This window comes from Homalodisca vitripennis, chromosome 4 (genome assembly GCF_021130785.1).
Source record: "Homalodisca vitripennis isolate AUS2020 chromosome 4, UT_GWSS_2.1, whole genome shotgun sequence".
Classification (NCBI taxonomy): Eukaryota; Metazoa; Arthropoda; class Insecta; order Hemiptera; family Cicadellidae; genus Homalodisca; species Homalodisca vitripennis.
In genome coordinates this window covers 102,282,970-102,355,058 of record NC_060210.1, presented here as the reverse complement: position 1 = coordinate 102,355,058, position 72,089 = coordinate 102,282,970, and the positions used below count along the sequence as shown (strand labels likewise).

Sequence of the window (72,089 nt, the reverse complement as noted above, 5' to 3'; positions counted from 1 at the left end):
ATTTTATTCTGACTGTAAGCCGTCTCCATACACACGCGTTGATGAAAAACAAGTTAGTTAGTCTAGTATAGTATTATGTTTTGATCATAATCTAACAACAGTTCAGATCGTATAAAGCCGTCCCATTAAACCTGATTTGGATGTCGGATACACTGGTAATTATTTTCGTATTATAAAATTGTTATACTCGTGTTATCAAACTATTAATTGCTTTAAGTGTTTATTACTGAACCTGGACACGATACTCCTACTCAGATTCATAATATCGTTATTTGATTTTGTATTACGTTTAAATAAACCCACACTTTCGAATGTGTTAAATTGGATTTGCTCTTAAACAATTACCGTCAAAGGGAAATTGCCAAATATAAACACGTTCCCAACTTTTTAAATTATAAAGTGAAAGAAAATAATTATAGTGTCTCAGTGTCTCTCAGATTTTAATGTTGGCCGTAATTGAAAAATAAAGGCCAAATTTTGAAATCATACAATTATACTGTGACTAAAAAGGACACTTTTATAATAAATTTTGCATATCATATTTGATAGGAAATCAGTGTCACATTCCTCTGTTTTATAATAAAATCAAGGCGTAATTTTTATTATTGTTTATCTCATTTACAGTCAGGAGTCCCTTCATTCATGAGACAAAATTAGTATTAACGAAATAGCTAAACGTTGAAATTAGTTTTTTGATGCAGTAGGCCTAAATCGGTTTTTATAATAACGGAATAGTACAAAATGATGTGTAGTTAATCAAGAAGTAGGTGTTGTTTCAGAAACTGCATTTTGATGCATGGGTTTGGAATCATTTGTTGCATATCAGAGTAGAATTTTTGGAGTACACTTGTTCCCGATGTTTGGGGAAATGCATCTGTAAAGAGATCTAACCGACTATGTATTGTGGTAAGAACTTGTCTTACTATAAGTATAATCTGGGTATATACGGAATTATGACACATTCACTGTGCTTACCAACGAGTTTAGCGATTTATTTGCAGAAAAGATAAAGGATGGATCAGCTATCTTGTTTTGACAGAGAAATCTCAAGATATTGAATTAATCAGAATATGCTGTTAGCTAGGACGAATTATTGTGGATTTGGTGAGGGAGTGCAAGACAGCGAGTCACTAACCTTGGTAATCAGAAATCTCTGTCTCTTTTGAAATTAGTGGGCATTCTTCATGACAGAAGACATTTTGGGCTCAATCCTTTTACACGTCTCAGTTCCCCTTCTGTGTACAATATTTTCCCCTCGTTTGTATGCAGATGGTTGCCAACTTCACTTGTCGTTTGAGCCTGAAAAGACTTCAATTCCCAATAATCGAATGAGCAATGACCTTCAATACGCCAGAAAAAGGTAGGTGAACAATGGTTCTAAAGTTCAGTGTAAGAAAGTAATCTGTTATCCATGTTGCCCCGCACAGCATGTCTTCACTGACAGTGCAGTTGCGGTTACGCTGCTTAGTGGGAACTTGACCACCATTTATTACAAGATTAAGATCCACCCAGCCGGGATCACTTCTGGCTTATTTATACTTTCCAGTTGAACCTACCACTGGGCATAGCAAAATCCGATGTGTCACTTAAATCTGAGCAACCTTATGGATGTCCAGAAGCGGCACATCACTAACCGCCAATATCCAGATTCTGGGGTACAAGGGTAATTCGACAGGTCTAGTCTACGTATAGTAGTAGATGAATCTTGGAGCTGGTGGAGTTCGTTCCTTAAGTATCAGAGGTTCTTGCTAGCCTCAGCAAGGGTGTGCCACCCCCTGCCTGCTTTGACTGGAGAGGCTGGTACAGAGCTGGTTCTTCTGGGGGGACATGACGTTGAGATTAGTGCCTTAATTCTTCGTCATGGATCTCGATAGGAGGCGGCCCCTATCCCTTAACCCTACCCATCCTGAATATCCTGTCACTCCGGAAGCAGTCCTAAGGTCCTTATAAGACTGCGTGTAATTTATAAGCTACTTGTTCTAACAGAACAACAAAAGTTCCTTGGAGTTGTACTTGACCGTGACCTTGCATTTTCTGACCATATGATGTCACTAACGCCTCGTAGCGTGTACTTGGCAGACTGAAGCTCCTTACCGGTTTAAGAGAACTGCAGCCGGTATCTAACAAGCTTCAGTCGCTTGTCCTCTCGGCATTATATAGGTCGTACTGCTATTATACGACCAGCGTCTCCACGGAAAACATTGATAAAAGTAACAAAAATTCGAAATTCCGCCATCCGGTCCTTTTCGTGGTCTTTAAGAACATGTGTCTTCTTTTCGATGAGCTGTCAACATGTCAACATTTTCCCAATGGAAGTGATGTATAGAATTTAGAAGTCCTGCAGGTTCAAAAAAATCTTATTCTGATAAAGCTACAATACCTAAGTAGAGGCTCCTGCTTCGTGGTGAGGACCAGTCAGGATGGAGAACTTCACGTAACTAAAGTGAGGATTAAAGCCGGGAGGAAGGGTATTTAATACTTTGGACCAAAACTATTTATAGACCTTTCTTTTCAGAGAATTTCGTTATTTTACACTAATAAAGTATTAAGTATCTTATGTACACCAAGACCAGTGATTTTCAATTTATTTGTACCTAGTGAAATTCCCGATATCATCATTGTATGTATTACGTAACATATAATAGTGTCTCCATTCTACATTTTATTGTACCTTATGTTATATATTTATTGGGATCTAAAAAAAAAATACAAAAATAGCTCGGTTTCCTTTTCCCGTTAAGACCAGCATAAGCAGGTTTTGAAAAAGTGGATCACGGTCCCAGTATAAGATGATGGAAGCTTTTCCTTATTTATATGTAAGCTGTTTAAGTATGTTCTCTACACTTTCTTTAGTTTTAACCAACCAACATTACGTGGTATTAAATTTAATTAAGACTAAAAATGTTTTCACTTCTTATAAAATAATTAACTGACAAGGTTCTTTATCAAATATGTTCGTACTATTTCTCTAGTACTTTGAATAACTTCATAAGAGAAAACTTCACTTTATATTCAAGATTTTAATCTCGTCAAAATATCTTTAAAGCACTTTAATTAATTGGTTTATTTCTATGTCGGGAGTAAAAAATATTGCTAATATTAAATCGTAACTGGAATGATCACCTCATTGTTAGGTCTACTAAAAATACATTTGCATTTTTCGACAGCATTACGTTTAATCCATTAAATTTTGACTCGTAAATAGATACTGATAAGTGATATCTTCTCTGTCATTATCCAACTATAAAATCTAGGTTAGTTTGAAAGGATGTAGAAAATATTCGTATTTTTAACATTGTCAAACTGACTTTGCTGTACATATATTAACCTGGTTTATTATAACAATTTTAAAACTCAAACCATGATTATCAGCTTTGGGAAGATTGAATAAACATGAAGGGTGTGTTAACCTGAAGTAAGTTTGGCTGACCTAGTTTCCTGCAGTGGCCTTCAGTTCATCGATGATTTACTTGCTTTCCCTCCTAAGCCAGTGTCAGACAACCACCTGGCTAGGCCCTACACTCCTTGCCGTTTTGCCACTGAATTAACATGCAGGATTTTTAATAAAACATTATGCTATCGCTACACCTACAAGTTGATAAATTAAAGATGACATTCCAATCTGGCGGTATCTGTAAACCTCGTATTTGGGATTGTAAGGTATGAAATTTCACCTTAGCAGCAAGATGCCGTAATATAGTTTACTTGTTACTACTGATCTTAAATCATTATTTGCATTTTTAGATCAGTACTAGCTATGATCTTCATGTTTTAATGTTTATGGTAATAAAATACCTAAACTGTTTACAGTGCAAATAAACGAAACTTGATACTTATTCACTTTCATGTTATAAGTTTATTTTTCTAAAATACACTCTGGCTCAGTTTGAAATATTTAATACTATACATTATGTCATAGATAAAGTCATCGCTGGTTTTAAGAGATTTGACAGCAAATCAGCGAAATAAAACATCAAGACATTTAAAAGGGAAGGCGACGCCACAATGAAAGCCGCATTGAAACATTTGTGTTTCCATTGTGGATCTCAAAGTACTAGGTGCTCTGCCATTGCGGGCAGCACACTGTATAATAGAAAGGACCGTGAATTCCTGTCCTTGCACTGCTAGAAACATTTAATTTCATAATTTTGTAGATGATATTGATGAAAATGGGCATTGGAGTCTGCACCATCTGAAAATTCTAGTACGTAACTTGTATTCAACCTCGTATTTCTGTCAATCGTACAAATATCGATATAATATAATCAATCTGACCAAAAATAATTTGATTTTGGTTTTAACGGATTGTAACTTAATTATTATGAGAAATATACAATAGAGCTGATTTGTATTAACATAAATGTACCGTAATAAAAGGTATTTCAATGTATAATTACTTTTCTTTAAAATATACTGAGTGTTGCTGTAAACGTATTTCTTTTATTTGTTTTAGCTAATTCACTGTTTCTATAGCTTGGTAATGTTTTAATATAATTTGAATTTTTAATTTATATTAAACCGAAGTGTTCACTAAGTAGTTTGTTTTCAGTAGTAGAAAACAATGACTATAAGTTATTAGAATATATTTATGTGTATTAGTATTATTATGTTGATAAAACGAATGTGAAATAGAATACACAAGAAAAAATTATTTATTATTTCCACTACCTATTAATTATGCTTTCCGAAACCATAACACTCTAGACGACCACAATTACTTAGGATATAACTTGTCATCAAAATATCATTTGTTTCATACCAGAACGAACTTGGTTTGAGGCATTTAATTTGAGACTCTTTATAAGTTCAGGCACAGGTTCAATAAAATCTCTAGGTCACTTCTTTTATAGATACTTAGTATATAACCGTCTTCCACAGTTGCGAGAAACGGAATTCTCAGCCTGGGCATATGATAATCTACCCATTCCGAACCAGAAACACAGATGGAACAACCATACATTGAAACACACGCCAAGTTTTCAACCGGCCACACAACAGACCATACATGGTTAAGGCAAAGAGACGATTGTTGATCTTCCATCTCACTCTTTGCCAGGAGAAAAGCCTTCAAGCGCTCTTTGACAAACGCAACATCGGCTAAACGAATCACGTATACTATTTTATTAAGCACAAAACAAAGGTAAGGATGTTATGTGAAAATTGTGAAAAATTTTCGAGTTCTTCTTTTATTTGAAAGGAGGTTTCCATATCCAATAAAGGTACATTTTTCTAGATTGTCAGATGATTGTAATGTTACAATGATGTAATATTAGCAACAGTGGCTTATACAGCAATCGCATTGTTAAAGACTTAATGATCACGGGTAAAGTGTGGGATAAAATACGTGTGTATCAAAAACGGTTAGAGCAACCGTTATATTTGCCATTTAATTTTAATTTACAAATTATTTTATTATTTGAACGTTCACGAAACCTTATCATTTAGAGACCTGTCAAAATTGATTTTCAGTCTATATGCTATCTTTACCTACTTATGATAAATTATTTCAATCGAATTGAGCTCTAATCATCAAAATAAGCATTAAATTGTTTATGGATATGCTAGATCGGGATGTCCTTAATTCGACCCTTAAAGAAATACGTCATATCTAGTGTGTTTCTACCATGTGTCCAAGGTTTTATAAGCATATTAATATTATTAGCAGCATACCCTGCTTCATATTTTGATAGTAGTACTTAATGTGCATTGAATGAGTAAGTAAATGAATAGAATGACTGAAACGAATCTGTTGTTGAAACTGATGTCAATAAAATTAGTTTTTTTTATTAATTCATCATATAGTTCTGTTTTGCTCATAATATGATATTATGTTTTATACAAAATAAGTCTTGGAAATGCACAATTAATAGTTAATGGTGAAGTAATATATCGATATCATGGATTGTGATCATGTTTTTGATGCCGGAATGTAGCCAATTCAACGGTCAGTCGGTAGTGTGGCCTAGGGCAGTCCAATCTGCTAATGGCACACCCTCTCTCTCTATTGGCCTCAACAACTGAATTAAACGTTTCAATTACATCTGTAAATGAGGCCAAGTCCCCACATGTAGGCAACATTGTGTGTTTATCCCACTTGTTATTACTCCTTTAACTGTTTTCCAACCATAGAAGTTTCATTATTACACTGAGTTACATCATGTCTCTACAAAAACTTACTCCCTTTTAACTCTCAACATTTGAATGAGTGCATACATTATTTCTTTATATAATAGGCTGTGTGGAGAGGAGTTATTTTGCCTCATTCCAAAAATGAACTACAATTTTGTACTGTATACATAAAACTTAAAATAGCCCTCAATGAGAATTGGTAAAAGATACAAATGTTAAATAATAGTGGTCTGTATGTTGACAAGAAAAAGTAGTGATCAATTAAAGATCTTAATTGTATTGTTCAATAAATTAATATAAATGTTACTAACTATATCTTTGGTGTTTTTAAAATTATTTCATCTATCGAATGAATCTACGTTATATATTTGTCAATGTTCGAAGCATGGCGGTTTTGGTATATTTATTTCTATGAAACTGACCTAATTACCTAATGGACTCCATTTATCTCCTGATTTGGCTCCTCTTTCAAAGTTCTGAAGTTCATTTTTAATTGTACGTAGTTTAAATAAAATAGCTGCTAAAATGTTGCCAGTGTCAATTATTATACAATTACTATATGGCTGTAGGCTATCTATAGGTTATTGTACCATGTGATTAATACTTGAACTATTTTTATAAAGGTTAACAAATATTTTATCCTTATTTATTTTTTAATGCTACAGTTGAGATTGTGAATGTGCAAAATGTTTTTAAATATTGGCCATTATATCAAAGTAATATGAGTTAATAGTTTAACATTTTCTTCTTGATTAGGCCTATAAGAGAACGTGGCATGATTACATTTAATATGGTCTGGAAGCAATCAAAAGTTCCTGTCTGGAAGCATCAATAATTTGTGACAAATTTTTGGCATTTATTTTAAAGTACAGACTTTAGTTTGAAAGATCTGAATGGATGGCTATTACATGACTGTTACAGGAAGTATGTTTCAGAGACCTATGTTTTTGTATTTTCTTAATCGGAACAACAAGGGAAACCTAACTATAGCGTCGCAAATACTAGCCTATATAAATAATTCGGTCTAGAAATGCTTCATGAACATGGTGAAAGAATCAGTCAGGATATACTCTGATCCTACATGTATATGATGTATGATTTTCTTACACCTGGGAAATTTCATATTACATCATAAGTACTTTAACGTAGTGTAATGGCGTAGTGTAGCGGGTACAAGTTATCGCAAGATAACCGAATCAAGCAACGTCGAGCGTGGCTGCTACTTTGATGGATGACCGCTGAGCGATCATGTCCTTGCAAGCAGCCCTCCTGCCCCCGTTGGTGGTCACGGTCACCTTTAAAAGAAGTCACTTTTAAGCTTTTGGTCTCCAGGTTAAGTGTTAGAGAGGGCTTCTTAGCCCTAACTTCGCCAAGTAAAATAAGACATTTTTACTTTTTTATAAAGACTTTGATTTTGAAAACTGCGTGCGATGCAGCGGGCATATTTTAGTAAAACATATTTTCCTACGCACCAGCCATCACTCAGTGTTTTTTATAGCTACCACACCGGATTTGAAATAACTTCCAATTTTATTGCTATTGCTTTTCTTGACTGTGATTACTTTATCTGACCTTACTTTATTTTAATACGCATTAATCAAATTCTCTTTCTCTGAATACTCTTCCCTTACAGCATACTATCTACTTGGAGCAACAAGTAGAAGAGGAATAGATGAGGACAAGGGAACTAGTGCCAGACAGGCTTTGCTTGTGGTAGTGCCATAGCCGACGGCATGACGGGCGGGATTCTGTCTATCTGTCCGTATATCGGGCGGCTCTTTGAAACTGCCTCCCTCTCTCTCTTATTTCTTTGTCCCCTTTGTTTGATCTGTTACGATGTAATCTCTTTGTCAACACATTACATGTCCTCGGATGCAACGAAAACCAATTTCTCGCCAACACATTTCCTTGTTCCTTATATCTTTCAAGTAAAATTCTACAAAGGCAAAAAGGAAATGCCAACAACATTTCATATCATCACTGAGGAAAGATTTTATATTAAATTTTTTTATCTACTGGTTAACAATTCTTTTCCAATTTGTTCTAATTAGCGGACATCTTAATTTCAATCACAGAAAACAACAATAAACTTCATATGCTTTATTTTAGTACTGTAGTTTTAAACACAATTAATACGCATACAGTCGATATTGTTATTGGTTATAAAAACTCAAAATTTGTTGTATTTTATTGTTTAAATTTTCAAAAACTATACATTTTACAAGAAAAACTAAAGAGCTGTCACAAATTATATTGTCACTGAAACCGCTCCTTCCTGGTTTGTCAAGATTTGATTTGACAGTGAACACGTAAAGTGAAGAAATTAAAATTATGAACGAATTATATTGGAATGATTACAGTTGCTATTATGGAGAAATCAGAGCATAAATGAGAGATATAAACTTTGAGAGTTATAATTATAACGCTATGGGCTTAACACTATTAGAAGAGATGGAATAAAATATATCCGTGGATTAAACGGGTTTAAGATTTTAAACCACAAGAGACCCAGCATGTTTAATCACAAATCAGATGTTCATCAACAAAATAATTTTCTTATTTGATTGATGCTGGAAACCGAATTTTAAAGAGTCCTTAAAAGTTATGAATTCTAATTGGGTGCCTAAAGCCTTTGAATTTCTAAGTAATAATAAGCGGATAAAATGGAGTATATATTGTAACGAAATTAGAGCGCGTTTTCCCGTTTAAATTGAAGTAATGACACTGAGGGTTGATTTTATAATTTTTTTTGTTTTATGAAACAAACTAATCCAACAAAGTAACTTCATCACATGTGCTGGTAACTTACTGAGATAATTCATGCAATTAACTTTTATCATACTGATCAAAGTACTCGGTTTGTTTATTCTGCGTTTTCCTCATTGAAATCATGGTTGCGCATAAGACAGATACAGGTAACAATTTTTACTTGCAACTTAGGTGCAATTTGAGCTTTTCACCCAAAAATGAATAGAGCTCTTACATGGACTTAGAGGAACTTATGTACCAAGCTTCAAGTTTCTAGGGCTAAAGAATTTTCGCACGGACTGCAAGACAGATGGACTTACAGATAAAGACACTGTTTTAAGGACCTGTCTCGTCTTTCATAAGTATTTACTGTATTTCACGAATACACGTTACATTATGTATAAACACCTTGCATTGCTAACATCAAAAGCCAATTATTATTTGGCTTAGAACTGTTGCACACTTCCAATTTCATTTTTACTATGATTAACATCAGAACTAAATATTTATGCCAACAGTTGGTAGTTTATATAAAAAAGAGTTAAATTGTTCTAACGGATTGCAAAGAACTCGTCAATTGAATAACAGGTTCCGTAGTACAACAAGCGTTGATAATAACTTTTAAACGGTTAAATGTTAACATGTTTTACGCCGTCATTTATTCTATAACTAAGATTTTCACTATCTGATAGGGGCAGTTGCTAGAAGCAGTTGTTTTTAACTGTTCCATTCAGAAGTTGTTCCTTCTGATATGGAATCTTTCGTCCCATAGAGGTGATGTCATTGCAGGAACCATAGCACATTGTTATGTATTTAAAAATCCATAAAATGTGCGTATACATCTTTCTTGATATTAATTCCAAAGTTTTTCCGCAACCTTTTTTTCGGGTGGGTGGGGTGAGGGAGTTTAAATACAGTATTTGTTTCACGTTCACAACAGTAAATTAAAGTCTTACAACATATCAAACAAGACCAAAGTACGTTATCACACACTAGTTAAGAAAGAAATTTTGAAATTTGAATAGTTACTGTAGTCATATAACCGCAAATTAACTTTAAATCACAATAACTTTAACGGGGTATTTCAGATTAAACTAATAAATCCATAGTAACATTATTGAGTTAGCATTCTGCCAGAGGGCGTTATCTATTATAAAAGCAGGAGACCTCATATTTTCCTGGAGCTTCAAACATAAATGTATGTACCTGTATGACATTGGGTTTAGAACACTGTCTGTTTTCAATTAGATCTCAGAAACGTTTTAATTACAAGAAGTTATTATATATGCAAACTCTCTTTTGATAAACATTTAATAAAAACAGTGGAATCAGTTGATTTCCAGAGTTGATGTACATGTCAAACAACATTTTCACTCTGAATTAAGGAATTAATCTTAAACGACGGAACTCCTTACGTCTTTTTATACTACCCGAAACAACATTCCATATATGAACAAATATGGCATGTGAACATATGTTTGTTTTCTTTCCAGATAATCGAAAACTTGTGATGAATTGGAAAAAATGATGATTTGGATGTGACAATTTTTTTGTGTACAGTTTTTAAAACTTTTTATATCAAATACTTTTTCTGAAATAGCTTTTTTCAATTTGTTGACAATTTGAGGCTTTAAATAGTAGCAGTTACGTGTGTTAGGTGCGGATTGTCCTTTATAAAAATCGCTTCGCTTTACTTGGGTAGTTTTTAAGAAACAAATAAATTGATAGGGTGACGTAGTCCATTATATAGATTTGCAAAATGCGAATAATGCGAATGCCTTGCTTACAAACTTGCCAAAGTCATACGCAAATACTGTCTATGTCTATGAAATCTTCCAAATTATTTATCGCTATTTAGTACTACTGGAAAAAGAGGATTCCAGGACAGAGGACAGAATGGTGTCATGTGGTAGGCGCCAGTCAGAACCATGCTGGGTTAACCAATGTTCGCTCTCAGTTTATGCGGGGTTCTCATGTTATTAAGGCGTTTATTGCTGTTACGACAATTTGTATCAGACAAATTAGACTCAGCTGACAACCGCCAGCTGTTGCTAGTTACGGGGCCCCCTGCCGACCCCGCGGGTCCACACCTGCAGTCCCGCCGCCCCCTCCTGAGCGGGGCTCTGTCTCACTCACTCAAATCGTTCTAGAGGAGAAAGTTACAAAATTTACCCCAGAATGTTATTAGTAGATTTCCTGATTTAGCTTATCTAACTTATTACACGTATTACTAGTGTTATAAATAATCTATAATTGATGGTCACAAAATAGTTGTTGGCCTTCATATTCTTGCAATTTCCTTCATACCTATCTTATAAACTTTATGCAATTTATAGGAATATAATCGTTGAACGACAGCAGTAGTGTTAGCATAGTTCTATAAGTTTATAAATTTGGGGAAACTATCGTTAATAATTACTTTATTATACTACTAATGTTTTCTTTACTGAATGTCATAGATAAGAACTCAACTTCGATTCTGAAGTAGAGCGTAAATGAAGAAAAAGCACACACACAAAATACAATATGATGCATGTTTTTAAAGAAATGAGCTATAACACTCTGAACTCCAACCTAGTTCAGGTATTTCATAGATTATGTAACGTCACACACTACAACTAACTAAACTTTTGAATGTGTTTGGATAATAGAATTGTGTCAGAAGCTTAGTGTTCCATTATTTATTGAAACGATGTGACATTACATATTTACTGAGTAATAAAAATGTGATTTTGTTTAAAGGTTATCCTAAATATATATGTTTGATTAATAAACATTCCCTAATTGAATTTTTTTCCTGGACTGCCATCCATCAAACATCACTAGATCTCTGAAATACAGCCCTGAACATATTTTCAGTCTAATAACTAACTCGGTAAGTTATTACTTACCCCTAATCTAAATTGTATCACAACTATTATTTATTATAAGTTTAACATTAGAAATATACCTTATACAAAAATTGCGCGTCACCTTTTATAAAATCTACGAAAGGAGATGCTTCTAACATGACTGTTCGAACAAGAAGGGCGAGTTACAACGGTTCCTCCAATTAAAAACCCTTTATTTTACTCTTTGGATCTTCCACAAGTAAGTTCCTCTCTATTTGTATACAATTTAGGTTTCTTTCTGGATATTGTTTCAATCTTTAGTTAATATTTATCAAGACACTCTTCAATTTTTAGTATTTCAATAAACAATTCGCAACATAATTATTTATAACTAAAACTTAATATAAAGATGTTACATACACAGTTTCTGGTTCCTGAAGGCGCAGGCAAATCTTCTCCAAGGAAGAACTAGTGAGTAGACTGCGTCGCCTCATTGTTATTCACATGATCTTCTCGTTTCTACAAGAGGTCTTGAACATGTGTGGTTGCAATTGATCCCACCCTCTTATTTAAGGGGTTTCTGAAACAAACAGTATAACTTGAGAAGATATAACTTGTCTAAGTTTTTGTCAGTTTGTCTGTTCGTTGGTGAGGTAACACTTGATAGAAAGGTCCTAAGAATTTTACCAAGAATTAACTTATTGCTTTTGGGGTTAAGAGGTTAAAGGTTACGCTCTATCGTGTCCTACGATACTGTGATGCGGGCTTGTTAATTTTATTAGTACATCAAGTTAATAGATCGGCAGGTATCCTCATGTTCGTAGCTAGTTTTGATGTGTCTATGATTGGATACTCCAAAATCACCTCAATAAAAAAGTTCTTTTTGTTAGGTCCTAACTTAAATTTCCGGTTTAAGAGTTTTTTGAGAAGTTTTGTGTGAACACATGCATACACACAACTCTAGCTTGGAGCAACTCTAACTCAACAGTGAATAGGAGCAGTAAGATAGAGGGAGTTGTCTTCTTGTTGACTAGTTAATAGTAAGGTTCAACTAGCAGGAGGAAGGACAGGCAAATTGTTAATTCCGTGTCACTTAGAGCTCGGCAGAGTCAGGGACAATCTTATCGATGTTTCCGGGTGTCTCTGACACTGACAGGCCGGCATCCGGGCCAGAGTCTGTCACTGATAATGCCACTTAACCGAACAACTAACCGAATTACGGACCTGATTGACCTGGTCAACATTCCTACTTTGGCTTAATTCCTGTTACAATTTAAGATATCTTCTTTAGTAAGATTTGAAGTACACTTTACAGTTGCGATTTGTCTTCTACACTCGAGTGTATATCCGTATTATTGCTCTCCATGAATTCCTAGGCATTCTCGAAGTGATATATACCATAATGTACCACGTGCGATCTGAGTAATACAGATTTTATCATTATAAATAGTGATCAAAACACTAAAATAATAATCTTATCATAATTAATTTGTTTTTTTTTACATCAGAACACTTTATTCGGGATATCACTTTATCTTTGTAGAGTGTGGTTGTGTTTTTCTCAGTCCAGAGAATTATTTAGATTCACGATTGGTTCAAAGAAATAACATCATCCATAGCCACTTGAAACTAACGTTCGGTTGTTTTGTGCTGGATTCTGTTAAATCGGAACGGACTGTGACTTGTACTAATGCGCCATGAAGGCTTATTTTACTTAGAGGTTTACTTTACTGTTAAGTACACCTATTTCGTAGTTGGAACTTAACCATTTCCAATTCTTTTTGCTGTACTGTACAGCAGTTTACTGGCACGAGTAATATACGAGTATATTTACATACATTTTTATAATCTAATGATGAACTTCTCATTCAACTTACATGATTTGATGGTTACAAGTTCACAACTAGATTAAGAAAGAACAGTTTTATAAATGATCTTAAACCTCAAACAGTTGAATATAATTTTAGTATCACTAATTGTTGTTTTGATTTTTATACTATAATATCACGACCTTGTTTGGTTCCTATTTAATATAAGAGTGCTGAAAGTAAGTAGCATTGTAATTATGGAAAACATACAGACTGAATGAATTATTTTATAAATGGTCCTACACGATTAAAAACAACACATTGTGTTGGCAGCTTGTATGAATGGTTTTACTTCTGATTTAGGTATAACTATGTTAAAAAATTTTGATAATGAACGAATTCCTTAAAAGATCCACAGCACAATCTCGATATCTGGTTAGGTTTCATACTTAAACAACACATTTCTAGTTAGCAACCAGTTAAAAGTATTTTTTCCGGAAAAGTGCTTTTAAGAAAGTAATATGAAATTTACAAAGAGTAAAATCAAAGTTTCTTGGACTTTAGACGACAAAAGTTAAATTAGTTTTAATGTGTCGGGAGAAAGCATGGTACCTACGACGGAACGGTAAACAGTTTGTAAAACTGGGGCATCCATTTATAGGAGTTCATTTGCATATTGTAGCACGCAAAGCTACGGTTGTTTTTCGTTCATCACGAGATGTCAAAACGCTGTAATGACTGGATTCTCCAGGGTGAGCATAACAAAAGCAAACAACAATATAACTTTTGCCCGAGTTTCATAATAATGAGTTTTACTCTTTTTACTCGAATTCTTTTAACGGTATTTGATGAGCAAAGTATTTTCGTCCGTAAATTATTGACCAGTTTATTTATTGCTCATTATTTATCTTACAGTCAATTATACTGAAATGAGGGGTATTGTGGATGATAAGGAGCTGTGGCCTGGAACCGTTTACTACGTTATAGGGTGGGTGCAGCTAGCATGTGGCTATACTGAGCTCTAACGTAGATCTGGAGCTCTAGCCTAGAACCGTTCACTACGTTACAATAGGCTGGGCGCAGCAAACGATGTGACTATACTGAGCTCTAACGTAGATCTGGAGCTCTAGCCTAGAACCGTTCACTACGCTACAATGGGCTGGGCGCAGCAAACGATGTGACTATACTGAGCTCTACCGTAGATCTGGAGCTCTAGCCTAGAACCGTTCACTACGTTACAATAGGCTGGGGCAGCTAGCATTTAACTATGCCGAGCTCGAAACGTGGATCTGGAGCTGTAGCCTGAGACCGTTTACTTCAGACAGGACTCAGCTAGCATGTGACTATGCCGGTTTCGAACCCGAATTCAGAACTTTGGCCTGGAACTGTTCACTATGTTACGTTGCTCCAGGTAGGACTCAGCTAGCATGTGACTACGGCTGGCTTGAACCTGAATCTCTAGGATGGTAGGAGAATACTCTGGTGCAATTTACGGCTTAAATTAAGGGATCAGTGGAGAATTTATCTTGTGATATTTTAGGCGCTGTTTTAATGGACGCTTTTAAATGATTATACTGGAGATGGACACGACAATAACAATGTCTAATAGTTAGTTTACGATTGTTCACTTCTTACATACGCTGCTGAATTCTTTCCAATTTTTGTATTTATAAATATTTTTTGCTGTACAATAAATTAATTACTACCCAAAATAAAACAGGAATTAGCATACCGGTACAACAATTCCAAAACTTTCTTTCCATATATAGGATATGCAGGACTAATAACTTTTTAAATAATTAATATATAAATCATTACTTTAAAATACATAGAATCTATTAACTAATTTATAATTCTGTTATGTAACAACACAACGTGATATTTTATTAAAAAGTTATAATTATTGGATATCAGGATTAGTAGAGTTTTGCTAATGATGTTTTTTAATTATCAAACGCAATATATTGTATTTTAGCAAAAACAATATCAATGTAACCGGCAATAACGCAATTTACCACGATGAAAATCACTTGGCGTATAATCAGTTCAAATGATTTCAGAAGCTATACGATATTTTAATACTAATTGTTCATGATACGATATGAATGTTTGTTTAATTTAGTACTCTAATAATATACAATTACACTAATGCACATAGGTGGATGCTGGTGGTACAGCTGGTGGATAAACACTTTATTGAATTATTAAAATATTATCACAAAATATTTAACTATTTGTAATTTAGCAACTGATGAATAATATAATCGCATTATCAAAAGTTTAGGAATTTTAGATCTCCTTGGGGAAGACCAGATCGCCGCGCCGTGCGTGGATATTGTCATTGTTTATATGGATAATGTTTTGTATACGTTTTTGTATTCCAATATAGGATGACCATTAAATTCAGTAACGGAGCAAGGCATTTTTATGAGACTGGATACCGAATTTTATACTGAAACACTCTTATTCATCAATCACTGAATGCGATTAAAATGAAAAAGATCAGAAGAAGCCAATTTGCTCCAATCCCTTTAGAATTTAATTCAACAGCAGCTTTAGTCTTTGAAGTAAAAGGTTCAATAAGACAATATTAAATCTGTATCTAGAGTTATGAGATTTGTGAAATTAATAAATCACAACTGCCAAAACTATCCTCCTTTGAGTCAGACGAAATGAAAATAAAAAAGACTAGCTCCCCCATCTAAATCAACCCCTCTAAGCATAAAAAGGGCGCACGAGGGGTGAGTCGGACAAGTTATGAGCGGAGGGGTGGTCGGAGGTTCATAGTCGGTTTGACCGAGGGGGGATCGGAATAGATCGTTTGACGTCGGGTCGGCTCGGACGGCGGCGCGGGCGCGTAGGGAGGGATGCTCGCGAGGTGTAGGCAGTGTCTTCAGTCTGTCGGTTCAGTCGGGATCGCGCCGCGTCACAGTTATTGACGGGTCTGCTAGTCTGTCAGTGATGGTGTGCCGAGACTCGCGGACAGTGTACAGTGATATCATGTTCGTGGCTCAGTGTTCACACCCCTACCTTCACACTTCACCGGGCACATGATCACCACTCCTGCACATCTCTTCCCGCAAGACCACATTACACCCTGTCGTCTCTTGTAATCTCGCTGTCTCTACGACAACACTGGTATGATGTGTTAGAAATTGGTACTCCATTCGTAGTAAGGTGAAAATGTAGACTACCGACTTGCGGAAAAATGACTGGAAAAATATTCTGAACCGTCTTTTGCCACTTTTCTGAAAGTATGAGAAAGTTGTATTTTAACATTGAAGATTCTTTAATGTGTGATCATTTTGTGAACATTATTTTAAAATTTTTAATCGAAAATTAGAAATTTAATTTGAAGAAAAATTAAGAGATTAGGAATAATGAGTGTGAATTATTATGTTTCTTTGATACTGCTGTACTGGTTGGGGAGGACGGTGAGGTCCAGCGAGGAGCAGACCGTGCCGCCTCTGAGGTACGATGCTCCTGACGACTGCCAGTGGTGGGTGAGAGACAGTGCCAGTAGTAATACTGCCGGTGATGAAGTGGCCTTGTACTGTAAGCTTAGGACTATTAACAGTGAGTTCGATACCACCAACTTCAGTGTCATCCCCTCCGAGCACACGACATCCCTCAAAATAGAGTGTAACGAAAGTATGTTATCAAAAAGTTCCCTGGACGATCGAAGTTTTGCTCACCTGACGAGGCTGAGAGAGTTGATCCTAGAGAGTTGTAAATTGGGAAAGTGGCCGTCCGGTGTACTCGCTGGTCTGCGAGATTTGCGTAACCTCACGGTGAGGACCCGGAACACCGATTGGCCGACTATGAGTCTGGAGATAGCGGCCGATAGCTTCTCACCCGTCCGTCAATTAGAGAGGCTCGACTTGAGCTCCAATAATATATGGTCCTTTCCCGATAACGTGTTCTGCCCCATGACTAATCTGGTGTCTCTCAACGTCAGCCGGAACCGTCTGCAGGACGTGGGTGACCTCGGGTTCCGAGAGAAGACGCCGCCTCCGCAACCTCTGATCAGTACCCAGGACGAGGCCACGGACCCCGGGCCGGACGGCAGGCCGGCGCCCGTACCCTGCACGATGGACATCCAGACACTCGACACCTCGTGGAACCACTTCGTGCTGATGCCAAACAACGGGTTCAGCGCGCTGCGGCGTCTCAAGGAGCTGTACATCCACGACAACGAGATCGCGATGGTATCGGAGAGAGCTCTAGCGGGATTAAAGGTGCTGCAAATATTTAATTTGTCTAATAATAAAGTAGTAGCTCTTCCGTCCGAATTGTTCCGAGATTGTGCTGACGTCGTTAAAGAGATCTATCTTCAAAACAATTCCATAAGTGTTCTTTCTCCTGGATTGTTTGCGGAGTTAAATCAGTTATTAGCCCTTGATTTGTCAAGAAATCATCTAACGAGTGCTTGGATAAATGGAGGAACATTCTCAGGTTTGATTAGACTTGTACTTTTGAATTTATCTCATAACAGAATAACAAAATTAGACCCTACTTTATTCCACGATCTATACACACTGCAAATATTAAATTTAGAACATAACCTTCTTGAAACTATACCTTCTAATACATTCACACCTATGAATAATCTTCATACATTAGATTTGTCGTACAACAAATTCACGTATCTGGATGCCTATGCTCTTAACGGGTTGTATGTATTAAGCTTGATTTCACTGGACAATAACATATTGGAAGGTATACACCCAGATGCATTCAGAAATTGTACAGGTTTGCAAGAATTAAACCTAAGTGGAAATCAACTCAAATCAGTACCTTTAGCCCTCAGGGATTTAAGAATATTGAGAACGGTTGACCTAGGAGAAAATTTAATTACTTCATTGGATGATCCAGGGTTTCACGGAATGACTAATCTGTATGGTTTGAGATTGATAGGTAATCAACTTACAAATATTAGCAAAGATACGTTCTCAGATTTACCATCCCTACAAATATTGAATCTAGCAAGAAACAAAATTAGTAAAGTTGAAAATGGAGCATTTGATTCAAACACAAATCTTCAAGCAATCCGTCTTGACGCCAACCTCTTGACAGATATAAATGGCCTTTTTACGGAAGTTTCCAGTCTACTGTGGCTTAACATTTCCGATAATCGTTTAGAATGGTTTGACTACGCACTATTTCCCAGAGGTTTGCAATGGATCGATCTGCACAAAAATTTTGTTTCTGAACTGGGTAACCATTATGGCTTAGAGTCCGAATTGAAGATTCAGACACTAGACGCAAGTTTCAATAAACTTACAAAAGTAACAGCGTCTTCAATTCCTAACAGTGTAGAGCTATTATTCCTAAATGACAACCTGATAACAGATGTCGATGCTCATGCTTTTGTAAAAAAGGTAAATTTAACCAGAGTCGATCTATATGCAAATCAAATAGTAGGGATGAATCTGAGTGCGTTGCTGTTGTCGCCAGTGAGCCCGGACAGGCTATTGCCGGAGTTTTACATCGGTGGAAATCCTTTCCAATGCGATTGTGGAATGGAGTGGCTACAACGGATCAATACACTGGACCATAGAACCCACCCACGTGTCATGGACCTGGAGAGTATTTATTGTAAACTACTGTACAATCGGGACAGAATGTACGTGCCACTGATTGAAGCAGAACCATCTCAGTTCCTATGTGCGTACAAAACACACTGTTTCGCTCTATGTACGTGTTGCGACTTCGACGCCTGTGATTGTGAAATGATATGCCCGACTAACTGTACGTGTTATTTTGACGGTTCCTGGTCTGCCAATATAGTTGATTGCGCGGGATCCGGTTACACACAGATGCCCAGTAGAATTCCGATGGACGCCACTGAGGTTTATATAGACGGCAATAACTTCGGTGAGTTGACCAGTCACTCTTTTCTAGGAAGAAAAAACTTGAAAATACTCTACGCAAACAATTCAAATATAGCCGCTATATACAACCATACGTTTAGTGGACTGAAAAGATTGACAGTGCTTCACCTAGAACACAACCATATAAAGGAGTTGCTGGGTTTCGAGTTAACGAGTTTGGAAAACCTGAGAGAAGTTTACCTACAAGGGAATAAAATACATTTTATAGACAATAGAACTTTTATTGGATTACAACAACTCGAGGTTCTACGGCTCGACGGCAACAGACTTACAAAGTTCGCAGTGTGGCAATTCTCCTCCAATCCCTACCTCGTAGAAATAGGTTTGTCAGGAAACCAATGGTCCTGTGACTGTAAGTATCTACAAGACTTCAGATCATGGTTTACCGATAACTTCGCTAAAATCGTAGATGCAAATAATTTATATTGTGTTATTAATAACAGGACAAACCTAATGGGACCTCCTATTAAAGACCTGAACGGTACGTACTGCGCGACTTATATAAGTGGATCCAGAGGCATGGTAGGACGTTACGTAATTAACGACTATATCCCTTTCCTTTTCTTGACTTTTTGCGCTTTTGTCGCTTCCATTGTCTTAGTGTGTGGACTGTTTTTCTATCGAAGAGAACTGAGAGTGTGGATTTACTCCCGATGTGGACTGAGGATGTGTTACAAGTCGACTCCTTTCGAAGAAGAGCAGGACCGCGACCGTTTATTCGACGCGTACGTAAGTTACAGTGTCAAAGACGATGCGTTCGTTTCGCAGATGTTAGCACCTGGACTGGAGTCGGGGGATCCAGCTTTCAGATTGTGTCTGCATTACAGAGACTTTAACGTCAGCGCTTACGTAGCCGATACTATCGTGGAGGCAGTGGAGTCTTCCAGAAGGACTATAGTAGTGTTATCGAAGAACTTTTTACATTCGGAATGGTGCCGGTTCGAATTTAAATCTGCGCTGCACGAAGTGTTAAAAGACCGTCGCCGAAGAATGATAGTAATTCTCTTAGGAGATATTCCTCAGAGGGACCTCGACCCCGACCTGCGGTTGTACCTCAAGACGAGCACGTGTATCGAGTGGGGAGATCGTCTCTTCTGGCAGAAGCTCAGGTTCGCCATGCCTGACCTCCGAAAGACTGGGACGTCCCGCCGACTGCCGAGACCTCCTCCTCCTCTCTACGAGCACAGCTCTTCACTTCCTCCTCCTCCACAACCGCCACCGGGGAAACTTCTTCCTCCCTTTCTTCATCATCCGTCAAACCTGCAAGTTGCCTCACACCGAGACTCGACCAGACGGATGACTCAACCGTTGTGGGCGTAGCGCATCCTGTACCATCACAGGTATGATAATATAGTCGTACTATCTTTCTTTGGCTAAATATATTTATTTTACAACGCATAAATTCATAGAAATGAGCTTAACTCAAATTTCAGCATTTCTTGTGTATTACGAAACTCTGTTACTCTTATTCGCCCTATAAAAATATCGCAACACAGGTATAAAACTATTAGAGCACATTTTAACAGTCAATAATGTAAAATACTTACCAAGAAAAGTCACCTATACTTATTACACAAGAATCATAGCTTAAGAAAGGAAAAGTAATAATATATCCTGTTGGTTGTTGCGATAAAAATAATGATGCTAGTAGTCGATAAATACAACGTTAATATGTGTAGTATTTAACAGAAGAGTTGGTATATTTAACTGTTTTAAAAATTAAAACCAATTATAATAATATGGTAACGATTATATTTTTATAATATAGTAACAAATTTAAACATATAAAATAAAGAGATAAACTGTATGATCGCAAAAATAGTAAACACTTGATCCTTACATATACCTTACATACGGTACATAAATATTCACTATACGAAATGTATGATTCAATAATCTTAAAACACTTAACAATTATATCCTATACTTGCAATAATATGTTAAAGCATTGTTAAAATGTAGTTAATATTAAATAATACTGACAAAGACAGTAAGGTTGTAATATCAATAATTAAAACTTACTTATTTTAAATTACAAGTATAAAGTGGACGAAACAATTACGAAACATATATAAACTTTAAATGAACTAAAAAAAGAAACCACATAGTCACACAAAGAATTGCTCATAGAGGACCTTCTATGTAATAGTAAAATAGAGTAGGGATATCGTTAGACAGTTTATAGATACGTGCTAAGATATAAAGGTAATAAAGAATTTCATAAATAAAGAATTGAAAATTTACTCCAAAGAAGGTACAGGTTAAATAATGCACGTCAAGGAAAGGAAGTAGTGTGCAAAGCAAAGAGTAACTTTGCCAAAACCATCTCTCACACACTAGAACTTAAATAAAGATCCATCCTCAATGAAATCATTAATAAAACAATTATGTAAAAACAACAGTTGACAAAAAACATCAACACTAATCATGACTGCAAATAAATTGTTACATAATTTTATTATTTGTTTGGACTATTTTAAGATGTTACTTTAGAACTCGTAAAACAATTTCGAAAAGTAATTTTAGAGCACAAACAACTAGAAATATATTATATTATTCTTATTAATTGTTAACAATATTTAATGTAAAACGGGTACATGCTTGGTTTTAAAAAATAATAAAAATATACAACCAAGTATATAAATTAATTTACTATTTATAAAATAAAATGTATGTTATATAGATGCTATGCAAAAATATGCCTTGAGACATTTTACTGAATAATAATTGTGTTTGTAATAGATACTAGTAAAAACAGGGACGTCGCGTCGTAGCCATATTAGTTTTAAGTTACATATTAAATACTACTGATTTAGGTGGCTGTCACTGAAAAATAAGAAAGTCTTCTGGTCCATTTTATATTTTAGTTTAAAGAGCAGTGTTTTGATGCTCTGAAGTCGGAGGAACCTTAATCAATCGGTTTTATAAGCACCATCAAATAACTCAAACCATTCGCTAGTATTATGATAAAGGGTTCAGTATCAGTAATTTTCTTAACTATTATAGGCCAGTGTTGAGGAATCCTAAAATCGAAGTTCTCAGATTTTCAGTTAACTCAATCATAATTTAATGGGGCTCTACGTCATTTTGAAACGGGAGTTTGCGATTATGCTCTGATCAAGAATATACGTATAGAATACACGTAGGTCTGAGTGGCCTATTTCGGTAAATAATTGTACACCTATGGCCATTTTAGTGCCAAGTTGAGTTTGTTTAAAATTAATTCATATTTTACTATCTGGATAACCTCTGCTCATCTGTGATTACTTGGATAGTAAGTGTTGTTAATGTTAAGCACGTAAAGAAATTTAAATTGGTACTTAAATTAACGAAACGTATGAATGTGTTGTTACATTTGTAAAAACCAGTAGAGCGTAACTTGAAGGGATGTTTCAAATAGGATTAGAACTACATGATAACCAGGGATTCTAATAATTTCTATGAAACATTTCAATGCGATTCATCCAGTAGATTTTACGTGATTAGTAACACATACACGTCGACAAAATCGATATTTATAAAATAGTATGAACAGTTACGTTTAAAAATTACATTTATTCTAGTATTTAAAATAAACATTATGTAAATTTGAATGGGAATTCAAAATCAACAAAACAAAATAAAAAAATAATGAAAAAATAGTGATAATAAATAGGCTGCCAATTTAAAATCTCCTATTGTGGGGAATGGAAAAATACTATCATCAACATGAGTCATTCCCGTAGAGAAGCTTTTGTATTTTATAGTTTTTATCACATAATACACGCATAAGTGCAATAGTATACATAATATTTTTGTATACAAGTAATATTTTAAGGAAACGTTTATCATGTAGAAGAACATTCCTAACGATAAGATTTTGGCGGTTACAAAAGTTCAAAAAAATAATTTGTACTGGTTAGATTTTAATCTAATTTTAAATCTCTACATAGCTTATCAGCTAGTTACTGTATGTATAACTTGGCTATAACTGCTTATGTTTGCAACTGAAGAAATATGTCTTCATCTATCACTATTACTCAGTTTTAAATAAGACTCTCGACATACAGCACAACGTTTAAAATAATATTTGTAAAAACTTACACCCGAAAGAAAACAGGAAATGTGTAGTTATAGCTCGTCCAAAACTAATTATAATAATTTAAATCAGCGTTATTTTAGTTTACGTAAAGTATCTGATGTGTTATAACTAAATTGTTGAGAATAGCTGACGAATTATTATTAGCAACTCAAAGTAACCACTAAAATTATTAATTATGATGCATTTAACTGTAGTTTTAATTAATTTTAAATAGTTACTACTAATCGTATTCTTACTAATTAAAAACTAATGTAATTAACATAAAAACTAATTAAAAAATTAGGGTAAATTATTTATAAATTAGTCCAAGTGCCGAGTGATAATGTATCTATGTATGCACACATATGTATATGACAAGAGTCTCACATAATGTTTACGGCGATTTTAGGTATCTCCAACTGTTATTACGTGGACATATTTGGTATCAATCGAAATGTCTTACACTCTAGATGTATCTTTTGAAATACATTCGACTATAGGGCCTCACCTCAAGGGCTTCCGAAGGTCCAAGTGTAATCTTTATGAGAGTATTGCAGTTCAGTTTAAAACAGCTGATTACTAAAACAGACTAATCTTGCTCAACCGGTTAGTAGTTCTCAAACTGCACACTAACCGAATATCGGCTCATTGGTAATAATATCTCATAATCAACTAAATATCAGTTTAATTAATATGATGCTTTACACACATGTATTATGTAAATGAACAACCTAGGAAAGGTTTTAATCACAGAGTAATAAGGTATATATAAGGTATGGTTTTAATAATAGGCCACCCTAGTCTTGGTGTTGGGCGAAAAGCGAGATGGGATATGGGTATACTGTATTTAACTATACCGCAAAATACGTTTTTTTCCGTTAAACGAGGAGATAATAGTTACATCAACCTTAGCCAACTAGATAAAAAAGTCATTTTCTTACCAGAAGCTGGTTTAATCTTCATTAACGTGTCTAACAGTATTGAGTATATCAAGTTAAAATGCTATGCTATGACATGTAAAAAAATATAAATCAAGTCTTTAATAACAACATTTCTAACCCCACTAAATTTAAAACGGCTTATTACTAAGTTTTTCTTAGGAAGATTTCTCCATAGATCTCACGTAAAAGTAGATGGTGTGCTTATAAATGTAAATTGGCTCTCGTCGACTGTTACAATTGATATTTTTAAGAGAATCTTTTAAAGGCAAAAACATTTCATGTGTTGTAAATAACCCAGAACACACACATGGTGTCACTACAACTCAAATCAAACTGTGGCATTGCCAGTATATCATTGAAATCAGTTCTCTGTGACACAAAATAAACTTTGTGCCGTAAAAAAGAACTGAACACAGTTAATGTTTGCAACAATAGCCAGAAACGACAATAACAGTCGGGCACACGCATCAGAGTCGTAGTGTGCCTTTCAGTCTTTATCGATTTTACCCTTCACAGTGCGATGTGCATGCTCATTACTGAACAGTTTTCTTTCTACCAATAACGTTTCACGCTCATGGGCTCAAACACGATCACGGTTGTGCGTGAGAAACCCCATTACACAGCTCCTCTCTGTGTCAAGACCGTCAACATAATATCTATTATTTCAATAGTCTATGTACAGTCTGGTGCCGCTCGCTTTCAGTACACTCTGTGTCAATTAATGTGCACTGTCACGAGTTCTGCTTTGACAGTTAACTGCACTTGACATTGGCTAATATTAGGGCAGTTGTTAAACTATTACCCATTTACTTTACAAATGTAAATTATCATCTTATAATTCAACACTAAGTTTATGTCTGCAGTAAGTTTTTGCAATCATTGAGTTATATGCTCCATCAATATGTATAAAAACAGAAATTAAGTACCTTGTTTAAAGTGTCAGTTAATTTGCATAGAGTAAATAACACTTTCTTATCTTCATCTCTGAGCGGGTGGAAGAAACTCTTTGTTTTGATGGATGTTGAATTGATTTGCAACATAAATTAGAGGAAAATATTATAAAAGGAAGGAAATTAAATAAGTCACTTGATTTAATGGCATTAATATTCCATGTAAATCCATATGTTTTAATATCTTATACTATACCTACAGTAGTGTTCACATATAACACATTCGGTGTAAAAGATTACAGTAACTTTGTAAGACGTTTCGGATAATATAATAGGTTACCGTATCCTTGTCACAGTGTTAGTTGATGCTTGGAAAACATATATATGCGTTTAGATAAGGATGTTTTTAATTGGCGTGTGTGTTAATTGATTTCAATCGTAGTGGAGAAGATAATCATCAACTGTTCTAAAATTGCATATCGGATGATTTGCACGGTGATCACAGGCTACTATATACTCTTTGTTTAAAGTTTGTTATTGACAATGGAAGGTTCGGAATGATAACAGGACTTCGGATATTTTCCATCGTTATATGTTACAAAATGTATAACACAACGTGTCGAGGACTGGAATCTACTACCATCTCGTGGGATCTAATACGCCCCCACCTGACGGAGAATGTAGATTACAATCCTCGAAATGTTGTGTTATACATTTTGTAATGTATAACACAACGTTTCGAGGACTGGAATCTACTACCATCTCGTGGGATCTAATACGCCCCCACCTGACGGAGAAGGTAGATTACAATCCTCGAAATGTTGTGTTATACATTTTGTAATGTATAACACAACGTTTCGAGGACTGGAATCTACTACCATCTCGTGGGATCTAATACGCCCCCACCTGACGGAGAAGGTAGATTACAATCCTCGAAATGTTGTGTTATACATTTTGTAATGTATATCGACTTTAAGTGTGCGAAATCGCGTTATTCTACTGTATAAATTCTGGTTTACAAGAATGTGTCTACCAACCTGGCAGTATACTTTGTACTTGCATACTTCCTCAGGTTTAAAATACACGAGTTTAACTTCGTTGAAATGTGTGTTTTGTTATCTATTTCACCTTTGTAATATTATATATTGCTGAAACATTAAATTAAGTCACCTTCATACCAACACGCTTGAAAAGTTATTAAATTCTAAGATATAGTTTGCAAGGTACCCTGCTGGCAGAAACCTTATTAAACTATGCGTTTAAACTTTCCTCACCATCTTAACTTGTTTGCGATGAACAACGTTTTTATTACTAATAAAAAATTTTAAAATTATACTTTTTTATTTACTTGCTTTTTATGAAGTAATAATAAATCATAGCCATAATGTTAAGTTTACGTATTTAAAATCAGTTGTTATTTATTTGTACTAATACAGTAGCTAACAAAGATTTGGGCTATAGCATCGAAAAAATTGTTATTTTAAATACTGGTAATTTGTGTACTGAGAAAAAACTACTTTACTAGTTTGTACTATATTTAAAAAAATCATATTTGTATTACAAATAAAGAGAAACCCACTGTTTTAGCCTACCAGTACTAAATTACTCTATTTTGTAAAGTACGTTCATTTTATGCTCCTTTTAGTTTCTAACTTTAGTTTTATGTTTAAAACCAATTAATTCACGTACGATTCAATGTTATAAATAGTCTCATATAAACATTTGTTTTGTAATTGGTAATTATTTACATTGATAAAAATTTGTTCTGTAATATTATTGTTTTATATATCAATGTAATAAAACTATTATATATTCCCACAGCCTTGTAAATATCGAACTTGTCAGTTTGTGTAGTACAAAATCATCACTTAGCAGCAAACATTTCCCTTTACACAATGCCGTAAATAAATAAGGTTTTACTGCCCTTAATAATACAGTAAATCCGACAACTGCAGATTGAGGAAGTAGTATTTACGTTTACTTTCTCAACGCTGTCATTGTAGAGCGAAAGGGGAGGAACTAAACTTTATACTTTTTGAATTACAGGGTGTAAAGCATGTTTCATGTTTCACCAAACAATATTAATGACAAATTGAATATAACTCGGTAATTGAAATCTTTTCTAAAGTGGTGAATTTATTTTCCAAATTAGATTTTTTTTTAAATAATATCTGTAATAATATAAGAATAGCAAAATAAAGGAGTACATTTAAGTGAATATCGTATATAATGGATGCTTTCCAACAGCTGTAAAGGGAAGGGCGCCATAAGTACATATAGAATTGTGGATTAATTTGGGTTCCACTCAGTACAGCCGGGATGTGGTCATGTCAGATATTGTGCAGCACATTGTCAGATGTCACTCTCAGTGTAGTCCAATGTAGTGACAAAACGCGCAAATGTATAATGTAGAGTCTGTAGAGAGTAACACAGCGCCAGGGTGACAGTGCCGGGACAGTTCTCTCTCAGAGCCAGGGATATTTGAAATTGATTGATTGATTTGCTATCAGTATATCAAAAGTCGGATTTCGGAATACTGGCGGAATGTTGGTACTCTTAGGAAAATGTTGTGCAGTATCGAGGTCGATGTCAGTATATTTAGCCTCACATTCAGTTGTCTAGAGGAATTAAATAATAAAATAATGCCTTTATTTAAGAGGCGGAGTTAGGGCTATTTAGCCCTCTCTACCACTCAGCCTCAAAATGAAAATAAATGAAAATAAAATAATAATAATGAATATTTATTAGGAATGTAAATAATTTAAAATTCAGTTCCGCTACTTAAGATGAGAAAATTTTGTGTATTGGATTTGATTTTTCTGTCATATAACATTTATTAACGTTCTGTTAAAGTTGACGAAATAAATCATTTATTCATACTAGTATTGTTTATGACCTTTTCATACTTTGTTTAGTCAGATGTATGTGGAGAATGATAAAGATATTATAGTAACTCATGAACATGAAATTTGAAACCGAAGATGTCCCAGTTGAGAGGTATCAGTTGTTTATAGCTCCTGGCTTGTGCAAACGTATCTTTAAAGTGGCCGTGTTCGCTTATGCGTTGACGTATTTCATTGGAAAAAGTACCGTTGGAATTTTCATAAGAATTTCAAAATAATTGGTATCTTATAAAGTTTTAAAACCTAATTAAAACAGCTTATGCCTATCAAAATACGAACTCTTAGTTGATCCCGGATTGTTGCAAGCATACCTATAAAGTGTTATGCTCGCTTGTGCGTTGACGAATCTATTAAGAAAGGTACCGTTGGAATTGGTATAAAAATGATCAAATAGGTAGTCACTTATTTATTTATAACTATACCTGTTTTTTCGTTATTTGACTTTAACATTTTTTAAACAGACGCCAGTTTGAAACGAGTAAAAGAATTGTTTTAATATTTTATTTCCATACCCTTTTGGTACTAAAACTAATTAATTCAATTCTTAAGTTTAATAACTCTATCTTTACTGGTTCAAAAGATATATATTTTTTATTAAAAACACGTACATACTGATATACGGAAAGGTTTTAAGACACGCCTTCATATGAACTTTTTTGCTAGATTTTATTTGTAGAATACACTTTTACTGAACACACTGTATTTTAGAGATCCATAAAGTAACACTACAGTGCTTAAATACGTTTATAAAACTGTCTATATCATCTTATACTTCAGTATATTTACTATATTTTCAATTTGGATATTTAATTGTAAATGTGTAACGTTTAACCAAAATAATATTATTAAAGATCGAAAATTTATATATCTAACCATGCTCAATCCTTAAAAAAATTTACACAAGTCACTGCTGGAATTAGTTCGTCGCTGAGTTTGATCTAAGAATCTTTTTGTTGTATTTTATATTATTAATTTGTCATTGTCTTTAACAATATAGGCTTCTTTGCATAGGACGTTTGGAGTCGGAAGGTATAATGGAAATAGAGAAACGTCAAAAATGATAACTGTATAGGAATAGGGCATGCTAACTACTTACTGACTGTGACTGTGACTGATAACTGTGGCTGTCACGTTTTATAAACTTTCCGAGTTGGGAGAAAGGAAGCATTATGCACTTACCTACACTCTACAAAGCAATTCTTATGGTGACGTCATTTGGCTCTCTAGTGCAGAGTAATCTCCTGATACGATATGGGTTCTCCATATACGAAAATATATCACTCTCATAAGAGTTCATTTCCTGATTCTCATTCAGCTGACATTTTGAGGCAGACAATGCCCATAATAAGGCAACACCAGATCGAGCATAATAGATGTTTTTCAGATTTTACAATAAAGAAGAAACCTCTCAAACGCCTCTAGAAACACTTTCGGGTTCCGCTCTTAGGGATTCGTACATCTTCTCAAAATCCATTTAGCTATCTATTATGTCATAGTACTGACAGCAGCAAAGTGTTTGGCTTTACTAAAAGTTTTTTTGAAATATTAGATACAACATGTATTTCACGAAACCTTGAACACGATCTAACAAGATAACTCTCATAGCAGTGAAACACTCAGTTGAGCAACTGTGAACACAATCTAACAATATAACTCTCAGAACAGTGAAACCCTAAGCTGAGCAACTTTGAACACGATCTAACGAGATAACTCTCAGAGCAGTGAAACCCTAAGCTGAGTAACTTTGAACACGATCTAACGAGATAACTCTCAGAGTAGTGGAACCATAAGCTGAACAACCTTAAACACGATCTTACAAGATAACTCTTGGAGCAGTGGAACCCAGAGCTGAGCAACTTTGAACACGATCTAACAAGATAACTCTCAGAGCAGTGAAACCCTAAGCTTAGAAACTTTAAGAATGATCTAACAAGACAATTCTCATAGTACTGAAACCCTCAACTCAGCAACTTTGAACACGATCTAACGAGATACCTCCCAGAGCAGTGAAACCCTAAGCTCAGAAACTTTAAGGACGATCTAGCAAGACAATTCTCATTGCAGTGAAACCCTGAGCTGAGCAACTTTGAACACGATCTTCGAAGATAACTCTCAAAGCAATGAAACCCCCAGCTCAACAACTTAAGAGAAACCGTTCTAGGTGAATCTTATGAATGTGTAGAGATAATGGAGATACCTAAATGTCGCAAACGTGATACTTAGGAGGGAAATATATGCTGAGTTAACATATTCAGATTTAGCAGCTTATTATATTATTCTAAGCTTGAAATGATATTATAGTGAAATACGTTCATGTTGAACCAAGTTGAACAATAGGGATATAACAGATGTTGGAACCGCATTCCGTTACATAATTCTGGAAACAAACTCAAGTATAGTCGAGACGAGGATGAGAACCTCCTAACCGGCCATGAGTTACCTTCGACCAAACTATTACTCAGGAAATCAATACTTTGTAAACACTAATATTCTGAGTTGTTGGTACGCATACCTCAAACTATCAGCAACAATTGGCCAATAGCGTAACAAGATTATAACATGGGGCAACACTTTGGTAACATTTATACACTTGTACATGATATCAGTGACTATTCATGTACGGTCTTTGTAACTGATACATCAAGTAGTTACTTTAAATCAATCGAATGGTGGGGGTACATGAGTTACCTTGTTTTCTGATGTCGTGTGTTCTATCGTGACTTACATTGAATTATCCTTATTGCATCAAGAAAAGTTCAAAAGCTAACTCAGTAATATTTTTATGTTTCAACCACAAACATAAAATAATTTGCTGTTGATTCCTTGCACCTCTCTGTGCAGATGGGGTGTTTAAAGATATCTTGCACGTTTCTTCCTCCAATAAAATTTAATTCTTCTGTGTACAAGCTCACTAGGTCCTTCTTGAATGCACTTCCTCGTCACGTCACCTGGATGTGCTTTTGTTCAGGAACACCCAGATCGATTGTCAAAAGATGTTGCTTTAGATATTTATATTCGTCATGCATTTAAAATATGAACTTATATCAGTAGACAGATGATACTCATACAAACATGATTTTATGGTGAATATTTGTCACCAATACCCCATCTATGTGTAATATAAAAAAGATGGTCTTTAACTAAATTATATTATCCGCCCAAACCTCAAAATACATGTAGGCGGTCCCCTCACTCTCCCACACGCATTAAACTTTTTAATGGCCGGTCGCTGGATCGTAACCATTAAGGATGCGGTTACATTCATACATTTGTAAATCTGCTAAGCTAATACTATACGTTATGAAAGGGAGTATTAGGGTGCAAGGTCGAGCGACTGGGGCGAAAGCAATAAAAGGGGTATATGATTAAGGGGTGGAATTTTTAAGCGGGTCTTGATTTTACTGTTTTAATTTACTCAGGACGTTTCGAGTTAATAAATATTTAAATACTGTAATTTATTTACATCACTTTCTAAATTCGCCTACAGTCTTGTTTAACCGCTTTTTAGTTATGTAAACCAATATTAATAATCCTTTTTGTGGGGAGGCTTAAAATATTTTTCTATATTCTTAAAATCTACGATGTTTAAATATTTGTTTAAATTTTCATATAAGAACGTGTATATATAGCAAACACAAACGAAAAACAATTTTTTTTATTTTATGCAGATTAAAAAAAAAACAATAACAAAATATTACAGAATAAATGATTCCATAATAATTTTTAAATGCATTTAAATACTAATTATTGAAATTATTACAATTTTTATTACCTTCCAGTACATGATTCGGAACTGACTAAGAAGATTATAGAATCTTTTGAATATTTATGAATAATATCTGATTATTATTTTCAATATAATTATCTGTTATCTGTTACTGATCGCAATTAAAAATAATACATTACAGGAAAACGTGTTCAAACGTTCATACAAATGGTGAAAATTGATTGACTAATATTTTTCTATGAACATTAATTTATGCAGGTTTTATAAAAGCGAGTGGAATACAATTATCACAATATAATATTTAACACACAATGCATTGTGTTGCAACACGATTTCCAATGGGTTTTCACGAGCAGCATTGTAATATTTTCTTACAATCGGGCCTCTATTGTTGTATGTTGAATTACACAGTATTTGGCGTAAAATAGAAACAAAACCATTGAGGACATTTGCAATAAAGTGGCCGCTGCGGAAATTGAGCCAGTTGCCTCTGCCGCCAAGTGCAGGCTGGCGGCTGGAGTCTGGCATCCGACAATGGCGTGAATGTAATATTCACCGAGCACAGAAACTGGAATACTGCTCACCATTGCTTGTTACTGTTCCAACGTTCCCAGATTCAAAATTCTTTTGTTACGTAAAAACTAATTATCTGTTTGCTAACTGCATTTTACAAGTTTACCTCCGTTTTATAGTTCCGTTTATGTGTAGACAGATTTGAAATTTGCCAAATCCACCTGTGTGCAATCTCTCAAATTTCATAGATTTATGATAAATATGGTAGAGTCGATTGAGTAAGTTTTAATCTTGGTTACCTAATTATATTATGCAAATGTTAAGCATCGAAGAACAGTACAGTATTGTCTACATTTACGTCTCATTGTATGTAGACAACTTAACTAGCCTTTAATGCAATTTACTTATATTTTTTGTAAATTATGTCTAAATAATAATATATAAGTACAAGATAACTTTATACAGTTTAATAATAGTAAAGTACCAAACTGAAGTAAAACAACTGATAGATAAAACACTTTCCTATTCCTTATTTTTATAGGAGAGAGCAATCCTATTTTAGCCTTGATATGCCCGTTATCATGGATTACTGGCCTGTGGGAGTATATTATCAAACAGAGTAAGGAGGAGAGTCGAAAAAGTACAAGGTCGATCGATGGTACTGATAAAGTGCTTTAAAAAGGTCCAAAACTCAAAGACTTAGATCATGAGGCTACCTACTCGCCCAATAGTTAGTTACTTATTATTTATCTACAAATCTTTGTATCATAACAAATGAGTCGCTTATACTAAACATCTGAATAAAAATAGTCTTATCACATGAAGGTAAATAAATGTTAATGCACTTTTGAACGAAGGGCGCTCAAATTAGAGAGTATCCTAAGCTTTACTCATGCCTCTCACCCTACAACTAACAGTATTATATCGTAAGATATTATTCCTAAGTGCCGTTCGTAACGCTGTGGAGCTGAACCATCCTGAGAATGTAATATTCCTCGCCAAGAATTCACTCTTGTAATATACACTCCACTAATTTCTCAACTTGGAATCACAAATGAAGAAAATCGGAGAATTATGTACGATATTCATGTTTTAAAAATCATATAAAATCAGAATAGTGTGTGTGTGTGTGTGTTTGTGTGTGTGTGTGTGTGTGTGTGTGTGTGTGTGTGAAATACGGACTATTAGATTAACAGAGTATATATTTTTAAACGGTGCCAGCAAAAACCATGCCTTATCTTAAACAACTGATTTAAAATATTACGAATACATTAACGTAATTAAGGTAAATAAGGGGTTTTATATGACCTTAAAATATTCACATATTTTGTGAGTACAGTAGTTGTTTTTTTTGTACATTATTAACCTTTTTATCATAACGTTTGTTATATCCTTGAATTTGATTCATTATTTGGCAACACGTTTTCGGAAAGAGTCGGTAATAAGAATTATTAACAATTAATTAATAACAATTATAATGTCAATATAAAAGGTTTTTATGATTACGCAATTTTTATTAATCTTCTTAATTTTACAAGGGACTTCAAATTCGCCTTTTCTAAGAGTTACAGCCACACAAATTGAAAGGTTCCTTCTTCCATAAAGAGGAGTTGCACCCAAGGATCTACCACCGTCCGTGCAACCATTGCCGTGTGTACGTTGTAACATGTGCGAGGTAGTAAATACATAACAGATAAAAAGATAGTAAATAGTTGAGAACTGTGGATGTGGTGTTACTCGCAACAGTTCCGTGGAATTGTTCATGTGAATAGCACCGCTTGACCTCATAATTACACAAAATCGCAATTTCGCACAGCCCAGTGCGCCTCATATTGGATAAATCACACTCAGTTGTTCATTATAAACTCAATTAAACCAGCAACAGTATTTACAGCTCTATTTCTCTCTCTATTTAGTTTAGGACCGCTCTCTTAGGGCAGCATTATAAACGATTGGGCATTTTTTACATCATAACCACGTTTACCGTGTATTTATATACCCAAACATTTATATACCCCAATAGGGCACACAGAATATAGTTCATATTTATGCCTATGAATGTATTTGTAATTGATTATGGTGTTCTTCCACGTAAATAGGGCAGTCCATGTGATATAAACAATAGAATAACAGTTTGTATAGGCAAATATAAATTTAGAGGACGTGATTTGAAAATACCTTTATACATTATACAATATTTGATACATTTATGTGGCTGTCTATGATACCGTATTTCTTTCATTAATTGTGACGTATACTCAACTGTATTAAGACCTTCGCGGTTTGAAACGAGCCGACCGCTTCCGTGGAGACTTATTGTGCACTCTGAAAATACGATGATATTAGTGTGAACACAGTACTGTCTGTACAAACCAAACTTCAAGTATTGCCTGATACTTGTCTAATTTCACGCAAACAACGAAACGTGAGTTCCCACGTGTTCCACTTGATATCTGAGTGTACAAACGCACGTAAACTCTTTCACAGACTATGTCGGGTTAACGGTATCGACCGTCAGTGTCCCCTGCTATTGTCTCGCGTTCTAGCCCGCCGCCGTTACTGTAAGCGAGATGCGTTTTGCTTCTGAGTGCAAAGTTGTGTTATATAAACAGAAGTCTCTGGTATGCAGCATGTGTTATCCACTGCAAACTTAAATGCCGAGTACTCTAATTAGTACTTTCCTTAGTTGCTATGCAATTGGTTCGAATATATATAAACTAATCATAATCCCCATCCGGAATTCTAGGTAAATCTGAGGCTACTCCGAGTGTTAAATATGATTTGGAATCTTCCTAACTTCAAAATTGTTTCTTCTAAGTGAACATTGGCGGAGGAGGAGTTTGACCACCGCTTCTCCTAAAAAGGTGTTGTCCATATTTAGGAATGAGAACTTCGTTGTAATCATCTCCGAAAGCTAAAGAAGTCGTTGGTCCACTTTCTTCATGGCACAGGCCTGAAAAGAACATCCGTAAGAAGGACATAAAATTGATGATAAATGATTACGTAATAAAACTTCATAGCCATAACGATAATTATAATATTTTATCTGTGAAACGTGTGTGAATCTTCTTATTTAAAACTATGTAATATACAATTCAGCTGTTGAGGTTTTTTAGCAACCCTTGATGAAAATTCCTAATTTGTAGGATGTTAGTAAAACTGACGCAATTTAGAATTAAAAAATTACAATTCAAATAGGAATACATTTTTATATTTTCAATACATTCAATAAGGAATCGTTATTAAAAAGAATTGACCTAGTATATAAACGTCAGGGAAACTCACATGCACATAAACTAGGTAGATTAGAGCTTATAACAGACGCTCAACCAGAACTTCCCTCCTGTGGAGAACAGTACCATTGACTTCAGAACGGATCTGTTTCAAGATATATCTCATAGTTAACACGATTTCAATGTAAATTACAGGATATAACAGAGGCTGCATCTGGATTCCAGTACCTTGGTACACAATATTATCGAGTATAGACGAGTTTTAAGTGCAAGAACCACATCATAGTTCCGGTGGTTTCCAAGGTAAATTACAGGTTAACAGATACTGGATCTGAATTCCAATGCCTTAGAGCAAATATTATCGAGTACAGAAGAGTTGTGTAATGACAAGAAGTGCAGACGAGATCTACTGTAAGTGGAAACAACTACCCCACATTCTACATGTTTCTGAGGTAATTATAGGTTAAGATACTGGGTCTGACTTAAACAACCTTGGAGCACAATATCATCGAGCAAAGAAGAGTTCTAAGCGTCAAGAACCATCCGAAAGATCACGTGATTCCAAGATAAATAAAAAGTTATAGTTCATGCATCTACGAAGCATTCTGAATGGAAAGGGGATATTGATTTTCCAATCAATTGTAACTTCAGTCAAAAATGTGCACTGCTTTAAAATTAAGAACTGAAAATCCATATATTTCTCCAATGCATTAAGTAAAACAAATAACTATAAGTCGGTAGACTTGGGGCACAATAGATCATTGGCATGATTACTGTGCTCGATGAATCACAGCAGGTTGTTCATTATAAACTCAATTAAACGTCACTCCTGCCAACCAAGAGCGACAGCCCTCCGCTCCCTTGACATTTGCTTTATTTTATGGCCAGGGAGGAACATGAACGCGCAGTTATCATTCTGCTTTATTATTATTACTGGGCTCCTATCACTAAGGATTTAAAGCGGAAAACTGAAATGGTAGCGGCAATAAAGGGGTGAGAGATAAGGAGATAGCATGGAGAATAACATGACTTTATTACTGTGGATGTCCTAATTCTTTCTATAAAATAATATGTACAATCAAATCTTTTATGGCAATAGCCTCTCAGAGAAATTGTCGAAATAGTTCATGCCTAGAAACAATTGTAGGTTCTTAAAACTTAATAAATATTTTTCACATCATGCATTTCCATTTTATTAAAATATTACCATCCATTTGACGAGTTAAAATTTGATTCACACCATAAGAAATTAGTTTATTGGACTATTAAATAAACTACATGTAAGAAATGTCAATAAATATCCAACGGAGGTGTCATGTACTAAGTATACGAATAGTCAACCATATAAACGCTAGTATAAGACATTACATTGAACTTACTGATTAAACTTTATCTTGACCAGATCCAATTGCAATTTAGGTACAACCATTTTTATTAAATGCTTCAATGAAAATCCGCTTAGAATTCCAGTTCCAAATATAGCGAAATTTCCATGACGCAACGTTATTATGGAAATAGTACTATTATTATTATGGAAATAGTAGACTATTTGGTTTAATGATATCTCTCTATGTTTGGCCTACACCGTCTCTGTTTGTTGTGGATTATTCTTGATACTCATTGCGCGCTATAGTGCAAAGATAAACAATAGTATCACTAGTACACTTAATCTATCATCAAATATATGTAGTTAATTTTAATCTGCATTCATGACTATACTTTAAGTTAAAATTACACTCCGTAGTATAAATAAAATATCCTCAACAGTGGATAAACAGTGCAGAAACAATTCTAAAGAGTTATAACTCTTTGTGAATAATTTAAATGCGAATTACACTAATTTCTTTCGTAGTTTCTTTTCGCAAAAAGTACATAAATAAAAAATACATATATGTTGGAAATTATAGCTTTTTACTATGCCAGTGAGTTCAATTATTTATTGAATTGAATATGTTCATTCTATGAGTATTGAGTACCTATACATCGTATAATTGAACTGTTAACATCTATTTTATGAATTTTATCTAACAAAATCTTATTGATTTGTAGTAAAGTTATATTCTAAACTTAACATATGTACAAGATTTTTAATACTTGCGTAAAGTGTAGTAAGTACTATACTGTAACCATAGTCTACAAATTGTAAAAACACAGTATCATGAATTATTTTGAAGAACTCCTCTAATTTGCACAAATCACTGGTTTGATGGAAGTGAAATTATACTCTGTGTTCATGTGTTAAACAATTTAGTGAGCGACTGAGTGAGTTGTAGAGATATACATGTAAATGTTGAGCCTTGGGCCTTAAACCAGTAAGATAAATTTAAAAATAATCCTACACATTCTCGTATACATTATTAACAACACCGATGGCGGTATCGTAATATTTTGTACGTTAAACAGAAGCGACCGGATTTGGTAATAACCATACTTCGTGTTCAACATACTGAGGATGATCGCAAGTGATATTTCAAAGTAGATTTATTTAAAATCCTCAGTTTACCACTCGGAATGTCTTAGCGATACTTTGAAATATAGTTAAATACACAGTTTACTTCAATTTTATTGAAAATAATTCTACACATTCTCGTATACATTGTTAACAGAACAAAATATATGGCGGTATCGTAATATTTTGTACGTTAAACAGAAGCGACCGGATTTGGTAATAACCATACTTCGTGTTCAACATACTGAGGATGATCGCAAGTGATGTTTCAAAGTAGATTTATTTAAAATCCTCAGTTTACCACTCGGAATGTCTTAGCAATACTTTGAAATATAGTTAAATACACAGTTTACTTCAATTATATTGTAATCCGTTACAAGAGATCTCTTTTAATTTTAATAATCAAAATAAGAGTTAACTTATTTTACAAATTTGTACTTATATCAATACACTTAGTATTTATATAACATGGAACATGCTGTCCATGAAATGCATCTTCGAAACGTAAATATTTGCGGAAACAAAATATGACCTTAGTACAACTTTAAAGCAACGATTTTCAGAGAATGTGGGCAAGTAAACATACGTATAATAATAACAACATTTTTAATTTTTATCGCTAGGGGAAAAATTGGTTGTTTTTTGTACGCAATTGTGTTTTACGAACGAGGCGAAGCCAAGACAATTTAATTTTCTCCGTGTTGTGAACTATTTTTGTCATACAGGAAACAAAATTAAACTTGAACGTTTCAGACTAACTCAACATAGAAATATTGTCAAGTTTTCATATGAAAAACATTTGTGTCTTCTATTTACATCTACTGAAACAATAACAAAGTTTGAGGTTAGCGCACAGAAAAAACTTGAAACGTGCGTCAGCAGAGTTTTCAGATCGTGTTATAAGGTAATGAAAAACAATCACTTTATGGACTAACTTAAGTATAAAAAACAGTTGTTTTTTGCAGTACAATAAAAACATTATTTTTGGGATTTGTAGTTTACAGGACCTTCTCTAGTAAGAAATACACTATTAAACATCCTAATAACTGTACATTAAAAATGCTAACTACATTGATTTTAAATGTAAAAATGATGCGGTGCCATTATTAAAGCATCTTCATAGAAATAACAGAAATTTGTTCAATAATGAGGCACTTAGGGTGAATAATAGAAATAAACAGGGCCTCTTTTTATTATTCATAAATTTAGTGATTTATTACTGTGACTTGCATTAAATATCACATTGAACCTTGAACCGAAAAGTGAAAGACATTTACTATATATGAAGCGGTGGAGTAGAGTGCCAACCTCACAGATATGTGGTTCACTCCGCGAGTAATACAGTTGATCGCTCCCCACCTATGCGATCGCAATATCACCTGTCATATTTTCCAAAGTGTTGAGCCCCAGTATTTCTCAGAATGCTGTTATACGCAGCTTCTCTGCTTTAAACTGCTCCTTACTTTTTCAAATGTTCGATTCCAAGATTTAAGGACCCCTTCATTTCCATCGGGAAAATCGACGTGGAGGTCATTGCTTTTATTGGAACAAAAAGCAATGACAGTGAAAACAGGACATGTGTTGTGACTATTTCATGAAACCTACCGATTTCTTCTTAGCAAAAATAATATGAATGTTAAAATAAAGATAGTGTCCTTTTGAAATACAAAATAAAGCAATATCGTGCAAAATGAAAATAATTTGTAATCAGACTTTTAGATTTTTAAATGCGAGGTTTTATTATGTAAATAAGTAATTTTTTTACAAACTTCAATCCTTACAAGTTTTATTCATAAAGAGAATTGCTTAAAATTATCCATGCAATGATACTGTACAAAGCTTTCTTAGATAATCCAACTACAAAGAAGAGTGATTTTAAAATTTTTAAAAATATGTGACATCATCGCACTATAACCGTAGCAAGATACACTATCAAGGGCACTAGTCGTGTTTATTCTTTAATATGTAATCTACAGTAAACAATTAAAAAAATATATTGGAACTTCAGTTTGTTTCTTGGACTGAAGAAATGTCTGTGAATACAGTTGTATGCGCAATGCGGGGCTATATAGGTGAACAATAGTTCTTGTAAGGGCTGAGGGGCTCCCTACTGTGCAGCTCTGCAGGAGCCCTACACGCCCTTGTGTCCCTTGCACACTACAATATCACTGGGCTGTGTCAAGGCCACGCCAGACTAATGGCTGGAAGATTTGTTTAAATTTCCCATCCGACGAGTTCTACAGATTATGCTGGGGGAAAAACAGTTGCTAATAACCCAATGAAATTCTTCGAAAATGTATTGATCTTGGCTAATTCTATAAGTACTGTCTAGCAATTTGTGATTGAGTACGAAATATATGCAGGCAAGCACTGTTCAACTATACGCAAAATTAAACAAACGATTTTGAAAAAAGTATTGAGAGACTTAATAAAGTTTAATTATTTATTAAAAATTAAACTCCATTTACTAAGTAACTGAATATTTGATTTCTAACATTGTTATGGCTAATACACTTTCAACGCTAAAATTTTTAAGGGGTAAAATATGTCATTTGAGGTGAATCTGAATCATTGTAAGATCTGGCATCTTGAGAATAAGTGTAATTAAAAGAAATTCAATATGCATTCTGTAATCAAATTATCGTAAATTGAAATTTCACAAAAGTAGCTCTCTAATGATAAATTAGCAAATTCCAAAATTAATTATTTTATTACGTCCCTCTCCAAGTTTACATTATCCTTGCTAGCTTGGAGTTAATCTACATACAGTTATCGGAGGTTGTGAATTCAGTAATGTAATTTTAATCAATTAAAACGTAATGTCACTTTAATTAAATGCCATACGATAGCTGTTTGAACTTTTATGAGGTAATTTACTACATATATTATGTGAATACCTTATAAACACTGTTAAAAGTATGACTTTGTAAATATGTAACAGTACTGCAAACTATCTTTTAACATCATAGATTCTTGTATTGCACATTTGAAAGAATGTAACCCTCTGAATTATGTTTGTTAGGGGCTTACACACGTATTACTTTAAAACAAACTATATACATTTGTGCCCAGATGACCTGTTAATAAAATATAATTTAATTTTCTATTGTCATTTAACACAGGTTATTTATTTTATCTTTCTGTACAGCTTTGAGTTTTTCCAAATTATGGTTAATTAATATACACAAGTTTTGGCAGCAAATGTCTGACCAATATTTATTACTTCAACGGACATGATTTGTTGAACATAATTGGTATTTTTAAGGGGTAAAATATGTAATTTGAGGTGAATCTGAATCATTGTAAGATCTGGCATCTTGAGAATAAGTGTAATTAAAAGAAATTCAATATGCATTCTGTAATCAAATTATCGTAAATTGAAATTTCACAAAAGTAGCTCTCTAATGATAAATTAGCAAATTCCAAAATTAATTATTTTATTACGTCCCTCTCCAAGTTTACATTATCCTTGCTAGCTTGGAGTTAATCTACATACAGTTATCGGAGGTTGTGAATTCAGTAATGTAATTTTAATCAATTAAAACGTAATGTCACTTTAATTAAATGCCATACGATAGCTGTTTGAACTTTTATGAGGTAATTTACTACATATATTATGTGAATACCTTATAAACACTGTTAAAAGTATGACTTTGTAAATATGTAACAGTACTGCAAACTATCTTTTAACATCATAGATTCTTGTATTGCACATTTGAAAGAATGTAACCCTCTGAATTATGTTTGTTAGGGGCTTACACACGTATTACTTTAAAACAAACTATATACATTTGTGCCCAGATGACCTGTTAATAAAATATAATTTAATTTTCTATTGTCATTTAACACAGGTTATTTATTTTATCTTTCTGTACAGCTTTGAGTTTTTCCAAATTATGGTTAATTAATATACACAAGTTTTGGCAGCAAATGTCTGACCAATATTTATTACTTCAACGGACATGATTTGTTGAACATAATTGGTATTTTAAGTTGACAACTATCATTCTATGCACTATAAACTATCTTGTTGAAGATTGCAGATTCAACAAGGCTCGTGACATCAATTTTACGTTATACGTTGTTGATGTCATAATAGGACTGTTAACGTAAACTTTTTAACGACCTTTCTATAATATAACATAGAAAATCGTCATATACACACAAGTAATGTGTACTTAAATTACCTTATTTCATGATTCCAATTACAGTAAGCTTTTTCGACTTCATCGCTAAAATGTGTGAATCTGTAATAAATATTTATATTTCTGTCATGTGAGTAAATATTTATTTAAAACTTTATAGTTTATCAATAAATGTGCAGTCTTCATACAAAAGGGTTTTATAACCAAACAAACACAAATACAATCAGAACGGCTTTCGGTAAAAAGCTTTTCAATAACCTAGGTGGTACAAATTACAGCTTTACATTTATCAAAGTTCAATAAATAAAGAGTATTTGATTACTGCGGCTATTGTGGTAAAAGCTATGCTGTCAGCGGTATGGTTAATCTATAGTCAATATACTAATTGAAGCAGGTTGACAACTGTAATACAGGCTACTTCACTTCATCAGCTGCATAGCGCTGGAGATTATCTCAAAACTAATATCACACTATTGGTCTGGGTACATTACATTTTATGATCCAAGTCAATGGTATGATTAATCTAATGTCAGTTCTATAATTGAAGCTAGTTGACAGCCTTGATATAGGCCTTTGTACTCCGTTAACATCATATCGCTGGAGATTATAAATTCCAAAACTAATAGGACACTATTGATCTCGGTACATTGTATTTTATGATGCACGTTAATATTATGGTTAATATATTGTCAATTCTGTAATTGAAGCCTTGATATAGGCATCTGTACTCCGTTAACATCATATCGCTGGAGATTATCCCAAAACTAACAGGACACTATTGATTTCGGTACATTGTATTTTATGATGCACGTTAATAGTATGGTTAATATATTGTCAATTCTGTAATTGAAGCCTTGATATAGGCATCTGTACTCCGTTAACATCATATCGCTGGAGATTATCCCAAAACTAATAGGACACTATTGATCTCGGTACATTGTATTTTATGATGCACGTTAATAGTATGGTTAATATATTGTCAGTTCTGTAATTGAAGCTGGTTGACAGCCTTGATATAGGCATCTGTACTCCGTTAACACCATATCGCTGGAGATTATCCCAAAAATAATAGGACACTATTGATCTCGGTACATTGTATTTTATGATGCACGTTAATAGTATGGTTAATATATTGTCAATTCTGTAATTGAAGCCTTGATATAGGCATCTGTACTCCGTTAACATCATATCGCTGGAGATTATCCCAAAACTAATAGGACACTATTGATCTCGGTACATTGTATTTTTGATGCACGTTAATAGTATGGTTAATATATTGTCAGTTCCGTAATTGAAGCTGGTTGACAGCCTTGATATAGGCATCTGTACTCCGTTAACATCATATCGCTGGAGATTATCCTAAAAATAATAGGACACTATTGATCTTGGTACATTGTATTTTATGATGCACGTTAATAGTATGGTTAATATATTGTCAGTTCTGTAATTGAAGCTGGTTGACAGCCTTGATATAGGCATCTGTACTCCGTTAACATCATATCGCTGGAGATTATCCCAAAAATAATAGGACACTATTGATCTCGGTACATTGTATTTTATGATGCACGTTAATAGAATGGTTAATATATTGTCAGTTCTGTAATTGAATCTGGTTGACAGCCTTGATATAGGCATCTGTACTCCGTTAACATCATATCGCTGGAGATTATCCTAAAAATAATAGGACACTATTGATCTTGGTACATTGTATTTTATGATGCACGTTAATAGTATGGTTAATATATTGTCAGTTCTGTAATTGAAGCTGGTTGACAGCCTTGATATAGGCATCTGTACTCCGTTAACATCATATGGCTGGAGATTATCCTAAAAATAATAGGACACTATTGATCTTGGTACATTGTATTTTATGATGCACGTTAATAGTATGGTTAATATATTGTCAGTTCTGTAATTGAAGCTGGTTGACAGCCTTGATATAGGCATCTGTACTCCGTTAACATCATATGGCTGGAGATTATCCTAAAAATAATAGGACACTATTGATCTCGGTACATTGTATTTTATGATGCACGTTAATAGTATGGTTAATATATTGTTAGTTCTGTAATTGAAGCTGGTTGACAGCCTTGATATAGGCATCTGTACTCCGTTAACATCATATCGCTGCTGATTATCCCAAAAATAATAGGACACTATTGGTATCTGTTCATTGCAAGTAATGATCCATGTCAATAGTAGACTAACATATTGCCTATGTAATAAATGAATCATGTTAACAACAGTAATATAAGTCACTTTACTTAGTCAACGGCATATCGCTGAATATAATCCTAAAACTAATATCAGGTCTCCGTACATTACAAGTAATATTCCATGTCTGTGGTAGATTAATCTATTGCCAATACAGTAATTGATTCAGGTTGACAGCCGTAATATAGGAGACTTCGTCAACTGTATATCGTTGGAGATTATCCCTAATATAACATCACGCTAATGGTACAGTAGCTTACATCCATGTAATGTTCCACGTTAGCGGCATTGTTAATCCTAAAGTAATGTGAAATGGTAACGTTAATTTGAAGTAAATGCTCCCTGCATTTTGCTAAGTCTTCTTATGAAATTAAGGAATATCGTTGTTTCCTTTCAGGAAGGTAGATACATTGAAGCCTAGTAGTGAACATTAGTAGTGTTATTGAAAAAACCCCATATCTTCATATCCGACATATGCATACGTGCTTACTAAGATATCATGTTACTTCTAGAGAGTTTTATTGATAAGAATACGCATAATATTTGATTAAGTGTTCTTACGTATTTAATATGTGGTACTAATTAAAAAATCATCGGGTGAATTTATACTCTCCATTTGCCAGTCCATGTTTGATAACTTTATTCCTCCAAAAAGGATAATAGATTTGTATCTCGAATATTACTTGAACAAAGATTACTAAAATGCCAGAGATCATTGGCAGATATATTTGGAAGAAGGTTTTTAGTTCTGGTCACTTTGTTATAGCTGTTCTGTATATTGTTATAGCTAGTTACACATTTTGGCCGCATGGAAACTTTAAAGCCTAGAGACTTTTTAAAATTAAAAGTAGAATTAACTATAGCCAAAGTTATAAGTTTTCACCGCCGTCTTTATAATTTTTATAGAAAATTATAGCCTTTTGGGGTTTACCTTATAACCCCAGGTTTTGTAGTCTGTAATCAGAGCGATATAAGGACAATATAGTTAGATAATAATAACAAATGCTTACTTAATTACCAACTCTCAACATTTTCAAGGAAATACCTGGACCCATCCCACTTTCTTAAGTAAATATTTTCTTAATTCGTAGCTAAAATAAAAATTTTGTTTGGTTACAACAATATAGTTTGGAAGCAAAATTAGACTGATTCTACAGTTACAGAAATTACAGCACTTTTCATAATTTTCTGTAGCGTATGTAAAATTATAGTAACGTACCTCAGCTGATGTAACGAAGACATTCGCTTTTCACAGATAATGAGAAATAAGGGAATACTGTGACTTAACTATTGGATTTATTTCTTTTCTAAGAAATGTCCTCAAAAGTACGATGAAATTACAAGATAGGCAAACTTTAGTAATCAGTTATTAGCTAAAGTAGTACACACTATACACCTTTTATAATAATATAATTAGTGCTATGTAACCTCTTTACTTTTGTGTATGACGAACTGTAATACAAGGGCAAAATTTATAATTCTGAAAGTATTAAAGCCATGATGTTTAAATAAATAAAAGATAATAGCATAACAGTTAAAAAAAAAAAATTATGGTTGCCTGTAAAGTCGGTTTTACGGGCGAAGATTTTACGTGACAACGTCTTTTTCTCGGTAGAATATTTATTGATATGAATATTATTAAATTGCACAATAGGAACAAGAAATTGAATGAAAATAAGAATTGCACAAATTTTAACTGTAGAAATATATTTTGTTTACTAAAACATTGTACATAATTTGAAATTAATTAAAATTTGTTATTGTAAATGGTAAAGTTGAATAAAACATTTACTAAAATTGGAATTTGAATTCTTGCTAAACACAGTTAAATTCTAACTCCGCGTGTGGTGATTGGTCGGTTTAGTTCGTTTGTTTGGTCACACTGTTATGACAGGTTAGAGGTTATAATTTGTTATTTTAAATGTTTGACTAGCAATACGCGCTGTTTCTTCTCAATCGACTGAATTACGATTGATTGCAGAGTGATTTAAACTAATAATTTACTTAACACTATCAACATTTGTCAATAGTATGACATAACCTATAAACTCAGTTTCTCAACTTTTGTGTCAATCTATCAATTAATCAATCAATCATAGTTTACGATAATGAAATATCAGTGTACAATTATTTACCTTTATTGTTGTAGTTGTTGTAAATGACGAATCTAAGCACTCCACATTTTCACGAATAAACATAGTTATCTGCTTTATCCCGTGCGGATCCCGTGCGGCGGACCCACTGGACGGGCATCGTAACGTTACCGGGCGTTACACTTTTTCATGAGTGACTCCGAGCCGCAACCTAATTTAAGACGTTGTCACGTCAAAAAAAAATTACACAAATTCCTTTAATGAGTACTTTGTCTTGATGGATTAAAGAATATACTTATGTACTACAATATTTTTGTTTTTCTGCTAATGAAGAAGTTCAAAGTGCTCGCTTTATGCCTCTATATGTTCTCAGTTCGAAATTTAAAATTTCTACGATTATCTCTACACATAAAACATAATTTTTGGAACCGAATAAGAAATAGAAATGAACATTATACGTTATAAACAAACAAAAACTAATATTGCGTCGTTATATATGTAATATTTTCAGATTATCGCGATAGCAAATTTAAAATGTGTTGCAATTTTGATGTAACTTAGCCTACTGTTTAATGCCATTGGACTATTAGTAAAACTAATTCTAAAACTATTGCTGATGTAAGAAATGATGGGTATTGTGTTTTAAATGAAATAAGACATTTTATGAACAGTAAAAGGTTGATCGATTTAGTTTTTAACTGAGTCTATTAAAAGTCCAATATAAATGTGTTTTAAATTAAGTTTGCAGGAACGAATTACATTTTGGAAAAATACAATACAAGCATACGTGAGAGCAAACCATACTGATAAATGGGATGGAAAATTAGCAGCGATAGGTGAAATGAGAACAATTAATTATTCCAGGCGATGGAAGTGGACACACGCACGCGAGCAGTGAGTGTTGGGTGTGGGGGAGGGGAAGAGGCAGATGGTGGCTAACTAGAGGGTACTGTGACCGGGGAAGTGCCCCACATTCAATAAATGTTGGCATTACCCGTAGTGATCCATCATATATGAGTCTGCCAGCCGTGAAGCTGAGGCCACAGTCATATAACCATTACATGGGTGGGGTGTGAGGGTGGCCCACACAGGGGTAGCGGGTAGCGGGTAGCGGGCAGCGGGTACTCCACTGCCTGCCAGATGTAGCTGACAAGATCACCGAACCGTGCACCATGAGTCATTCTCCTAGTGAAATCACTGGTATAAAGGCACCGGGGGGGGGGGGGAAAGAAATACTAGCATAATTAACTCTGTAATATACATTAATAATCATTCAAAATCGATCTCTCTCTCCCTTTTGGTGCAAATGTCGAACGGTAATATATAGTAGTTCATGTTTCAATATTGAATAAATGTAACGATTTTGGAAAAATATTGTAAAAACTAAAACGTCTATTGCTTTGCGTGTTATTTTAATTATATATATAAATAAATCAGAAGTCAACATTTGACACTCCGTACTCAATAGCAATGTTTGATTAGGCCATTTTTCATTTACATTTTATTTTTATTCGTGGTTTTATAGTCACAAATAATCAAATACAATCATGTTATACACAACAAAGAACACTTTAGTTTTAAATAATCGCTTAAAATATTATCAGAGTGATTAAAAGAATTGATGCAATTAAATAAATTTTTACATCTATAAATATGTTAGATTTAAAAATGTACTTTTATATCTTATTTTTCCACTTAATAGTCAATTACTGTGTAGATGAATACTAGAATGCTTAGAAATAATAACGCAGCCCATGGTAGGTAGAACAGTGAATCTAGTATTTTTTTTATATACACATAACAGGAATGTAGGTACAGTTTTTATTACTGTATCCCAAATCTATGAAACAAGAGAATTGTCTATGAATTATGAATATGATAATAGCTTAATAGCTACACATATTCTTGTTACGAATGTGTGTACTTCATTATGTGACAAATATTATTTTGACAAAATACTCTACTGAGATTGGCAAGGCCATTTTCTAGTCTTACTATTTAGGCAGTAGAGGCCCGGGTCAAACATCTGTTCTGGAACAATCAACAGCCATTCACTGTAACCTACATTAGCATGAAATAGAAAATCAACTCTGTCCTAATCATAAAACTTGTCAGTAGTTGAAACCAGTTTACAGATCGATAACAAAGATTGTTTCAGAACAAATTTCATGTCTGTTTCAAATTTGAAATGAAAACAACCGTTAAAAAATGCCAGTTTCCCGCCAATCTCAGCTGGACGGTAGCCGAGGCAGGCGTGTCCCTCATGAAACAATGGGCGGGAAACAGATGTTCGTTCAGCGCCTTCTGCTGGGGCTGTTGACAGGCTATGGCCGCGGGACTGGCCAGACCTTGCCAATTTGTTGTGGGAAGGTCTTCTTCAATGCTACAGTATTATGTACTTTTTAGAAAATAGAATTTAAATTTTCACATACTGATATGAATTTAAATACATAGATAAACTAAATTAGGCATTTCATGGGGTACAATAGCATTCTAAGACTGTGGTTTATGGGAGAATCTGGATTTAATCGTGTAAAAAAAATCCTTTACTATATGTGATTACATTAAATTTATAACATTCTAGAGCAATATTTAATTGAGATGAGTACTAAAGAAGAAGGACTTAAATAAATGTTCAGAAGCATTTGGCTAGTATCCTGTTCAATAACAGAAGGTTAATTATTTCTTTTCTGGTTAATTTTAAAGGTATATTTTCTTATATACTGAGGTGAATTAGACTTGTTTCACTTTAAAACAACAATTTACTACTAAATAATACTTCCTGTTGACTAAGGAACGTTTTCAGAACCGACGTAGTTCGATGTGTTGTAGGATTAGGCGTTAGGTGGGGAAGCAGCCCCATCAAAGCGGCAGCGCGCCAAGGCGGGAACTGTAAGTCCAGGTGAGCGGGGCACAAAAGGCTTGTTATCTGCGGTGGTCATCATTGTAAACGTGCCGGCAGGCCCAGACAGTACTCGGCGCCAAGACTGGTTGTGGGTGTACAGCAGGATATTATCACAGGACGTCTGATAACAGGCTACAGCATCTGAAATATAGGGTTCACCCGGCTCGTCGGGCCACTTTGACGTTTGGGGCTCCCTGAAAATGTTCTAACCCACCTTACATCTGGAGAACTGAAACAAGGAGAACTTCGAGAGAATTTTGAGTGATGTGGAGATGGGAGAGCATTTTATTCATCACACACACACACACACACACACACACACACTTGCGTCGTTCCCTGAGGGATGGTAATGCAACTGGATGCTAGAAACTGGACCGATTCTGTCTGAATTCAGTACATTCAGAACTTGGTTCATGGTGGGAGAAAGGACAGATGAAGTCGTAGCTCTTGTCGTTGAAAGCTGTATCAGCAATGTATGATGGTCGAAAACTAGACAAAGTGGGACACGTAGTACGAGTAGCCATCGTAGGATTATAATGTTAACAAGCTATATCACAGTCATATTCCCGCTCCCCACGTCTCATTCTCGACCTGCTCCCTGCTCTCAATTGACGCCAATTGTTTAACGTCCGGTGCTTAAATGAAGCGGACACTACTGACCGTCTTGAAAACATGATACTCGATTTGTTATTGGTGGATGTTTCTGTTAACTGATGGTTACTGATTTCTTCTACCAACCATCAATTCCTAATATCATAGACGTTCCCAGTGTAATCTGATTTGATTTTATATTTTGTATCTTTCTTTTAGTTTGGTCAATTTTACAGAGGTCAACAAATAGAGTATATATTGGAAATCGAATTTAGGACATTGCAAGAAAGTTTGTGTTAGAATTGCATGCAGAATGAAAATTGTAATAACGAGAAAGATTTGAATAAAACCCAGATTTACAGTACAATTTGCATTAGAAGTACGTGTTTTCTGTCAAAATCCCAATGAGATTATATATTTTGATCTGAATTCTACTGATTGCATAATTAGATAGTCTTATAGCAACCAAGTTGATTTTCTAGTAAAATCATTTTCACTACAAAAAAATAATTTTTCTCATTCGGCTTGCTGTTAAAAATAATCTGTATTTTAAAGACATCTAATGATTACTTTTTGTATAATATAGGCCTTTATTAGATAAGGTATACTAGATGTCTTACATACTGTAAGAAGCACTATGAATATTGAATGGTGACTCAGAAAACAATTATTAGTTGGTCAATTAGAAATTGTAACTAAGTCCTAATGTCACCTTCATGATACTTAGTAAAATCGAATAGCTACCGGACCATTTTGATCATGGGTAAAAGTTAACTTGCTTGATTTATTTGTTCTAACACTTATGTATAAAACAATAAATGATTGATCATAGACACATAATGATTTAAACCGGTGTATTTGTCATAATTTTTCTGTAAATAACAATTGTATAGCTTACATCCTTTGTATTGGAGTCTCAATTAATTTTCTGGGGTTACGATGATTTCACGTTGTAATTTAGTTTTCTGTTTTATTTTACGTGTACAAAATACTTATTACCGTAAATCAACCAGTTTTCAGTTGCTGTAGATTGATGGTTTCAACATGTGTAATTTATTTCGTTGATAATATGTTACTAGTATATACAAGAAATTACGCGGTTTATAAATAAAACTTTCCTAAATTACCAATGATAATTAATATAAAAAGCTGTTATTTTAGCTATAACCCTTAGAAATATAAAACGTTAATGGTTTTATAAGACACAAAGCTCTCTATATTTACCTAAATATAAGAGTATGCAGTTGGTTTATTTGATTTATAATCGAGGTCATCCTTTTTTTAAGCGATAACGGCACATAGCTATGGTAGTATTTCGCAATAAATACGTTTCAACATGAAATTTAATTACCCAGCACACGTTGATTATGTATTGCGTGGGCGGACATACTCAGGTCATGTAAATTATTAGAGTTTAATACGGTTAATTAATAAGTTAAAGTAAGTAAATAATACAGAGTACAATTTGTTGTGCAGTGAGCTGCCTAAATGCATAACAGACAGGTTAGCCTTATTGTTGTATGTAAATTACAGCCGTCTTGACTGCGAGATGATCGCGTAGCCTCGGACCTCAATGATATCTTCAAGTTAAGTGGATACAGCCGGGGCCGAGCCGGCCCGCGTGGCCCGAGGCAGACTAGTCCGCCAATTAACACTTACCGAGATAAACACAGAACGGAACGGAAATTAAATATTTAAAATCTAAAAATTTGTTTATCTAATTCTACGCGGCATTTGTAAAGGTGGACGGAACACTTTACCGCGCCGTTGTATTACATGAGTATACGTAATGTCTGAAAATGAGTATTATTAGTAACAATGTTAAATACAAGGGATATTATGACGTAATCTAGTAAAAGATAGTCAAAATGTCCTCCATTCAACTATACATTTTTTGTACAAGCAATAATTGAAATATCTACGTTTTTAAAGTTTAAAGCATTTAATTTACATCTGTTGTTACTTTTAAAATTGTCCATTAAATTTCCAAGGTGTTTGAATAATCTTCCCAAACAATTTCGGATTATAAACTAATCTGGGAGTTATATAAAGTGGAAAATACTGAATTGAAAATACCAACATATTTACTAAAAAAAATACCATTATTATTTGTGACGGATTTTAATTTTTAACACTCTTGAGGACAACTGAGTGTAAATGTCTATAAGTTTTCAGGTTGTTGACACAGCTGTGAGAACAGAACTCAATTATTAGCCGAATTGATTTTAACTGATTTGGAGACTATAACCTTATATATCAAACATCTCGTATATGTTTACTTATTCCGCTTACTTCGTCTGGTTAATATCATAGACTACTATTAATAATTAATAATTATACAAATACGTTTTGTTATAATTCTATTTTTTGGGTTTGTCTTTTAAATAGCATAATATTTTACTTATATACGTTACAGGGAGAAACACCCAATCGCTTTACCACTGTTTTTGTCATACAAAGACCTTTATATTTGTGTACATACGTTTTCATTTGGAAATGTCTAAAATCAAATCCAGACATGCGGATTTTGCACATCCTGAAAGCTTATAAAGACATTACAAAACTGTTCTCAATGAATTATTTTTTTTACCCGGTTTATTCACTTCTCTACGTTAATTCGTTTACTCACGCTCGTTTTGAGAACGTATATGACACACGCTGTATCATTAGTGGTACTAAATAGTTGATATATACGCAGACCTGAAACAGATACTCGGTATATATGTTTTACGTTCGAAATCACTGTAGTGCGCAGCAAAGTATATTGTATAATAAACTGTTGATCGTTGCTAAAGCAATTACATATACCGTACTATTGAATATCGTTTACATTTAAGATGGTCGTGGTTTTTTTACATATATGTGTTTTGTTACAGGGGATGGAACGAGGGTCCAGTATTTCTAGAAGGGATTCCTCATTGCGTCGTTGGACCACCGCATCCTCTCCACTACTAGTCTTCTGCTCTAGCGCGTCACGGCGGCCGCTTGAGGAACTACTAAACGCTGTAACGGATCCTGACCCTGTTCAATCTATGCCACGAGTAATCAAACTATAATTATCTACTCATTGCTGGTGTATTATTGGGTGATTAAGTGCACACAATGACACTTAATGTGCTGTTTAAACGATTTAGTTCAGTGGATCATCATTCTGTCCATATAAAATGCCAAAGATTGATTTTAACTGTTGCTTGTTTACGATCTATTTATTTATATTTTTATACGAGTGTATCAATATAAACGATTCATTCCATGTTCAAACTACTCGTATATGTAGCATGCAACGTGTCGTTTAATCTAGTAACTGGTTTCCTAAAAAGGTATAAATTTTATTTAACTTCATAATTACAATTTGTGCGGTTTTAATTATATTTAGTTAATTTATATTAATAATTTTTAATAAGTAATTTTTACATGAAAATAGTTATTTGTATAAAATAACTACTGCAAACACCTTGAGAAAATTATCACTATTTCTTTTTAGAGTAAGTTTACATGAATCATTATTTGAATACCTTTGTAATCGTGTTAGTTTATCGATGTTTCTAGTCATTTTCATTAATGTATATAGTTTCAATTGAGCTTTAGTGATTTTTTTAGTGTTAAGAGAAATAAAATTTTATGAAGACCTATTTTTATGTAAGTAATACAAATTGTAATTTCATTAAATGATCAATATGTTTATTTTGTTTAATTTCAATAATCAACGATGGACCTTATATATTCCAGAAATATTTATTTCTGCTTGCTCTAAAATTTATTAAATCAGGGATGTGTTTGTAATCAATGAGATTATTATGATCTTTTAAGCTACTTCTATCAAAGACAGTTTTGAAGTTGACATTTACTGATGAGTTTTGAGTATTTTATACAGAACGGAGTTGCATTTTGAATGAAATATGTGAAGGCACTGCTGGTCCAATATTAGTAAAATTTACTAGCTCGAATACACTGATATTCAAAGTAAATAATTATCAAAATGTAGCAATGGCAGTTGTATTGGTTCGGAATTTACAACTTACACAATTTCGCAAATTACACTGCTCTTGATATGAACATTTCTGACACCTCCATCATGTATAAACTGTACAAAATAAGAATAACACACGTAAAAAATAGACTAACATTAAAAAATATAGTATACAAAATAGCATTATCTGCACTTTAAATACATTCAAACCTCCAACCGCAAGCAATAATCATTGCACAAAACGAAGCACGAATAAGTAAGAATACAAATCAACATCTGTGAAAATGGGATGGGTCCATTCTTTTTTGTGAAATTCAAGGTATATTGAACGGAAAGAATAACGAAATATCGAATATTCTGCAAATAATAATCAAACAATGTTCATTAACGAAATTTTAAAATATGCCTACTCATCTATGAAGGATACAAAATTTAATAATGTGTCTAGGATAGTTAGGAGATACTACACATTCGTATTACAAAATTAAAAATAAAAACATTAATTGACTCTTATTGGATGGTAAGAAAAATTAAGAAGCATAAAGTGTGTAATATTGAAACATAAGTTGCTGCGAATGTTGTCTACTCTGTTAAATTTAACAGTGCAATAAACAATTCAAAATTTACCAATAAAATTTTTAAAATGTTTGTCCTAAAATATTCAATGAGAGGACAATGGTGTTATTTTCAAAGGAAAAGTGTCAAAGGAAAAGAGTATAAGAAATACCACAAAATCTATACTCTTTTTGGCTAGGCATAACCTTAGGATAGATAACTTAATAAATTGACATATATAACCATGAAAACACAATTTACAATGCACGACGTCTATTTAATTACAAACGCTTTTTGGTGAAGAGGCAAATTAGTGTTCAATATTTAATTAATTATTAAATTTAGTTAAAAATGTAACATCTTCTGATTAAACATAATTTACATTCCGCTAAAAATAAACGTACTATTAATAATTGAAAAGTATTGAACATTCCTTTGGACTACATGATACTGTGTAATAAATTAAAAACATATGTTTTTTAATTATACAGTAACACATATTGGTAGAAATATCTAACAAAGAAATATTTATTCAAAAACTGTTTTCTTTCGGGAAATTGTTATATATAACGAATGATCCAAATTCTAACGTTAGTCAAACAAGTTTGGAACACTAGGTTTATAGAGAACAAAGAATATGAGTGTTTAAAAAAGTAACTTAACCATGTGATAAATGGTTTGTAGGTTAACTAAAATTACAAAACGTTTAGTCACTATTCTGAATGAAATGTAACTATGGAATAAATAATTGCACAAATTATCCTATAAAACGTTACTTTACATTGTAGGAAGCAACTATAAAGTATGTATTAGACATATAAAAATATCATTATAATTGTGTTGTTTACTTTATCGCACTCGCGTTTCTGAGAAAATACAAACATTACAATTTTCAAAGTTTCTCTAGCAGTGTCAACACTAGTTTTCATATTCATTACTACGCATATTATTAATTACATATTTATTACTAATAGCACACGAGTAATAATTATAATTAAATTGTTAATCTAGTAATTGGTGCTATAATAAAGGTCATATATAATTGACTGTATGTATTGAAACGTTCCTTCAATTAATAAAATGGTGCACAGTTATGTTCATTTAATGGTTGTCTTTGTTTAAAATAAATATGTTCGTAAAAATCTGGTTATTGTTGACTTGTACTTTCTGTTAATTTATCTTATCCTATGGGTAAATGAACCTAATTCAAAAAATTTATATTTGACGCAATTAGTTCTCTAGTCACCGAAAAATGTATTGCTTTCCAAATTGGAATCGATCAAAATGAGGTTTAAGACTTTTTAGCGAGGCTGAGTTTGGCATTTGGCCGCAGCAAGGTAAATTATAACGGTCGTTAAGAGAAGTACCAATTGCTTGAAATGGGGTGTAAACGAATGAGTAAAGTATTATTATTCAAAAATAACCAACTTCAATGACAAAAATCTCCAAATTTAGTATTTGCAGTTAAATTATACCTATATGTGTTAAGACTTTTATGAATAAGTTGTAGTTTATTTGTAAACATTGAAAATTTAGTTAAATTTATAAGACTGTCTAAATCAATACAATGACGTTTACGGCCACGTTATAATCGTATACCAGAAAACATTGATTTTTTGGCTAAAAGTGGGTTCATTTAAAAAGTAAACAGTAAAACTTTTACTGTAAGTAAAACTAAACAGTATTTAGTTTGAAAATAATCACATTTACTTAATTTAAAGAATGGCTCATGACTTGCGCCATTAAATGTATTCATTATACTAGTTCATTTCCTTGCGTAGAATAATTCATTATAAAAAATATAATCAAAATCGTTCACACCTGGCTGACTTTTACCACCCATAATAATATTCATTGATGTAATTATTTACACTCATTACAACTTTGTTCATATATTAATAATCCAAAACAAGTAAATAATATACTAATAATATTACAGTATATCGTTGATACTAATATATTTTACTTCCTTCTGATTGTGTTATTTATAGTTATTTAGTACCTAGAACAATTAAGCATACATTTTTATGCCCAAAAAACAAGAAAAACGGATTTTGTATATTAATAACAATGAAATATATTTCAAAAAAGACGTTAACACATTACCATACCAATTTCCCTGTTTGCAACAAATTCTCCTAGTTATTTCTGTAGCCCTTATATTTTTTATAAACTGCAACTGGTCGTAATTTTACATAGCGTTTTAGTACGTATGAATTATGGATATCTTATTTGTTTGAATTTACACATTACTACTATATGCACATGTTAAGTAGTACGGAAAGTTCAAGTATTGAATTCTTAAACGTGGTTACTTACTATGCACTTTTAGAAAGTTGCAGTTAATTTCTCACTATATGATAACATAAAGAAGAAACGTTACCTATTTATTGTTACAAGTAATAGCAGTGTCTGAATAACCTGTCAATCTATGTGTCAAAAAATACTAGAAACTACTTTACTGGTTACTAGTTGTATTCTTTAAGTTGTTTTACAATATTTACTTAAGACTTAGTGGTTACACATTTATTTTCATCCAAGATTCTAACGTCTATAAAAAATTTTAATGGTTTTTAAAATTTCAAATTTGTGGTAGTATAAGTGAGTGTGGTCAGTTTTGTCACGCATGAATTAAGGAAGGGATTTTATGAGAAGTTTTATTGCAGAAATTCAGTTTTACTGAAGGTTCTACCGTTCAAGCAAATCTATTTGTTTTCACTGGGAAAAAGAAACAAATTTGAAATGTTACATTATTAGTGTCAAAGTTTTCTCTTTGATTCTGAAATAAAATAAAATCCAATTGACCCATAAAATTCTGGGAGCCAATTTGAATTTACAGCCAAAACACTTAGGAAGTTGGTCTAACCCCATCAGCAATACTGAGTTGCAATATGAGATTTTCTAATTTTAGAATGATATTTTGGTTTATGTATGTTGTATACGTTCAGTACAGCTCTATTAAGCACTTTAAGTTAGCAAACGACATTTTATTACTGTACTGTATTAATTATTTGAACCTTACGTGCAACACATGTGAATCACGTAGCAAGTTAAACTACCGTGCTTTCGCCTGAAAACGTTCCGACAGTTGTTTCTGAGTGTCTTTATGAGTGAAGTAATTGAACCGAATTATTGCATTTTTATTATAAAATTAGATCCGTTAAACATTTTCAGAAATCGTGCTCAAAATAATAGACCGAAGCTGATACCAACTTTGAATTAGAGTTTATATACTCGTTGTTATATACTAGTTACTTGTAAATTGTAACATTGATAGATATCAAACGGATAGTAGAGATGTTCTGCTTAAACGATTATTTTTTGCGTCAAAACATTTATTGCTTGACCAGCTAGAATAATTTCTTATTCTAAGTACAAACCTATAAGTTCCTTGTAGTATCGCTAAACTATAGAATTACTTAATATAAATGTTTTGTCCAAACTAGTTCAATGGATAATCTAAAATAATATTTTCATGTTCTCATCTCAACGCAGAGTTAAACTACTTGTATATAATTGTAAATATTCGTATAATATATTTTCATAGTATCCATTCGTATTATGTTGTAAATATTACTTATAAGGCTATTTATGTAAATATTATATAACATAATGATAATTCCTGATATGAATACATTGATTTTGCCTTGGTAAATTGTTTATATATGAAACCTCTAACCTGTGCATCGTTACATCATATTCTAAGCAATGTATTGGCTTAGTTTTAAGGTAAGAGAATATGTGTATAGAAAATGTTTTACAAAAGTAATGAATGCATTACATTAGTCGTAATGGGAAACATTTTCATGAAAAGCAAATTTAAAGATGATATTATTACTGCATCTTTAATTAAGGAGAAATTTCAGAGTTTGCCAAGTTGAAAGGTAAACTACAACTATGTTACTTATTATGAAACATTAATATTTTACTTACAGTAACATCAACAATCTTTAACATGATAAATAACCAGGAAAGTATAACTCAATCCATAATTATAATAGTTGTAACTCGATTTTAATATATAAAAGTCTAAGCCAAAGCCCAGTGCCAGACCTCATTATGAACCGTATGAGTTTTGGCATCCTTCTTTGCTACTCCCACTCCTGTACGCTCATCCCGATCACAACGAGTTTTCGTACTAGATAAACTAACATGGTTTCAATGAGAATCTACTTATTTTTAGCGTTAATTTCATGAGAAAATATAACATAATAAATAGTATTATGATGGTTAAAAACTATGTAAATAATACCAAAAAGTGATTAAGATTTATATCCCATTATAGCAATATTTATAATGCAGACATACGTGTAGTGTATAAGTCAAACAGTTATGGAATGTCTGCAAGATGAGCAATTGCTTTATTATTTACTACGTTGGACAAAATAATTTACTGCAAGACTCCAAACGTCTCCAGGGCTGGGTTGAAACAACCAAACAAAGTTTCACTATTTGTTTCAAACAACTGCTACCAAAGTAATCAAGACTTCTTCTTTCGAGTATTTTATTAACATTAAAGTTCCATTTCTCTTCATGACACTGCCTTAGAGAATGTTTCAAATTTTGAAATAATAATTTTAAACTACTATAATATTAACAGAAATGTTACCGTAACGTAATACAAGTTTATACATGTTTATATAAATATCGGAATGTATTTAAAATGTAGAAAAGAACGATGGAATAAAATAATAGAATGGTACCAATTAGAAGAAGAAGTATATTACTTTAAAATGATATACACCCATTATACATTAATAACCTTATTTTTTTCTTTAGTAAAGTAAAATAAGGAGTAGGCTAAGCCCCTTCATTACATATTTTGCTAAGTGAAATTTATCAGTGTTAGGTTCATCTTACGAGTACAGCTGATGTATAAGTAAATAATAGAAGCTCCAGGAATTCCATTGTCGATTTCTCGGAGAAAAGTTTCAAATAACATTCGAATATACTATAAAGTCAGTGTGTATTTTAAGATCTATTGTATAAGCTTTGTGAGCAACTAATTATACGTGGATGAAATAATATATATAGCCGAGATACATCAATACAAATTTCGTCTCACTGTCAGATAATAATAGCGGCACTGTAATAATTTACTCAAATACAAATTACATGATAAATTGACTAACATTAAAGTAAAGTATCGTTTGACTTCGAGGTAGTTACCTCGGTGATAATTAATATGTATATTTTTTCCCACATGGCTGTAATCCATTGAGGCACAGTGTACACATATGTTTTACGCATTGTCTGAGCGGTACAAGAGTACTGTCCAAGAGCCGAGAGCCAATTTATATTGTGTAAGTTCACTACCTAGATTTGCCCTACATAACGATAAACCTTTGTTGCAAAGTGTACACATATTGTTTTCGTGATGCTGAGCGATCATATTAGTCAAAGAGCCGAGAGCCAATTTATATTGTGTAAGTTCACTAAATAGATTTGCCCTACATAACGATAAACCTTTGTGGCAAAGTATGCACACATATTGTTTTCGTGATGTTGAGCGATCATACTAGTCCAAAGAGCCGAGAGCCAATTTATATTGTGTAAGTTCACTACCTAGATTTGCCCTACATAACGATAAACCTTTGTGGCAAAGTATGCACATATTGTTTTCGTGATGTTGAGCGATCATACTAGTCCAAGAGCCGAGAGCCAATTTATATTGTGTAAGTTCACTACCTAGATTTGCCCTACATAACGATAAACCTTTGTGGCAAAGTATGCACATATTGTTTTCGTGATGTTGAGCGATCATACTAGTCCAAGAGCCGAGAGCCAATTTATATTGTGTAAGTTCACTACCTAGATTTGCCCTACATAACGATAAACCTTTGTGGCAAAGTATGCACATATTGTTTTCGTGATGTTGAGCGATCATACTAGTCCAAGAGCCGAGAGCCAATTTATATTGTGTAAGTTCACTAAATAGATTTGCCCTACATAACGATAAACCTTTGTGGCAAAGTATGCACATATTGTTTTCGTGATGTTGAGCGATCATACTAGTCCAAGAGCCGAGAGCCAATTTATATTGTGTAAGTTCACTAAATAGATTTGCCCTACATAACGATAAACCTTTGTGGCAAAGTATGCACATATTGTTTTCGTGATGCTGAGCGATCATACTAGTCCATGAGCCGAAGCCAATTTATATTGCGTAAGTTCAATACAAAGTTTTGCCCTACATAACAGTAAACCTTTGTGTCAAAGTGTACATATATTGTTTACGTGATGTTGAGCGATCATACTAGTCCAAGAGCCAAGAGCCAAGTAATATTATGTAAGTTCACTACTTAGATTTGCCCTACATAACAATAAATCTTTGTTGCAAAGTGTACACATATTGTTTTCGTGATGCTGAGCGATCATACGTGTCATACTTGCCTCTCTAGATTGATTCTTTTACGGCTCTTGAAAAAAGATCCAAATTACAAAATGAACGCAGAATTTGTATAATGTTAAATGTCTGATCATGTTATGTTTGAAATAGATATTCTAAACAACTGGTTTTAGTTTTACAGATATTTTGATTAAATGTCAATTACACAAATAGTTCCACTTTCAGCAAAATTAGCACTTACAATTTTCGTAATGATTAACAATAGGGTGTATTATTATTAGTTCTAATTAAGAGATGACCTCATAATATTTGTAATAAATTAAGAAACAACTCTATCTGTAGAAACCTCATATACTCAGAAAGTATGAGTTGTTTTTACAAGGATCTCGTAGTACAAGTGGGCAGCACTCGTATATTTAAGAGATTTAGTTCTCCTCGTTGTAAACTCAAGTAATTTCCAATACTTCCAATACACTATTTGAAAAATGTTATAATAACGTCAGATAAAAAGTAAAAAGTAAATTAAATAAAAAATTAAATACAGTACTTAATTAAGTCAAGTGCGTAAGTTACGTACAAAACTCTAATCTTCTGTATTCATATATGCGTCATGGTAATTTTGAGGACTACAAGATGAAATGATAGGTTTTTGAAAATGCTATATCAATACATAGAGTGAAACATATACTTTATATATACATACATATATATGGTGTTCACAAAAGGGTGTCTCAAAATTCTGTGGCTAATATTACTTACTCATCCATCATTTGTAAAAAAAATGCCATATCATCATAGGTCCTGGAATATCTCTTTTAGCTGCTAGCCGCCATTTTGTATAAAAACATTTTTATCTCTAAAAATAGTTAAGGCAAAGAAACGAGATTTCGCACACAGGTAGGAATAGGTAAAAATAATTGAAAATTATTGTTTTATTTTAATTAAGATTAACAAAATAGCGTCTGTTACTTTAATAATAAAAAAAAAAAACAATAAAACCACCAGTATAGTTATAAAAAACTGTACTAAATGCCAAATTTTTGAAACTGTTATTAAAATTCCAAAGGTACTTGTTTCAACAAAATCCGTCAATGAATAAACAAACACGACGGCTTTAAAGGTACGCTTGCACGAGCCGGGAGCAACAAACATTTTATCTCTTGAAGGGCATCGGCTGTTTTACATAGGTTATAAAAATTTTATAAGACACCATCTATTTTTTTATTTGTTTTTACAATTCCAACGGTACTTTTTCAATTAAATCCGTCAACGTATTTGACGCCCCTAGACTTGTTATGGGATTTTCTGAAGTCGCAGTTCTATGCCAATAGGCCTCAATCAACCGATGAACTTAAGATCAACATAACCCAGGCCATCGCTCAAATTAAATTTATGTAATTGAAAGTAATCGAAAATTCGACCATTTAGATCCGTACCATTGTGAGAAACCGCGGTGGAAATTTGAACAATGTCATACATATGAAATATAAATTTCGTTAATATATCATACATAGCTTGTTTTATTTCATCTCAACATCTACCCATCCAAAATGAAAAAGCCTATATTATTTTAGTATCAATTACAAGGGAAAATGACATTTACATATCCTGTGTCAATCTTCTTGTTACGTAACGGCGACTGCAGAGCACGTTATACAAAGAGCACAATGTGGTAACATTACGTGTCACGCCACACCACGGTGAGATACATTATGCCGCTGATCTAATATGGTTCACAAAAGAGACAACATTTGTGTGTTATTGATACAGTTGCGTCAGGTTAATGCATTGAATGTTTGGTTTAAGTATCAGGATAATTACTACTTACTTATGATGATCTCAAATGTTGATGACATTGAAGAACATGTCTATGGATAAATGTAAGAAAAGTTGGAATTTGGGGTAGTAATACACAAGGAACAAGATGGAATTAGGAATAACAATAAGAAATTAGATAGAACCGTGAATGATAAGAAACATGATGATTATGAGATGGAAGCTTTTTAGGAACAGGCAACCCATCAACTCATCTCTATATTTGGTTAATAGAATTTATGGTATATGTCATGGTACTTTATAAACGTTAGGTTTCTGGACTTCGTAAGTGTAGCAGAAGTATCCATAACGAATCACAGCTAAAGTGTGAAAACTCGTATAATCCAATATTTTTAACTAAAATATATTAGAACAAGGTAGAGAAAGGCCACATCAGATGTCGTGTAACAGACTTCAAATAGATAGTTCATTTCATTTTTAAGATGTCCTGTGGACAGATAGTCAGACAGAAAAGAAATTTTTATATGCTCCGGCAGAAAAGAGAAATTATTTCAGCCTACTGAGTGAGGGTTCAGTCCCGCTCATTCAAATTCCATGATTGGACATGTATCATTAAAGAAGGCCACATTGTATCAAGGGTTCATTGTGGAAGGGTACATTGTATCTTGTCAATGTATAAATTCAAATGTTTATATGCAAAGTGTAAAATCTACACATTAAATATTTTTCGAGATACATTAACACATGATACCACACAGTCAAATTTATGTTCATTAAGTTAGGTTTTATATAATTTAAGTTCCGATGAGCTAAGGAGGATATTACAACGCAAGAGTACGCTGTAATCAAATCAGGTCACCGACTTTTATAATTATTTCCATTATCATATAAATAAACAAATCGTATGTTACAATTTCATATGAGTGTACCGAGTTAGTTTAAAAATGTATTTATAATGCTAATCATTGTTATCCATAAGACCAGTGTAATTATATTCAGTAACGCAGCCACATCCCATGCTGTGACAGGCACGATAACCGAAATCATGCCTATAAAAATGAAGATAATTATAATAGTTTCTTTTATTTTTGTTCTAAAAGGCAACTAGAAAATTTAGAACAAAACAATTTGAACGTCAAACAAGTTCGAGCATATGCCGTAGGTTTATAGCAGGGAGGAAGCAACATATACAATAAGACAACATATACTGTTTACACTCGAGAAGGTAGAGAATATCACACACAGTGGTCAATAATATATTTTAAACAAAGATATTAAATTCATGTACATCTAAGTTTATAATTACGAGTGTACTGATAACACTTTAAAATTGGCTCTTGCTGTAATTTCATACCTCGTTGCAACGTACATGAAATTACACTGCATTACGTTACATGACGTAATATCTAACTGAAAGCACGGTGAAATACTTACCTCAGCGATAAAATATGAGACAAAACATTTTATGGCAGCAGCAGCAACTGGGCTGTGACAGCCCCAACATCAGCCCGAGGCGAAATTACATTGGCACAAATCTACTTTTGTCACGATACCTGTGTAAATGTCCATCGAACAGCCAATTTACATGACTATGGAATATCGGAGAGCAATAGAATTGCGGGTTTCTGAACGTTATTACTGTGTTACTGTCACTAATGACAACTATTGTTTATCTCTTACTACGTGTTTGTATCTGACAATGGTAGTGAATTAGTTTCAAAAAGCTTTATTGGATTTGATTTTCAATTCTTATCACTCAATCTGGCTAGGTCCATTTATAATACATTACAATATGATGCGCATGGTTCTAGTTTGACACAAAATAACACAGTCTGAAAACAAGTTTAGGATTTTCTGGCGAATCCTAGTCTAGATTTCTTTTCTTTCTTGTTTTTGTAAGAGTTTATTAAATAGAGATAGTGTTTAAAACGATTAGAACTATGTTATCATTATTGAATATCCTCATATTAGAGAGAAAATCAAGTAACAGTGGAGACGAATAATTACAATTAAAACTTAAAGTACCACTTAATATGTTTGTTAAAGCGATACAATTCCTCTCTTTAAGCTGTTTAATATCATTTACTGTTAATTTCAGTATATATTGTCTTGATAATCACCAATCCATTAATATTTATCACCTGCGCAGGTACGCGATTTGAATCTTTCAGTCATTGCGTCTCTTCTACATGAATTTTGAACACTAGAATGCGTATAATAGATTGCAATGTTTATTTAACTGCACTTAATCCAGCATGTAAAACATGGAAAAACTTATCACTTTTAAAACAGATACCATCTATAACACGGGAAATAACCAACTATTTCCACTAAGACGCAGCAAGAAATATTGTAGTACTTGAAACAAAATACTCAAATAATATATGACCACTAGGTTTTATTTTCGACTCCTAGTGACATATATTTTGTAACTAATTTTCATTATTATTACTTTAAAAAATTATATGTAATGACTATACATAATTATGTCAACCTGCGACTTGTTCAGATGTGTTGACTACTATTTTATGATGTTTTTCTACCAATATAAAACTTTTACGTATTTTAAGAAGGCTTTTGTATTATCTTATAAATCTGTATCTTATAGTTCTTAATAGATGTTGCATTACGGGTTTCATGGCACAGGTTCTGATACAAGATGTTAATGCACTTTGTAGCTATAATTGAGACAGTCTAATTACTTAGTGTAGCAGTTATACATGTTAATACACCACTCGTGTGTAGGATAGTATAGAAATACTGTTAGACTCTAGATAGCCATACAAATATTAATATAATAATAATAATTGTCAGAAAGAGGAGACATCTTTCAATTAAAAGAGAGGTCCTTGGACATGCCTTCGGGCCGCTCGCGACGTTGTTTTGTGCGGGCCCTGGGCGGCCTGGCTTAGAGCCAGCCTATGTAATCTAACAGATGATAATGAATCTGTTCTAGATTATTTACGTACATTTTACCCGTTATTATGACAGTTTTAAGGTAATTACGTTTTAGGTTGTGCTCCTCATTCTGAATAATAAATGCAAACCAATTATATTTTAAAAATGTGGGGCCAATTTCAGTGACAGCAGAGATTGGGAGAAGTCTTGGGAAAACCACACCAGGAGCCGTGCTAGTGTTAAATTGCCGTGATTTAGGTGGGAGCGTGGTAATTATCCTGATGAGTCTATTGTGGACGCAGGAGATCTAACAAGAGCAGCTGACTTATGTCATCATTTGTAACCCTACTTAAACAACAATCTAGATTTCAGATAGCTCAATGTCAGTTACTCAAACTTGGTTAAAAATCTTATTATCAACATTTGTTTTAACATATTCAACAATTAGAGGTACAGAGTTACATTTCCGCGAATTATAATTATCATATTATACTGATTTTTGTAATTAAGACAACTTTAATTATTGCAAACAGTGTAATTAAAATTATAGGAGTTTCATTGCTGTTCCTAGAATAATAATTAAATGATAGTGATCATAAATCCGAGTTTCGTTACAACATTTGATAGAGTGTTCTCAGCTATAATACAGTTTGCAGAGGTTGAATATTTAATTTCGGTCGAAGCATAACATCTGTCATAGACTTGTCATTATTAGCTAGCGTCAGTAAATCCAAGTGGTCAATGACATATTTGTTTTTGTATTTGCACTTGTTGAACTGGGTTTTTAGTTTTACCTGGAATATTATGTCAGCATAAGAATGTATAGATTTAGAGCTGATACAGCTAAATATATTCCCTGGATTTATTTGGTGTATGTTAAAAAATGTATTATGCAGTATACTTAAAAATTACTAAATACTAAAACATTAGTATGGGCATAGAATATTTTAGATATAGAAGTATTATCTAAATATTGCCACACCTGCAAAACAACAAAAGATTTAAAAACCACCACTATGAAGTCTTTTAGAAGAGTGAAATGTAACAAATTAATATAAAAATAATTGAAAACGAATATTTAGGCGTGGGAAGCACTAACCTTCGTTGAGACGAAGTGGCGGAGAGTGCACCCTTTCCCCACAGGGAGGCTGAAGTGTGCAGTGATTACTAAAACAATTCGCGTTGTAATTAATTTCTTTTAACTTAAATATAGTATATATATATATATAATATATATATATATATATATATATATATTTATATATAAAAAATATTACTGAGACTTATATTAATTTCAATAGAAGAAAATATTACTGAGACTTTGAAAATTATGTGAGCGGTAAGTAAGCGTCTTATGTACGTGGAGTGGGAATATCATACGTATTTGCATTGATAAGCCGTTTGTATAATTTTAGCTGTAAAGATTGATTTGAATGTATGATATGGTGTGGGTAGAAGTGTAAAGAAAAATTTAGCTTCGACATATGAAATATACTCAAATAATGCCCGCAAACGGCAAAATGACTGTGCTAAATACTTTAAGGGTTCCAAACAAAGGTTTTCTCACGGTCCGAAGACAGTCAGAGAGTGAGTTACAAGTATTATTTAAGTGATAGGAACTCAAAGGGGTGATATACACTAAGCCATATGAAGAGGATTTTGTAATTAAACAATTGGAATGTGTGGGCCACGTCCAAAAGCGGTTGTCTAAGAAAATTGTGTGAAAGTAAAGGAAAACTTTTGAATGGGGGAAAAAGTCGGAGGTGAAAAAAAAAACTCCTAAGGTCTTGAGTGGCTTAGCCATTACAATGAACAAGGACTAACTGGATAAAATGAAACAAGAAGTTTGGTAAACAAAGTTTAAAATTATGACAATCCACGCCAAGAGATGTGCCACGAGTACTAGTGTAAATATAAAATAGCCAACAAGGAAATCTAAACTTACACTCACAGAAATGCTCTGGATTATGCAGTAGTAGAGGTTATAAAGCTCAGCTGTAGATACTTGGCTAACCCTGATCATTTAAGAAAATGTTTGCTCGGCCTAAAATATAACTTAAATGAAAGTTTGAATCCTGTGTTGTGGTCAAAAGTTCCAAAAATAAACTTTTTTGGACTGAATAACTTGAAATTTGGACATTTCGTATATGATTATATATAATGAGGGAAATAAAGGCAAAAACAGTTTTTTTAGACAGTTGCACACCACGATCTAGCTGCTTAAAAACTCTATACACCACTGATCGGCAGAAAATCCTATAGGCTAAAAAAGCAACCACAGGCTAAAGAGACCAATAAACCTGTACTGGATGCAAAAGAAGAAAGTACTGGATTGAAGAGGCAAAAGAATAAGAGGATTATGATCTGGATTGTTTTAAATTGTAAGTAAATCTCCTTGTACTGAATTAAACTCTATATGTTTTTATTCTAATGATGTTTACAACAACAATGCTTTTTTTGCTGAAAATTGATCCGTTATTTTAGAAACTAATTAAGATATCAGCTTAAAATTTTAACTAAATGATTATAATATGGGTCTGCAACAACCCTATCATTTTGATAAATATTACTGAAAAGGAAAAAGATTTAAAAAAAATATATAGTTATATAAACATTATGCACATTATTTTGGTGGAATGGATTAATGCTGTGTGGGTTTTATTTCAATGTGCCCAAAAAAAACATGGAGAAGTTTGGAAAAGATATTTAATTAACTTTCTGAGTTAATGGTGCATTAAAATAGTCAAAAATTATCATAGGGGTACAGGGCTGTACATCTCCCTTAACTTAAATCTAATAGAGCAATTAAGCTATGAGAAAATCTTGATTTTAGTTTAATAGCAATATTTGATGTTTAGGCTTTGGTATCTATCCATGGCTGCTTAGGCAGTTACCAATAGGTTTCTGTACCAGAACTGCGGACATATGTGTGATCCAATGTTCCGTCCACCCAGGTGATTTAGGTAAAATAAACATTTTAAACATCTTCTCTCCCACCCTATTTCATCCTTTTTGGTTCTGTCCATTCGTATTGACGACAATAAAAAAAACTAGGCGAATATAATACCTCATAATAAAATATAGTCAGGTTAATCGACCTCTTTAGGACTAAAAATCAAATTTTGTAATGAATTCAGATCTCATGTAAATACAAGGAATACCATCATGAGAGCAGAACAAAAACTGAGTATTACTTCCAACCTGCAAACTCTTTATATAATACGTATATCCAGTAGCTCAGGCAATATAACGTTTCATGGAATGTGGACAATCTGAAAAAATATTAGTCCCTTATAGTGTTTTCAGTTAATTTATTATATAAGTATTTCAGGTTAACTACACAATTCGTAGCTTACGTTTTTACAAAACAGGAACTACAATATTTATAAGATTTACATTCTTTTTGAACGTAAGTTGATTGGGCAATACAATAGTTTTATAAAAAGTCACTATTCTGTAATGTAATGTAGATTCCATACCTCAGCGTTTAAAATAATTAGCCCAAAACAAGGAATGATTACAAAATTGAAATGAGTTTATTTTAACTGGGTAAAATAATTTTTATTCAATTGTCAGATACAAACACGTAGTAAGAGATAAACAATAGTTGTCATTAGTGACAGTAACACAGTAATAACGTTCAGAAACCCGCCATTCTATTGCTTTCCGATATTCCATAGTCATGTAAATTGGCTGTTCGATGGACATTTACACAGGTATCGTGACAAAAGTAGATTTGTGCCAATGTAATTTCGCCTCGGGCCGATGTCGGGACTATGACAGCGGCTGTGCCTGCTTTGTCGTGGCTGGAAAATATTTATTGCTGATTTTATCGTCAAGGTCATTTAGACTAGCGTGCATTCAGTGAAACCTCAATAAAATATAATTGTGTTTCCAACAATAAGAACTACTATTTCAATAAAATATTTTAATACAAGGCTTTTGACACTTGGAATATCTATTGTGTTAAAAGTTATTTAAAAGCAACTCCTAATGATCGTGTAAACTGATAAGAGAGTTAAAATATTAAACAAAGGCTTTTTTATGTCTGAGGCTTTATACAGTAAACATATCTTAGCATTAAGTACCGTTTATCATCATAAACTGGTACGTAAAAAGGGGGTTAGAAAAAAATCTACATTGTTGGACGACATTTAAAGACACGATTAAAAATAAAAAAAGTAAAGAATAGTAGTCTTATTTTACCAGGCGTAGTTACGGCTAAGAAGCTCTCTCTAACACTTAACCTGGGGACCATCGGCTTAATGGTGACTTCCGAACCACCACCAATGGCCGGGTAGGCGGGCTGCTTGCAAGGACAGGATCGCTCAGCGGTCACCCATCCAATCAGCAGCCACGCTCGACATTGCTTGCGATAACCGTTGTACCCGCTACACTACGCCATTGTCGATTATTTGCTGATAGAATTCTTTTACTTTTAATTTTATAACAAAACTAATTTATATCAATAAAGCTGAAAAAATTAACCATAACTTTCTTGAAAATTGGAAAATAAATCCTTACCTAATCCTATTTCACCTTACGAGGTCTTATGCATTTCAAATCGTATGGGTAGGATTTAATGTATGGTTTCCTTTACGTTCTATATCGACCTGAACAGTTACAAACAAATTATTTTTTACCCGTGTAATTATTCATATATTTCCAAAATAGTACTATTTTCAGTACAGCATGATGACTAAACCCGTGATCTAGTGCTCGCTCGGTTGATGTGAAACGATGGGAAGAGGAGCGTTAACACAAAACTGGGTCCAGAGGTGCGAGGAAAGCTCATTCTGATATGTAAATTATAGCTTTGTACTCGCCGAACCGAGCTGTGCCCCACCCGCTGGAGACCCCACGGTCTGGCTCATCACATCATTTGTAGTTTTGATCACATCCCATTATGCCCAGACGAGTTTAGAGAAATTATCTCGGTCAAAACACGTCTATCATGACCGTTACAATATTCAAGCCAGTTTAATAACCATTTTGAAGGCCTGTGTACAGATAAATGTTTATATTTTTGGTTCGTGTCGTTGTATAAGTTGTGAATGCGATTTTAGGGTAGGATCAAATCCAACAGGTTGAAATTATATATTTATAAAAGAGTTGAATTAAGACGATTCACTATGAGATCTTCGTTTAAAACAATGAAATAGAAGACAAAACGTGCTAAAACTTATCTAAACTAAATATCCTTTCAATACAGAATTCCAGAATCTGTGGCTCCTAATGATTGAGTTAAGTCAGATGATCAAACGTTACGTTGAACCAAGCACAAAGTATCTATCAATGCTAAAAAAGTGTATACATTTACACTGATCAAAATCTTATTTCACTCAATATGAATTTTTTAAACATTTCAATATTCCTTACTAATCGTATTTTACAGAAGTAGACTATTCCCACTTTTTGAAAATAGTTTTTAAAATGTACTTCTGAGTGAACATTTACAAAGAATAAGATATTACTTTAGCCTTAAATCGTTCCGTCCCAGTAAACCACAAACCTGATAAAACCTTGATAAAACCTTATAACATAGAAAAAGGAAAAAAATCGAATAGAATGAATTAACCTTAACTGATAAAACATGCTACACACAATATTCACATTTATAACCAGATTCCAAGTACAACACCCTATAATGTATGGCAAATAAATATGCCAATACATTGTTGGTCAATAGATTGCAAAATATTTATATAGAACACCACTTAATTTAATTTTGTAAAATAATTATTTTTAGAACAGAATACTATTTCACTTCGAAAGACCATTGGCTGTACATATAAAATAGAATATAGTGTTAAATCGTTGTGACATTATAGAGTATTGTTTGTTGTAGATGTTATTTTAGAGGCATTATTTTGAAATAACTAATCTTAATATCATATTGTAAACACAACCTGTTTTACTTGCTTAATATGATTAAAATAAATTTTTCAAATACACTTGTTGTTTACGTACTAACAATTGTGTACCTATTATTTGATGTAATGTTGTGTCATTTCTAATGTAAATTTACCACTTTTAGATGATTTTAAACATTATTAAATTCCTATTAGTTAGTAGACATAGGTCTAGTAAAGAACATTTATACTATGTGGTTTTTGTATTCATCATAAGCCCCACATCATACAGTGTAAAAATTGAATGTTAGAACGGAGGAACAGTCTTGGCTTAATTTTTAAATTAATATGCAATTAAATGCTTGTTAGGATGTATATGCTATGTTTAAATTATTAGTCATATATACATATATATATATATATATATATATAGAGGAGAGAGAGAGAGAGAGAGAGAGAGAGAGACCAATTTTTTTGACACCAATTTTTTTATTTTACCTGCCGGTTTAGACCAAAGGTCCACTCTTCCACCGGGACATGCACCAAAACATTACAACACTGAACATAGGTCGTGGTCTTACAAACGTTTGACCTTACAAACATGATTTATACATT

At 33.4% G+C, this 72,089-nt stretch overlaps 1 protein-coding gene across 1 annotated transcript; it reads left to right on the top strand.

Annotated features, from left to right (window-relative positions):
• The first annotated feature begins 16,426 nt into the window (after positions 1 to 16,426).
• On the top strand, positions 16,427 to 56,235 carry LOC124359846 (toll-like receptor 6). Its single transcript, XM_046812931.1, has 2 exons — positions 16,427 to 20,750; positions 52,951 to 56,235. Exon 1 carries the CDS (start codon positions 16,897 to 16,899, stop codon positions 20,728 to 20,730), a length of 3,834 nt encoding a protein of 1,277 aa, XP_046668887.1. The 5' UTR covers positions 16,427 to 16,896; the 3' UTR covers positions 20,731 to 20,750; positions 52,951 to 56,235.
• The last annotated feature ends 15,854 nt before the right edge of the window (positions 56,236 to 72,089 follow it).

Bases quoted from the DNA above. Each gene is read 5' to 3' on its own strand.
- LOC124359846 (XM_046812931.1), top strand. From the start codon at position 16,897: ATGAGTGTGAATTATTATGTTTCTTTGATACTGCTGTACTGGTTGGGG.